Raw genomic sequence first — 72,089 nt, 5'->3', positions numbered from 1 at the left:
CTTGTTAGCCCAGGAATCTGAGGAGGGTTCGAGAGGGGGATCAAGATTGTCCTCTACCCTAGGGTCAGTGTCATAGTCCGCCAAATTAATGGGCGGACCTTCAAAAAATCCGGAAGAGGGAGGTGTTAGTGTCAGTCTTTCCAGCCTTCCTCTAGTGATCAAATATGCTCTTACAAAGTGTTCTCAGAGTGTCAAGGTCAAATTTTGTCATTTCAAAGAGTCTTCAAGCAAAATTTGGTCACTAGGCATTAGGTCTAGGGTTTGCTTTCACTCCTAAAGTTGTCCAAATGTCGGTCCATGTCATCATTCAACTGAGTCTATCATCATTCATAGGGTTGTCCTCATCATGTCAGGTTCCATTGGGTCATTTTACACCTTGTTCATGCTTCAGTTGCGCCTAGGCAAGGTTCATTTCCCTCTCCTAGGGTTTTGGAGGTAAATTCTCTTGGAGGGTCAAATCATCGGAAAAATTTGTATCCTGATGTTCATACACCTTCCCCTATCATTAATGTACCTTATTAAACACTTCCCATCACTGAGATTCCCCAAATTCCTCATTTTTCCACAAACCCTAGTTTCTTGCCACAACTTGGCAATTTTCTAGGCTAGGCCTGTGTTTTGCCCTTTTGGACCCCTTCCCCTCATTCCATCTCTAAGATTCCACTTTCCCCTGCTTCCTAACATCCCTCCCTGCTTCCCAAAATTTCCCCAAGAATTTACAAGCCCCTCATCCCCTTCATTTCGCTTCATTTCCACAAAATTCCTTGTTTCACACATCGGGATAAGTTTCATTCAAAAGATGTTTCAGAGCAATCAAAGATGAATTTTGGAAAACTGAGAGAGGTTTTTGTCCACAACATACCAAATAAGAAAAAACTCCCTCACGTTTTACACAGGTGTCATGGTTTTAGAGAAATGTCAAAAATACAATCGCCTCGGGAGAATTGATGCACCTCTGAAGTGACCTTGGGAAAATCAGGTTTGCTCCTAGCTTGGTTGTCCAAATAACTTTCTTGATGAGTCAAAGGATAACTAGACAAAAATATATTTCCAATGAGCTATCATGAGCTCAATTTGGAGTTGAGGAAGGCATTCAAAAGTTGACTGCAACAGAACTTTGCCTTGAGGCAGCCTCATTTGGCACATTTTGACCAGTCTTGGGATATTTGATTTTGGACAAGTCAAATTAACTCCAATTTGAAACATTCTGGTTGGGTTGGAAAATAGACTCAAATACCTTTCCAACGAGCTATCCTATGCCCGATTTCGACACCGGGAAGGCCTCCGAAAGCCTCCTGCAAAATGCACTATGTGGCGCGCGGCGCGTTGGGCAGGCGCGCGACGCATCAGCGGCGCGCGACGCATTGAGCAAGTTTTCACAGTGTAAAAATACACTGGCGCGGCGCATCAGAGGCGCGCGGCGCGTTGGGCAGGCGCATGGCAGATACAGCCAACAAGCCCAAAAACTTCAAAATTTTGCTCCAAAATTGCCCAATATGCTTGGATCATCATTTGTACAAGTAGGTAGGGCCTTCATCTCTGTTTTTTTATCCAAGTTTGGTGCTTACTTCATGGTGTTTGATGAATGGTGATTGTTTAAGAAATCAAACCCTACTTCTTCATAATTTCCAAAGCAATAGTGCTAGGGTGTTATAGACATTTTTGTGCCTTACAGCATGAAGCATGAAATGTCGATAATCTGAGGGATCCAAAGTCCCTAAACATGTTGTTCCTACCCCTAGAGGAACAAGGTCAGCAAACCACAGCACTGAAAATCAGTTCTCCACCTGAAAACACTCAAAAACAAGCTATTTCTGGATCATGTCAGCTGCTCCACTGAGCATCTGCGCTGAATGTCAACTGCTCCACTCTGTACCTGCGCTGAATGTCAAAAGCAATGAAGGCTACCTGCGCTGGGCGAGATTGGCCAAGTGGCACAGTCATTCTGCAAGGTGTCAAATGCCCAGGAAGTTTCCAAAATGACACTTGGATCAGGGAATTTGCCTTGTGATGAGTAAGAGGATCTAGATCTCCAAGTGGAAGCAAGAAACTCCAAGTGGACTCAAGAACTGAAGTATAACTGAAGTGGGAGAGGACACTAGTCAGCTTCATGCCAGCCTCAAGCTGACTCATCCTTTCTCCAAAACTCCTATATATAGAGCTCTCTCATGAGGTCTAGGGAGGCTGGAATCTTGTGAATGTAAGGAAGTGCTGTTGGTTTGTGCATAGAACTATTGGGTGATTGCTTTGAAGGAGGTGAAGAGGAGATTCTGCTGGGAGGTGTTGTTGGATTGGGCCTATTATGGTTGTAACACTCTCAGAACTTTACTTCTTCTATTAATAAAGTGTTTGAGGTTCTTCTATATGCATGTGTCTCTATGGTGAATTGATGCTTGTATATTTGATTTATTCTAATCCTTGAATCAGTTATGGATGTATGCTTCTTGTAGTTTCCTTTCTTTGTGCTTTTACAGGATCTTTGTGTAGCTGGGCCGGTGAAAGAGCAAGGAGCTAGGAGCAAGCAGCAAGAGGGAAGATTGGATCAACCATTAGCGGAAGATAACGGTTAGTGGATCCCTTTCCTCTTCTCTCTCTCATCTCATAAAGAAGTAATCTTGAATAGCTTTGCATTCAGTTGTTGCTGAGGTACTATCACCCTTAGAGTGGGATAGGGTCATTCCGTATTGGATACTTTTCCCAACAACATAGGGTAATGATTGACAGTTTTGCTACCAAGTATATCATTCCTCCATCACTCCCTTATTCCATTTGTCCATTCATTTCCTTATTCCCTAAGTTCTCCCACCCCCTAAATTCACATGCCCTAATCCTATACCCACTGTCCCTATGTACCATAGCCCCTTCCTACTTGGCATATTTTGATAATTGAAACAAAAGGCACCAAATTCTCATTTCATACACTTGGAAATTGGAGATAAAGGTACCAATTTCTCATTTTCAATGAGCTGAACATATCATTGGCATAGACTGGTAACACCATGGAGACGGACACCGACACATCATACAACCGAGACAGTGATTCTACCACAGAACTGCATGTACCAGAAGGGCACTAAAATGTCGAAAAAGGGAGGATAGACTTCGAATCTTGGCCGAAGCTTCTTTGGCTGAACATGGCACTTGATGAGGCGCCTTCAGCCCAAATTTCAAGGAATTTGGAGAAAATTTTGTCAATTTTAAATTTTTGGCTTGCAAAACAGGTTTTTCAGCTCAACGCGTAGCGCGCCGCGCGCGACCCATAAGATTGGGAGGTCCAAATCACAAATGGCTTGTAGTTTTGGATTTGTCATGATGAATTATACATGCTCAGCTATTGCCAAAGCATTTCATTAAGTTCTGGGTGACCAAAAGGCTCAAAAACACCATGAAAATCACCTTTCTGCCACCTTTTGCACCAGCAGGAAGTACTTCTGGGAGAATGCACTTTTGGAGGGGCAAATGGACACCAAATTGAAAATTTCCATTTGGGTTGGAAATTATACATCCAGGGCTTTCCAACAAGCCAACCTGAGCTCAATTTGGATGCCGGGAAGTGCCCCAAAAACAGGTGGAAAGGCGCGCAGCGCATAGGGCTCAGGCGCGCGGCGCACAGGGTTTTTTGGCAAAATTTTCATCTTCAGCTCAGGAAATGCAACCAGTTTGACCAGTTTTGACTTGTGATGTAATTATTGATTTCTCTTGATGTAATTGATTGAACATGATGTAATTTTAGCACATTTTTACTTGTTCTAGAGGATTCATTCACTAAAAGGTGAAAATTAAATGAATGAATCAGTTTCCTAGCATATAGGGGTAAGTTGTTTGACTACCTAGATTTCAGTTCCTTGTTTAGAATTAGTTCAAACAGCTCCTAGAATGATGAGCTCGACCCCTAGAGGCAAGGAAAGGGGGTTAGGATGGTCTATATGATGTAATTTCTCAATCATTTTCAGAGGTTGGAGAGGTTGGACTCTTGGGGAAAAGGTTTTGAGACTCTATTGTACATTTTACTTCAGCATTTTGGCAAAGGAAAGACCAGGGTTTTGCAGCACTGTTTGGAATTCATGTGGCTTTATGTCTTGATGGTGTGCTTCTTTCAGTACTTGTAAGTTGTTATGTGTATCATTTTCCTTCTCTCATCTTCTGCAATTGAACAAATGAAGTGTTAAGGTAGAATTCATAATCTATAATGCTCTGCCTTTAAGTTTGTTTGATCTCCTATGTTTTCATCTGTTTAAGGAGAATTCTTGAGGTTTCCTTGCTCTCCTTAGCTCCTCACCTGTCTACTCACCTCATTAGCTTTTAAGGCATCAAACAATTGCCTACCTTGCTCCAATCAGATCTCTGCAGAAACTGTGTCTCATCCCCGCACCCAAAATTGCCTTTCCCTTTGATTCAACAAAAACTCCAAAAAATCACCTTTAAACCTTTGCACTTAATACCTAGCCTAAGATTAGTTACAATTTCAGTCATCTCGAGCCTCATTGATTATATTTTTCCGAGATTGACCCGGAGAGAGCCCTCTCCTGTCCTCGTAGGGCTAGCTACGAGGCTGAGCGTGGTTTGATGTTGCCTTGAGTTTTGCCTTCCTCAGCCTGGGGCAAATTTGAGCGTTAACAGGAGGGACAGGTACGAAATGTTGGGAATTTGACTGAAGAGGGGGAGACCTAGTGAGATGATCCAGGGGAAGAGAAACCGGTGTGGAGGACAAATAGTGAGGGGGTGCAGCTGTAGAGGGGGTAGAGGAAAAACCCGACAGATAATAGAGGGAGGTAGTATCAAGGCAGATAGCCAGGAATTGTAGGGATGCTAGAGAAAGGGGGAGATAATCTGAATCTGGCGAGGGAAGTGGGGCATTAGGCGGGGAAACATACATAAATGAGGAGCTAGGGTCAGTTGGAATCGTAACTGCCCTAGGGTAACTGACAAGGGAGGCTAGGGATGTAGACAATGATACATCTGACAATGGAGGGGGCGATGTGGTCCAGATGGACATGGATGCATACGGGTCATACGTATAGTCAACCAGGTCTACCTCCATTTTTGTTGTCTTGCCGAAAACCCATGATGCTAGTGTAGGATCCCTCGCCCGATGCCAGGTAGGGTGATGACATAGAGGAGTGCGAAGAATCCTAGGTTAGCTGCGAAAAAGGAGCAGAAAGGCGATATTCACAATCTGAAGCAGCAGTCCTACAAACCCTAGTCGAAATCAGAGCCACAACAAATAAGGTGTAGTTGCGCCATCATCTCAGTGTCTTCTCATACTATACCACTTTTCAGCTCGCTAATCATGTTTCAAATAATATATATATATATATATATATATAGATAGATAAATGAAAATAATATATATTATAGTTTGTATATACATATTATTTTTCATATATATATATATATGTTATTATTCATCGAATTATTTAGAGAGAGAAAGGCCATTAATTGTCATATCATTTGGAAGAGAGAAAGGCAAGCCATGTTTGGCCCGACATTGTTGGCTTAGTGGTCCTGACCCAGGTTCAGAGTTAGTTGCACCAAACAAATCCCTACATTACTGGCCCTTTCGGCATCAATCCGCAGAGCGCCGACTGAAGTCTCACCCGAAGCAGTATGGGGGGAGGCTAGAACCAAGTTTCCACACCTAGAGATGATTGTGATGTCGTTTTATGCCCTAAAGTTGTCTTTTCACAGATCGATAAGCCTTTATGGCTTATCGATATAACTCCCTTTAATCAGCATCTAAATCTCTGCGAAGGTTTACAACGGTCTTTCGCGGACCTTGAACAAACTAATCAGCTACTTGCTCACATCAAAGATTACTTATAACCCAATGATTACTCAGATTAGCTTAGTGTTCGATAACTTCAACATACAACAAGATAATCTTCGCGTAAACATTTAACAGTAATTGTGTTCATATAACAATATAAGTCGTGTAAAGTCGCGCATCAATACATCATTATTTCATAAACCCATTATAACATAAGGCACATTCATATAAACATAAGTAAAGAGATAAACACAAGTATTTCTGCAACAATCTTCTTTATTAATACTCAGTTCTGCTTATAGACTCAAGACTTCCTTGCGTACTTAGCTGCAGACTCTACTCTAGGCCTCTGCGCACAAAGTTGCAAAGCCTTTCTTCCTACTCTTGTCTGCTAACTCTTTAGACTTCTCTCATAGACCAAACTTCATTACTTTTAAAAAGAACTCACCTACATAAAAGAGGGGTAAAAACCTTTATGACTCTTTAAATATCTACGCGCTCCGCGACCACAATTGCAGAGACTTTACATATTTATACAACAAAACTTGGGCTTTTGCCCCAAAATTGACCTTAGGGGACCCCATCCCAACAGGCCCCCAACACAAAGATCCTGACTCGCCCTCGAGTCACTCTGCTGGCGCGGAGATCTTACTGCAAAGATCCCCCAGCTCTACTTGCACCACTGCTACCTTAGCCGCGCACTGCGTGGCTGCTTATTTGATCTGTTCCACCAGCTACTCTGTGGCTGGTCCTACACTGTCCTGCTAGATTTTCTACTATGTACTCTGCAAGTTTGTCAATTTCTCCTGAATGTTGGCATAGATGATGTAGGCCTAATCCAACCAAGGCCCCAATATGGCCTTGAGGACTGCCTCTTTCTTTTGCACTGCTGCCACCTGTGTAAGCAACTTCTTCGCCTCCTACAACTTAGCAAGGCATTGTGCGGTAGCAACGGTGCATGTCATTGCCCTTACTTCATCATACTATGTCTGGAGCTCACACACTTCTGTATTCAAGAGCTGCAGGGTGGGATCTTCCTGCAGAGCCGTGACTACCTCCATTGCCTACTCAAAAAGCGTGGTGTAGTCTACCACTGCAGCATCTACTGTCGCAACTCCATCCTTCACAGCGGCTTCACATTGTTCCCTTACCTCTGGCAGAGTTGAAGGCTGTGACTTCAACTCCAACTATGTTATCTTTAGGTTCAACTCGAACTGAACTCTATCCACTTTTGTCTTGGCGTTGTGCATACCTGCAACCAGCTTTCTGATCTTTGCCTCTGATGATGCTTCCTCCGGTATATGTAGTTCAGGGACCGTTCGACAGGCTTTCGCCACCACGACTGTAAGCTGGGTGTTCTACACTTGAATTTTCTTCTGTGCCTCTAGCGCCTCTGACTTCTCAGCAAACATCTGTTCGTTTTTCACTCTATAATCACTGATGAGGCTGAGCGCGTGCTACTCCCGAGCTCGTAACTCTGCTATCACCCCTGCCTGTAGCATGTGCAGGTACTCATTGGGGAGCACGACCAAGTTGAGGTCGATGTTGTTAAAAGAACTCACTATGGATTTGTCAGCAGCCACCTCTATGCTCAAAGAGCCTTCTGGCAGTGCGACTGCTCGAAGATCCAGTGGTTGAACCAATTCTGCCACTTGAGTGGTCCCCGACGCCAAACTTGTTGATGCAGCGCTGATCTGCCCTGCGCCTGCCTGGATCCTAGTTATTTGAATCTGCACCTCGCGCAAATCCTTGTGAATGGTGCTCAGTGCCTACTGTTGTTGTTGCTCAAACTGCTGTAGCAGTTCTGCCGTGGTATCCCACACCTTGTCACCTATCTCGTCTAGGTCCTTGTCTATCAAAGTAATAGGATCCAGTGATGGCTTGGTCGCTTTCAATTTCTTCTGTGGCCCTTCCTTTCCTTGTTCCCTGTACCGTTTGAACTGGAAGGGAGTGTTCTCCTGCTCCTCTTGAACACTGCCACCCTATTCTGACTTCTCCTCCTCCTCTGTTTGGGGTGAAGGAGACTTACCACTGCACTCAGAGTTGCACTCCTCCTGTTCGGCCCACTGCTTCGTGGCATGCTCCGCTTCCACACACACCTTCTCCTTGACCTCTTTTTTCCGCTTCTCAGCCAACTACTGAACCTTCTTCTTAGCCGCTTCCTTCTTTTTCTTCTTTGCAGACTTGCTAGTGCCTATAGCCAGATCAGATGGAGAGTGACATTCTGTCTACCAGCACTTGACGACTTCCTCAATAGCGTCATCTATAGTGAGGTAAGGCAGGTCAAACCATTTTTGCTGTGGATCCTTCCGCACCTAGATGTTTTTGTGTTGGAAGTCGACTTTAAACTCCGTGTATCTTGACAACTTCTCAGACACGGTTGGAGACAACTGTGGCTTCTGGTTGATGGCCATGCAAATGCTCGCCTCCATCAGTGCCCATAAGACTTTGGTCTCTATGACGCGTGCGACTTCCTTTGTTGCCCACAAGGAGGGAAACTGTGCAACCTCTGGCAAATCCTTATCCACGGGAGGAAACTGACTGTCCTTCGACAGATCCCAACCGATGAGCACAATGGAGAGCAACAACCATAAATAGTGGAATGTTTTTCTCTCGTCCTGTGCCTCTTGAGAGTTCATGAGGAACTCGCTACAAAGGTAGTGTGCCTAGTTGAATTGTATACCCTCCATGCATTTGGCAACTAAAGAAGCCACTGGCACTGGATCCTCGTCCGCACAACATTTTTTCATAACTTTGCCTGCGAGGATCTGAGTGGAAATCTTCACTGCGGGGTCGATGATTGAGGTTATACCGTACTTGTGCATCTTCTTTTCGAGCTTGAATTTATCCTTCATTTTTGCTGCGAGGTTGTGCTCACTCGTCTTTCCGCCAAACTCCTTGGCCGGATTCAACCCTGAGTGCAGCAACAACGTGATCTGATGGATCAACATATCAATGATGGGGATTGGTGCGCTCAACCACAAACAACCGTCATGCACCAAGGTTAGCAACTGCTTGATCACAATTAGATTGATGTTGGAGCGGTGGTAGTGGGGCACCCATAATAGGTTCAACAACCCTGACTAATTCACTCTGCGAATCCACTCCACCGGCTCCAGCGCGGTGACACCTGATTCTTTGTAGAACACCCTCTTCATGTAATTTTCTGTTGCCAAGTGGGGGAACCTCTCGTGGTCTGCCAGATCCCAGTCTTCCAGCTTGAGATGGTGAATCCGTGCCAAGCGCGAAGCTTCAAAAGTGATGTTCTCCTATACCAGGGGTGTATTAAGGATGAATTTTCTTGCATCTGGGTCCTTAGGGACCTTCACTTTCCCCTTGCACAGAGGGATGTAATCCGGCAACTTGGATATTGGATCCACCCCCTCGGTGTCTATGTCCTCTGCGCCTTCTTCAGCCTCCAAGTCCAACACTTTACCCTTCTCTTTCGCGCTCGGTTTGTCTTTCTTCCGAGCCTGGGTGGCTGCATGGTTCCTCGATGACTCGCGCACTGGCATGGGCTTATTCTGCTTATCCTTATTAGGTTTGGCGACTTACCTCATCGACACCAGCTTTGGCCTAGGTGACCTCGGCGTCGTAGGCACTGCATCTGCAGTCTCCATGCTCATCACCTCTGGAGCAGCTCCTTTAGAGGCGACAACCCCTCCAGTACTAGTAGTCTCTCCTAGTCCAGACATCGTGCTGAGAATAAACCATTGGGTTTCTTTGGGTAACTTTTCAAATATAGAACTATAGACTAGATCAACGTAAACCTAAGGATTCATAAACAATCAATAGTTGAACACTGAAATTATAAGAATGCAAAGTGTTTTTTGCTGGGCGACCATGCATAATTTATAGGTGAATTCGAATTCGAATTTGACCGTTCCCCACAAAATCCGTTCATAAATGCTGAATTGGTGGTAGATTTCCAAATATTCTAGTCTTAAATTCAGCCTTAATTTCCTTAAATGGCGCCCCCCTGCTCCTCTTAATTGTCTTCTGGCAGTCAAATCATGAACAGTGACTGTAACGGTTACTTTATGGCTGCATTGCGCAGTCTCTCCCTCTATAGTGCATCTCCCTTCACGCTTCTTCTAGTACTGTCAAATCATTCGTTTTCACGCAGACTCCCTGTCGTGTAGCTCTACCAATCGGGAAGTGTAGTTTAGAGTCCCATGTCTCCTTGCAGCTGCCTGGAGTGCTAAGACTGTGCTACTATCACGTAGTCATTGGGCCGGATCCCCGATGTATGGCTTCAATCGACTTCCATTTACCCTTCCCGGAAATGGATCTCCATTCAACTTCGCGAGCTGTACTAATCCACCATCTGTAATCTCTTTGATAACTTATGACCCCAGCCAGTGCATCTGAAATTTTCTTGGAAACTTATCAAACTTACTGTTATATAATAAAACAAAATCATTTACCTTGAAGGTGTGCAGTTTGATGTGCCGATCATGCCAAGTTTTTTCACGTCCATTCTGAACTTGTTGATGAATCCAGCCAAAAACCTATCTTCCTTGAGCTCTGGTAGCTGCGCGAGCCTTTCTTCTAAGGCTCCGCAGTCTGCCATTCTTGTGAAAGCCGCTATGAATAAACTAGGCACAGTGTATTCCATAGGCATTACAGCTTCTACACCATAGATCAACCGAAAAGGTGTCTGACTAGTAAGCTTTTTACAAGTAGTTCTGTAGGCCCATAACACTGCTGGTACGCACATGTCCCAATCATTTCGCTGCATGTTGCAAACCTTCATCATCACATTCTCCAATATCTTATTAAAAGCCTCAATCATTCCATTGGCCTGAGGATGGTATGGCGTACTCTTCTGATGGTAAGCTTGGAACTCTTCTTTCAGCGCGTTAAACATTTCATTGAGAAAATGTGTACGACGGTCACTCATCAAAACCTTTGGGAAACTAAACGTGGTCAACACATATTCGAATAGAAATTTTGCTGTTGTTGCCCCTATACAATCTTTCACAGGTTGTGCCTCTGCCCATCTGGTCAAATATTCGGTCGCGGTGATGATATATCGCGTGCCCGTCTTCTTGCCTGGAGGTTGAATCAGTCCTACAAAATCAATTGCCCATTTCTCAAATGGCTGTAATGACACCTGCGGATTCAAAGGCATCTCATCCCTCCGCAATGGCCTGCCCGTCCTCTGACATGCATCACATGCCCTGTAATATGATTTAGAATCCTTATGTAGCATCGGCCACCACAACCTGGCACGCAAAATCTTCTATGTTGTTGCTTTGCTGCATAATGTCCTCCTGCAGCTCCTCCATGAGCTTTAGCGAGGATACTGTTTCTTTCAAAGTTAGGCACATAGCGTCGAATTATTTCATCTGATCCCATCTTATACAAATGGCCTGCAATAATTGAAAAGTCTGTTGCGCGCACCACCAATTCTTTCTTCTGTTGACTGGTGTATCCCTTTGGAGCCGTCCCTGTGGTCAGAAAGTGGATAATGTCTGCAAAGTGATTATCAGATACACACACCGTGAAGAGTTGTACGTTAGACAACCCTTCCTCCAAATTGGTAGGCTCCTACCATGTTTCAACGCACGACAGATGGTTTGGCCCTGCATTCAACCTTCCTGGCTTCACAATCACCTTGAAATCACACTCCTAAAACAACAACAACCATCTGCATATTCCCCCCCCCCCCAAACATAGGTTTATTGACTAGGTATTTCAATGCATAATGGTCTGTGTACATCTTGAAATGTCCGCCTAGTAGATAATGTCTAAACTTCTGGAGTGCATACACCATTGCCAAGCCTTTGTGCTCTGTCGTCAAATAATTATTTTCAACCTTAGACAGCTTCCTGCTCACAAACACTATAGGGTGATCCATCTCTCCTTCGTCGGCATGTGTCAGCACTCCTCCTAGCCCAATACATGAGGCATCTACATGGACATGAAACTCCTTCTTCAAATTTGGGAAACCTAGGATCGACGCGGTGACCATTTTCTCCTTCAGTACATCCAGGTTGCGTTGACATTCTTCATCCCAACAGAATGTAGTGTCCTTCTTTAGTAGCTTTTCCATAAGTGAGGTAATCTAAGCATAACCTTTGATGCACTTCCAATAATATCCAGTATGGCCCAGCGTAGCACGCAACTGTTTAACACTCCTTGGGGCTTCCAAATTGATTATTACCGAGATCTTAGCAGGGTCCATCATAAGTCCTTGTGTTTGGTCAATTTAGTGTGTCCTAAATTGCTAATTAAAATGTCAATCCGGAATTCGTAAACTGATGAAGTGAGGTGTACTATATGTACAAGATAACCATTTTCTTAGTCTTTTGTCGTTTTTGAGTTTTTTTTTAGTTTGTTTTTGGGTTTATCTTCTATGGATTCCCTAGTGTGTGATGGCGAAATTGAAAGTTGAGTATGGATGGTAATGGTGATTTCTACAGTGATTTTCCAAACTTAAAAGTTTTCAAAAAGAAAGTTCCAAACTGACTTTAATGAAATCAATTCTCAAAAGGAAGTAAATGTACCAAAACAGTGAACTAGTGACAATGGCCCAGTATCCTTACTGCTGTATGAAAAAGAAAGTAAAAACTGAACTTAAAGCAACTCAAAGACTGAAAGCAAAGCAAACTAAATCACACTATTTCAACCCCTCGTTCTGACCCTTCACCTTTCGACTCACTCCGTCTATAGGAAGTAATCATAAACAAGCTGAGTAATATGATATCTAAATTGCAGGAAATTAAATTGCATAAAAGGAAACTAAGATTTAACTACTCATTCATATTTCAACTCTTGAAAATGACATAAGTAATCCAATCTATAACTTGCAGGAAAGCAGACTAAATCATACTACAATAAGTAATATTCTGATTCCTTACTAATAGAGTCACTTGACTATAGAAAGGAAATCATAAACAGATGAGTAATATGATGTCTAAGTGGTAGAAAAGTAAATAAGCAAAATGCAATTTGAAAAATGACAGTGCTGGAATTAAACTCAGGAAATGAAAATCAGCAGAAAGGACAAGATGATCTCATGTCAGTAGTTATAAAAAATATGTAAATCTGCCCGGGCTACCTACAAAAACCTGTAAAAGAAGCACTGATCAGCTAACAGTTATAAAAGAAAACATAAAGGAAATATGGACAGCAATGAACATCAGAACAACGCAATATATATATATCTATATATATATATATATATATATATATATATATATATATATATATACAAGCAATGATTTAAAAACAGTAAATGAAAGCAAGTAAGAAACTATACAAAGCTTTGGTGTATAGGGGCCCTCTGCAACCTCGGCCAGTCGATCACTTAGTCACAAATCAAATTCAGGAATGTTGTCTTCTCATGTATTTAAAGTGCAGTAATAAAACAAAGTGAAACACAGTACAGTGGGCTGATGACAACAGTCAAAATTACATTTCAAAACTAACTATCCAGCGTATATCAACGCGTTATTTATAAGTAAAGGTGCTGCAACTAATTCCTAGATTTTATGCTGCTAAGAGACACGTAAATCTCCTTGACCCGAGATCTAGCGTGATGGTCATCATGACAATTGAATCCATGGAGTGGTGGCTGCTAGATTCAGTTCACGGGCTGCTCTACAGGTGTGCCAGTACCTCCGGAAACTAAGGATCGTGCCACGCAAACCTTCACGTGGGCAAAACAGAGCCGTTCCACTGCAAAACTCCTCATTTGGCCCTTCCTTTGACCGTCGTTGACCACGACCGTTTATGAGTGATTTGGCTGAACTGAGGGGACACACTCCATGTACACGTCACTTGCAGCTTACCCATGTGGCCGGTTTCTCCATTGGACACCTGTAGCATAGCTTTTAACAAAATGGCTGCGGAAACTTGGGCTGGCTGCGAAAAGTGACAAGTTTCCGCAGCTGCTTGAACAAAAATCTAAATCAAACAACAGTCATAAACATAGTTAGGAAACCATTTCATAAGATCTTTTTTAGACTAATATGCAACGATTTGACAGCTTGGTGGATGAAGTAAATGGAAAAAGAAGGATGAAAGGGTATATAGGGAAGTGCAGGTTTGGGACTCAACATACCCCCACTGTGAAGGTGTTGCATGTCCTCATGCAACCAAAATTTAGTCACTCCTCTCTAATCCATATGTTCTGATGCTTCTGCTAGGACATCTAGCCCTCTTTTCTTCTTCTTTGGTGCTACCACCATTCTTGGTTTCCTTATTAGACATCTGAACTTGAGATTGATCAATGCTCTACTCAACTTTTTGCACTTTTTCTTCAGTTTGTTGTTTTTCTTTTGCCATAGTCCTAAATGGAGCATAGTGTTATCATGAATAATTTTATCTACTTTGCTCTGCTCTTTGAGTGCTTCATTTTCCTGCTTGATATGCTTGTTTAGGACCTCTAATTCAAATACCTCCTATTTTAAGGACTGAACTTGTGCATCTAGTGGCAGAGTAGTACTTGGACATGCAGTTGATTTTTCTAATGATTCCAAGTAGTCATATACTTCCTGTTGATTGGGATCTACTTCAGGTGTCTTTCTTGGACTGAGTTCAAAATCTGGTGGAGGAGGAGGACTGCTCTCTAGCTCTAGCCGAGAAGGGCTTTCATCATGTGGAGAACTGGTTTCAATGCTTGGCTAAGGACGAGGTGGACTACGACCAGCTGGAGTTTTCTTAGGTGTCTCTCCACCCAAGTCAATGAAGTGGGGCCATTTTATTTGTGTTTTACTCCCTTTTCCTCTTAACCTTGTGCTTCTCCTTAAGTATGGTGACTAGTACTCTTTTCTTGTATACTCTGTTTTCCTTTTTCCTTTTTCTTTTCTATAGCAGCAACCTGAAGATGTACTTCTGACAGTGGTTGATAATCTTCCTCTATGGATGGCTCGGGTGATTGGTAGACTTCTTGGATGGTCCTTTTGCCTTTTTCTTTCTTCTGTTTCTTGTCTTTAGTTCTGTCTTCTTCTTCTTCTTTTTGACCAATTTCTTGAGTTTCTATAGTAGGGGAATCTTGGACTATGGTGCTCTTTTCTCTTCTCCTACTTTTTCTTAGTGTCTTTGGTGTACTACTTTCAGAGGCCTCAGATGGCTCTTGGAAGTAGTTTCTTATCAAAAATTGTTCCTATGTATCTTTGTTTTTCTTTAGTTGGTCTTCAATAAGAATTTTTATAAGTCCATGATGGTATAGATGAGGGTCTATATTGCCTATGTGTTTTTGGACTGTAATTCTCATCTTATTCAAACTCAAGAGTAAGAAATAAGGCAAATTAAGAGTCTGATTCTCTAAGAAATTCATCAACAGTCTAACATGGTACATGTACATCGAACCAAAGCGTCCTTCACAAGTGACAAATTTTTGGATAACTAACAGTAGACTAGCCCATTCTTCCTTCAATGCATGAACAGGAATTCCTTTAGTAAACACAGTGGTGTCCATACCTGGGTTTCTTAGCATAATTCGCCATGCCTGTTCATCCACGCTTTTATTTTTGAACCATCTCTCACCTTCCTGAGGTAAGCCTGTGGTAGCTGCTACTGTTGTTTCGGTCACCGTGAGCTTCAAATTTCCAATCTCCATCTTTTGACTATCGAAAGACCGTGCAAAAGCCTTGGTTACTTCTTTGTTATAGCCTTTAAACTTTTGAATGAAGCATAACCATTTGGCTTTCTTCAGTAAATCCTTGGCTTGAGGGTAACCTTCTAGATATTTTGGTCTTTCTGGCTCTGCCCTTAGTAGTTTTCCCATTCCTTTCTCTGTTTTAAATTTCAACTGAGGATGCAATTGCGTATGAGGATTTTAGCAGAGGGAAGTAGCTCGGTTGCAGGGTTTATGGTAAAATGCAATGGCTGCAATCGATAGCAGGTAACGAGAATGCTTCAGATTATAAGCGGAACAGAGGATAAGCAGTAGTGAATGAGTTCACAAATTGAAATGCGTGTGTATGAAAAGGAAGGTCTTAAATGAAATGGTAAGTGAACGGTAGTGGAGGCGAGATCTTTTTTTTTTGAATTAATGGCTGCATACGAGAGATCACACATTTTGATAGATGGCTGCGGGAAATAGGGTGGAGAAGAGCCGTAAAGGGATTGGTCACATCTTATGAGCACAAGTGGCAAATGAAAGTGCAGTCAACTTGAGTTTAAACCCGAAAACCCATCATGAGACTGTTAAGAAATGAATGCATGTTGTATGGAGTAATATCGTGGGATAGGTGTGGGTAATGGAGCTATCATATCGAATCATTGCACATAGTAGAACTTTTTTATGGTTTGATAACTATGCATAATCATGACTTTAATTTCTATTTGATAAAAAAATTTGCTCATACCTTTGGAAACTTTGTCATTTCTTGCTCATAGCTTTTAACCAACTGTTCTTTCTTGATGTCTTGGAGATGCTCCATGTCTTCATGGAATTTGCTCACTTACACCTGCATTTTCATGATTTTTGTACTAACATTTTGACTGTGAATTTGAAAAACAGAGTGGTGGTAGCTACGGAAATCGTTTCTGGCTGTGAAAACTGTTTCTGGCTACGGAAACTGCTTCCAGCTGCGGAAACTGGGACAACACCCACTTAGCTGAACAAATATGGTTAGAAAAGAACTAACTGAGTGAAAATAGTCCTGAAAGGAACTTTTATTGATGAAATGAAAATGAAATGAGTGGAATGGAATGAAAATGAAGCGGAGTGAAGTGAAGAGAAAATGTGAATGAGATGGAGATGGAGTGGAATGGAAAATGAGGTGGAGTGAAGATGGAAAGAGAAGGAGAGGAGATTTTTTTGTTTTTTTGGAAAATATAGAGTGTCAAGTGTCCCTGATTTTCACTGCATATTTTCTGTATAAGACTGCCAATCTATGATTGGTTTTCAGGCTTATACATTTTTTTTTTTTTTTAATTGAAAGAAACAAAGGCTAGGTTGGTGGGGAAGAAGGATTCTTCTCCACCAGCCTTATTGCAGAATTCTCCTGGAACATCTTGACAAATTCTTCTTTTGAGAGTGGCTTATGATAAATTTTCAATCGGTGGCCATTCACAATAAGAGAAATCTTGAATTCATCAATGGTCTTGATTCTTACCGCTCCATTGTTAAAGACTTTGTCAATTTCATATGGCTCAAGCCAATGGGTCTGAAATTTACCTTTAAAGTCTTTGAACTTAGAATCAAACAGTAATGCCCAATCCCCCTCTTGAAACTTTCTCTCTTTGATGTATCTGTCATGCCACTTAGCTCTTTGATGTTGAACTAGATCAATCCTTAAAATTGCTTCTGGTCTGATCTCATCTAGCTCATTCAGCTACTCCATTCTGTGCTTTTGGGCTTATGATAGATTCGTCCCCAACTGGACTGCCATCTTGAAAGTCTTGACTTGAAACTCAATGGGGAGTAGGACTTCTTTCCCATAAACAAGTTCATAGGGAGAATGTCTTGTTGTATTCCTCCATGTAGTTCTGTAGGCCCATAAGGCTTCAGGAAGCCTTTCTGCCCATTCTTTTCTGTGTAGATGAATAGTTTTGGTGATGATGCTCTCAAGAAATTTGTTTGTAGACTCCACTTGGCCATTTGCTTGTGGATGGTAAGGAGTAGATTTTCTGTACTTGATTTTGTTTTCTTCCATCAGCTTCTCCATCAAGTTAGATGTAAATTGACTTCCCTGATATGTCACAATTTCTCTTGGGACACCAAAACGAGTAAAAATATCCTCAAAAAGAAATTGAACAACTGAATTTTCAGTGGCAGAAGGCAATGTTTTGGCTTCTACCCATTTAGTGACATAATCAGTGCATACCAATATATACTTTTTCTGTTTAGATGGTGGATTAATGGGTCCAATGAAATCTAAAGCCCATTTTTCAAAGGGTTCGATGAGTACCTGTGGTTGTAATGGCATTTCATTTGAAAGAGTCAGTCTCCCAACTCTTTGGTAGCTGTCACACCTTCTGACATATTGTTTTGCATCTTTGAAAAGGGAAGGCCAATAATATCCTAAAGAAAGGATTTTATAGGTCGTCCTTTTTTCAGCAAAATGTCCACCGCATGGTTCATCATGACATGCCTTGAGGATGTCAGGCATTTCATCTTCCCGAACACATCTTCTGATCACACAATCTAGCTCTGTTTTAAACAATTCATTAGAAATCCATGAATAACTTGAACTCTCCTGAATAATTCTTCTTTTTTCACCAGGAAATAAATGTGGAGGTAGCTTTCCTGTAACCAAATAGTTAGCAATATCTGCATACCAAGGAGTCTTAGTAGTTACTGCAAATAAATACTCATCTGGAAACTTATCCTCTATAGGGGAATCTTCATTAGTATTTTGGATTCTAGACAAGAAATCAACTACTGTATTTTGTTTCCCTGGTCTATCCAACACAACAATATTGAATTCTTGTAAAAGTAAGAGCCATCTTGTAACTCTGCCATTAGTAACCAGTTTATTCATGAGATATCTAATTGCAGAATGATCAGTATGGACAAAAGTTTCATAGCCTGTTATATAATGTCTAAACTTATTGATTGCATGAACAACAACTAAAAACTCTTTTTCAGTCACAGTATAGTTTAACTCGGTGGGAGTCAAATTTTTACTGGTGTAGTAAATGGCATAAGGAACTAAATCCTTTTGACCCAACATAGCTCCTAGAGCTGTATCTGAAGCATCTGTGGAAATATGGAAAGGAAGTTTCCAATTTGGCCCTCTCAAAATGGGTGCTTCAGATATTCTTGTTTTCAAAGTTTCAAATGCAGACTGACAATCAGGATCCCATTTGAATTCACAGTCTTTTGTAAGTAATTTGAAGAGTGGAGATGCTATTTTGGTGAAGTTTTCAATAAATCTTCTATAGTATCCAGTAAATCCAAGAAAACTTCTAACATCTTTTTGACAATTTGGAATAGGCAACTTGGAGATGACTTCAACTTTTGATCTATCAACTTTAATCCCATCCCCTGAAATATGATGTCCTAAAACAATCCCTTCAGTAAACATCATAAAGCATTTTTCATGACTCAATGATAGGTTTGTTTCTTTACATCTTATAAGGACTTTTTCCAAATTCTCTAATGCCTCTTCAAATGAATTACCATAAACTGTAAAATCATCCATATAAACCTCTACACAATCATGGATTAGATCAGAAAAGATTCCTAGTACTGCCCTTTGAAATGTTGCAGGTGCATTACATAATCCAAAAGGAAGTACTCGGTAAGTAAAAGTTCCCCATGGACAGGTAAATGTGGTCTTGTCCTGATCTTCAGGTGCTACCTGAATCTGATTATAGCCACTAAAACCATCCAAAAATGAAAAATACTTTTTTCCTGCTAAAGTATCTAATACCTGATCGATAAAGGGTGAAGGAAAGTGATCCTTCAAAGTTGCTTTGTTCAATTACCTGTAATCAATGCATACCCTTCATTTACCATTCTTTTTAGGTACTATAACCAAAGGAGAAACCCATCGGCTATCTGAAATTGGATAAATGAAGTTTACATTGAGTAGTTTTTGGAGCTCTTCTTTCACTATCTCCCTAAGGTTTGGATTCATCCTTCTCTGAGGTTGTCTGATTGGTCTACTGTTTTCCTCAATGTAGATGTGATGAATGCAAGTCTTAGGGTCAATACTTTTCATATCAGTATATTCCCATGCAAATGCAATAGAATGTTTTTGCAAGATTTTGGTTAGTTATTTCTGTTGTGATCTTTCCAAATTTTTGTTGATATTCAATGTTTTACCTGGAAAGATCTCAATGGCAGAACTACCAAACTCTTCCATAGAGAAAAGAGACATTTTTCTAGATGATAGATACTCAATGTCAGAATCTAACTGAAATTGTGTGTGGTCATATTCTGAAGATGTTTCAAAGTTTTCTAGTGTGTTCAGAATTTGACTATCTTCACTGACTTCAGAAATGGTAAAGACAGGTTGTATAGTATCCTCATCATCAACCCACTCATTATCTCCTATTTCTGTAATTGCTTTTGCTGGAGGATACAGATTGAATTTCTTTATCGAATTACCATCAGAAATATACATATCCCTAGACCTACAACTGATGAAAGCATCAGCTGTGGCTAGCCAAGGTCTTCCTAAGATGAGAGGGTGTCCTCCTAAATTACTCTTGGGAGTTAAAATCATGAAATCTACTGGATATTCCCAAGAGTCTAAGGAGACCGAAATGTCTTCTAATACACCATCTGGTTTGATAATTGATCGATCTGCAAGTTGCAGTAAAGTAGGTGTAAAAAGAAGATTAGGAAGTTTCAGCTGTTCCATAGTCTGCCTACTCATAATGTTGATAGCAACCCCTAAATCAATCAAAGTATTTGGAATTTCTACCCCATTGATATGTGTTTTGACAATTGGACTACCAGGATCGACATACTTCTGCATAATAATTTTTCCCATCATGATATCTGCAATTTTTCCTACCAGGTGGATTCTTCTTGTATCTCTAGGTTTCCTTCCTGGTCTTTTAAGACTCAACTCCTTTATTGTTTTTGCTAGAATAGGAATCTCTCTAATGGCTTGTAACAAGGGAATCTTGATACAAACATTCTTCAATTCATCTAGAAAATCATAGTCAGGCAACAAGATTTGTTTTTCCACCCCTTTGTCAATTTGTAATCTTTCAGGAAAAGGAGGTGTGGATGAAGATGCAGGTTGCTCAACTATAGGAGTTGTGGGGGTTAGCTCTTTTTCTTTTTCTTTCTGAGTGCTTGGGTTTTGAAGAGATGCTTCAGAACCTTTATTGGCTTCAAGAGAATCTTCCTCAGAAATGCTTTGCTTTTGGGCATCTATAGAAGGTTTATCTAAAACTCTACCAAATCTGAGTTGTACATCATTGAGAGGAACAATCATATAGGTAGGAAATTGTTGACCTTCTACCATGTAAGCATTTTGAGGGTTTTTATTATTGGGGTTTGGCAATGGCTGGTGTTACACTAAAATTTGTCACCATGACTATTTGTAGTCAGTATGGCTCCATCAATAACCATACTGTCCTCCTTGGCAAGTCTTATACCTCTGCTCTTCATGTCAAACTCCAAAAAAGAGAGAAAGCCTTTAAAAAATCAATATAACTCTGGTTCCGCACTTTCTCTTACTCTTACCTGCGGGCCCGCACCTCAAGTACATAATACCTGCGTACTTGTACGCTCTGTCTATAAAGGGGTGGGTGCGTACCCCTATAAAAGTCAAAAGGCGCAAGTTTTACTTCAAAAAACTTACTTGCGGTCGATTCTAGAGCATTCTAGAAGATGGTTTGACGTGGATTGAGTGCCTCCAGATGGTTCATGCATCCCAATGAAAGAGGAACTTATCCCATGAAGAGGGGAGCTATCCCTTTGAAAGAGGGGCTTATCCCATTGATGGTGGACCTGTTTAACTTCCTCCAAAGCATTATAAATACAGGCATTGGGCCAGAGGTAAGGAAGGTTGAAAGCTGAACATTCCTAAGGGTAGATGCTGCTGAAATTAGGACTCCCTTATAGAGCTTGAGAGGAGAGATCACATTCCTTTCTTAGCTTCATTTGGAAGTGGGTGAGCTGATCAAAGTAGAGGAGAACTCTTGCTGGACCCTGGGAGGGACCTGCACAACACTAAGGCATTGGTTGTAAGGTTTCTTTTGTTTCCAATTAATACAATTAAGTTCATTTTTCTCAACAAGTTGTTATATATAATTTGTTTCATAAACTCCTTGTTCTTTATGATGAATATGTTTTATTATATGAGTTATTCAGGTGCTATGTAATCGTTTTCTTGTTTGTGTACGCAGGCTTCAAGGAGAGGAGCTCATCTGGATCGAAGAGGCTTGGCCGCTACAAACAGCGTTGGACTAAAGGTAAGCCTTAAACACCTAGTTGCTTTTATTTTAAATGCATATTTAGGGAAAGATAGTGCTTGATTGTTTTGTTTGTCACTAGAAATGCCTTAGTTTCTAGGGAGGTCGGTTTTGTCCGCAAAATTGACTCTTTCCGCATGACAAAATGGCGACTCCACTGGGGAATCCATGGATTTGATTGATTTCTCTTTTGATTGATACTTTGACCAGAGAAACTGTATTTTCTGTTTCTGTTTTTGACTTGATGATTGTGGGATTGGGTGAATTTAGTTAATTTTGAGTTAGTTTTTATTTTTCATAGTTTTGGGAGAGGTACGCACCCTCTGAGTTAAGCACAGTGCATACCTGTACGCACTTTTGCTTTGTGCACAGAGCGTGGACGCACCTGTGTAAACAGGTTGCCTGCGTACCCTGTCAAAAATTTGAAAATTTTAAATTTTTCTCTTTTTTATCAGTTTAGAAATTGTTTATAGGTTTTAGCCATTGCCCAGACCTGCTTGTTCCCTGTCAAAAAACTTTCCTTGGTTAATTTCATTGGCATTCCTACTTTAAGCTTTTATCAATTGGGTGTTTTTAGTCTCTTTTTTGAGAAATTCTTAATTTGATTTCCTTTGGTCGTTACTTGGGGGGCTAAATTGTGTATGAGTGCTAATCGCCTTTAAGTGTTTTTATTTTTTGATCTTTGGAACTCTCACCCAATTTTCTTGACTTGCACTTGATTGGTTCTTAGATTACATTAGAATCATCTTGTGCTTGAGAATTCTCTTGCGTAGATCACATTTGCATAATTAGAATTCTCATTTTCGGAATATGAATGAAAAATGTGCATAGATTACATTTGCATACTTTTCAAGTGAATTGTGCATAGATTACAATTGCATAGTTTACATTCTGAAAAATCAATCGTAGATTTAGATCAGTTTTCTTTGATTTGAATTTACATATTTTTATGCTTGTTTTTAACACATAAAAATAAAAATAAAAAAAAGGTTTTGAAATTGATTTGCATTAGTTTTTCTTGATGAAATTAGTGCATTAGAGAATTTGTTATATTTTCTCTTAGTGATCAATTTTTGCATTGTTGGAAGTAAATGGAAACTCTCTCCTTACTTTAGTTAGGATTCATCGAATTGAAAAGATTACATTATCATATTCAATTGCATTCAGTTTTGAGTTGGGTCATAACACCATTGGTTTCGTATCCATTTACCCATTTGAGTAATAACAGCCTTAATAACACAGCGCTTAATTAAAATTTATCTAGTAATTTTTACATTTTTAGAGCTCTTTCCACCAATCTAGCTTAGGCTAGTGTCTTGGAATAAGTTTTAGTTAACTCTCAAAGACAGTAAAACAAACAAGTAGCTATATCTTGTGGTAGGGAAGAAATCCAATTGTTGCATTTATGCTCTGGGAAAGCTCCTCTTAAAGGAGAAGCACGAGATCGTGTCCGAACCAGTGTGGGAATCAATCCTTCCTCATTGGGAACGATGCCAGATATTCACGTATTAAAAATGGTAAACCTCGGATTAGCCATTGTCGAGGAGCCTGGGGTCACTTGTTGGTAAACCTTGGATTATGTCAAGGAGCCTTCAAGGGGATTGAGCTTGCTACTCTGCCCTTGCGTGTGTATCGGATTGTAGACTGTTCCCCCAGGTATATTTGTTTCGATTGGTAACCTTAGTGACCATATTCTTTAGGATTCTTCCTAAGGTGACAGTGGTGGGAAGATCCCACTGTACCTGGAGAAGACGTCGGCTAGACTCACTTGGATTTTCTGGGGGGTTCTCTTCACTCGAGACGGTTTAGTGGAGAAACTTGTGCCAGTCTATTCATTAAGCAAGTTGCCGGGGTAACTGTTCCAACCGCCATTTCTGTATTGAACTCTGCGACGTTGGATTTCATCACCAACTAGTGTTTTCGGTCCGGAAAGTTACTGTTTGTGTGTGGTTTGACTCCTAGATTTGATAGCGTGTGTTAATTTGTTTGTTTTTACTTTTAGAGACCATAGGTGTGAATTGTGAATTTTAATTGTTAGGTGTGAATTGTTAATTTTAGTTTTAAATTCGCTGAAGTTGAATATAATGGCAAGTGTTCCAGAATTTACCGACCAAGGAACCCCTCTTAACGAGAATCCTAGTACTTTTCCTTATATTGGAAATGTTGGTCCTCCTTACATGGCTACTTTGTCATTACCTGGATTTACAATAGGATTACCGATATGGTTATTTTCAACTTCGTTGACCCCAAATACTCCAATTGTTCCACCTCAACCAAATTCTTCACCTCAACAGAGTTCACCATCTCAACATCACCAACCTTCTGTTGACTCTTTACCTTCTTCGCCTAATTTTTCTTCCTCCATTTCTTCCTCTTCGCTTGGTAAAAGCCTCGATGCTAGTAACCAGGTGGCTAAGAAGAAGAAGAAAGGGAAGAAGAAGAATAAGAAGAAGAAGCAAGATAAGAAAGAAGTCAACCAACCAACTATGGTTGTAAGTGTTAGTTGTGTTGAGGAAACCTCCAACATGCATCGTAAACCCAAATACCCTTGCAGGCTTTGTAAGGGTGACCACTTCCTTATCAATTGTCCTGGTATTCCAAAGGTCTTGGAAGTATGGTCAGAAAAATCTCATCAACTTTCCATTGATCCATCAACCAGTGATAGTCAGGTTCCTGGGAAAAAGGGTAAAGTTAGGTTTCCTTGTAAGTTATGCAAAGGGAGTCATCAAACTCACATTTGCCCTCCCATGGATGAAGCCTCAAAATTGTTGGAAAACCTTACTGTTCCACAGCAAGAATTTCCAACTGGTTAGCGTAAACTTTCTCCCAACCTACCGTCAACTGATGGAGTGATTGATCTAGTTTCAAGTACAGTCGATCACACTCTTCCATTGGAGAGTGAAACTCATATCACTCAGGTTGATGATCCATTAGTTGATCAAGTGGTTGATTCAATTTCACATTCGGTCGATCCCACTTTCCCTTTAGAGAGTGAACTTCATACCGCTCAGGTTCTTCTTGTTACATCAGATTCTTCTATGCCAGGGGGCATTTCACCTGTTTCTACAGAACCCCCTCCAAGTACTGAGGTCTTTTCCTTTGATTGGAATAGACTGACAGAACCTCGTCTTCCTTCCTCCATCCCTTTCGAAATCATTGTCAAGGCTGGTGGTAGGGACATGCATCGCACACAGGTAGATGAAGGTGCTTCTGTTAGTATATTATCCTCAACTGCTTGGAAAGCTTTGGGTTCCCCTCAGCTTGCGCCTATTACGCAGAATCTGAAAGCTTTTAACCGAACCATTAGTGAACCTTTAGGGATCCTTCCTAGGTTTTCTATTACCTTGGAAGGTAAAACTGTCTGTATTGATCTTATGGTAGTTCAAGGTCCCTTGGATTTCAATTTACTCCTTGGGCAAGACTATGTTTATGCAATGAAAGTTGTTGTATCTACAGTCTTTCGCGTGATGTCTTTCCCTCACAATGGAAATATTGTGATTGTAGGCCAACTTTCGTTCCCTAGTCTTGTTTCAACTACCAATAATATGACACCCCTAAATGTTCCTGATTCTAAAGTGGTATCTACCCCTCCACGGGTTAATTATGTGGCCATTGGTCCCATGTTTTCAGTTACCGATGTAAGTGAGCCTCTCACTGTTTGCTCATCTTCCTTTGATTTAGATCCGGTAATTGACATGGAAAACTCTATGGGATTATTTGAACACGATGTTCTTATCCCTTTGGAGTCCCTTGACATGTGTTCCTTCCAGAGAACTATTCTTCCTTCTGATGAAGACCTCTTGGAAGCCATGATCAAGGTGTGTCCATTGACATGTCTTTCTTCCAGTCGGAAGCCATGACAGGTGTCCGCGAGGATAGTTTTTTCATGTATCAACCTCGTTAAAAAATGAAACAGGCTGCCATGAGGACAGTTCTTTTCCTGTGTCAACCTCGTTAAAAAATGAATCAGTTGGTCAGAGGATAGTTCTTTTTACTGAGTCAACCTCGTTAAAAAATGAATCAGGGGCGAGGATAGTTTTTTCCTGTATCAACTTCGTTAAAAAATGAAATAGGTTGTCGCGAGGATAGTTCCTTTTCCTGTGTCAACCTCGTTAAAAATGAAACAGGTGTCTGCGAGGATAGTTTTTTCCTGTATCAACCTCGTTAAAAAATGAAACAGGCTAGTATGAGGACAGTTCTTTTCCTGTGTCAACCTCATTAAAAAATGAATCAGTTGGTATGAGCATAGTTCTTTATCTTGTGTCAAGCTCGTTTAAAAAATGAAACAAGGGTTTTGAGGATAGTTCTTTTCCTGTGTCAACCTCACTAAAAAATGAAACAACTCCCACTAGACTTTCCAATATTTCGAAAGTAAACCTTCATTTCATCCACCTGGTTGAATGCAATGAAGCTTGGGGGCATGTACCTTGTTTTGCATCATTATCCTGGGGGCATGCGAACTTCTTGAGCATAGTTCCTTGTCTTGTGTCAAGCTCGTTAAAAAATGAAACAAGGAGTCATGAGCATAGTTCCTTGTCTTGTGTCAAGCTCTTTAAAAAATGAAACAAGGGTAGGTTATATAGGTAGATGGTAGAGAGTAGAAGTGAGGATAGTTTTGTTCTTGTGTCAACCTCGTTAAAAAATGAGATAGGGTGTTAGAGGATAGTTCCTGTTACTGAGTCAACCTCATTAAAAAATGAATCAGGTATATTTTAGGATATATAGGTAGATTGTAGAGAGTAGACATGAGCATAGTTCCTTATCTTGTGTCAAGCTCGTTTAAAAAATGAAACAAGGGTTTTGAGGATAGTTCTTTCACTGTGTCAACCTCACTAAAAAATGAAACAACTCCCACTAGTCTTTCCAATATTTCAAAAGTAAACCTTCATTTCATCCACCTGGTTTTGAATGCAATGAAGCTTGGGGGACATGTACCTTGATTTGCATCATTATGCTGGGGTCATGCGAACTTATAACAAGCATGGTTTTTCGTTTCAAGCTTGCGTAAACATGAAACCGAATACGAGCATAGTTCTTTTCCTGTGTCAAGCTCGTTAAAAAATGAAACAAATCCTCCTCTAATCGAGAGTTTGACTAGTTCTCATAAATGTTAAGTTGTATATTTAGGTTAGTTATTTCAGTTTTTTGCATAATTTTCTTACAGTTTTAGGTCGAATCTTTCATTCTCGTAACTGAACCTTCATTCCATCCAGCTAATAATTACCAGCAGTGTACTTAGTTGAATGAAATGAAGCTGGGGGGGCATGCACTCTAGCAATTATGCTTAGGGGGCATCAAGCACAGTTTTCTCTCTGTTTCAAGCTTGTGTAAAAATGAAACTACTTTGAAGCATAGTTTTTCTCTGTTTCAAGCTTTTGTAAAAATGAAACCTATCTCGAGTCAATTTTGGTTATTTTCAAGACTCGTTAAACTCATGAAAATCCCGAGATTATTTTGCTATTTTTCATTCTCGTAAAACAAATGAAAATGCCGAGTTCTTTCCGTCATTTCCTGCTCGTAAATTAAATTGAAATTCGGCCATATGAGTACATTTTTATCATTTTTTCGAACTCATTAAAACTTACGAAAAAGTGAAGACCATGAGTACATTTTTATCATTTTTTCGAACTCGTGAAAACTTACAAAAAAATGAAACCTTAGAGTCATCTTTAAGCCCTTTTCTGACTCCTAAAACATGAAAAGATTGCTGAGCGTTTCTTTTACACTCGTTAAAACAGAATTAAAAGATGATCCACTTACAGCTCTTTTCCGACCGTAAAAACATGAAAAGATTTCCGGATTTTTTCGTTTCAAATTCGATATTGGTTATAAAACGATGTGTCGTTGATCGCTTTTTACTTTTTCGGATCAGCGACACTAATAACGAAAAGTACTCCTTGGTCGTAAAAGATCAAGCGGTTCTCTCAAGTATTATTTTATACTTTTTCGGGCTTGGGAGACACAAATTTACGAAAAAGGTCAACCCTGGAGTCTTCTTAAGTTTTTCAGACTCTCTAAAATTGAAAAACGCCGAGTTTCTCCTATACTGGACTCGTTAAAATTTCACAGTAAAGGACCTGTTCGATTACAAATAGGAACAGACCACTCCTTCTTAGGGTTCGAATTTAAACTAAGTTGGACTCATCCGAAGGATGAGCTTATAATCAAGCAAATGTTATCCTCCTCAAGCTTGTAAAAAATAAAGAGGTACTTGCCAGAAATGGTGGGGGAAAAGAGAGGAAAATGAGCCTATTTGTTATACTTTGTCTCGGAAAAACCTTATCACCACTCTTGAACACGACACTTTTCATTCACCTGGGTTGGGAAATCCTTTGCCTAACAGTGTATCAAACCACATTGAAAGTCTTCAGCCGGTTTCTAGGTATTAACTTTGGGTCAATTGTCACCAAGCCATCTGTTGTGTCGTTATGTGTTCAAGAGGTCACTGCCAATAAGCCATTCATCTGCAAAAGATCTGTCATCCATCTTGACCATCCTTGAGTCAGTCCTTACAGCTACATTTCTTCAACTTGATCTATGATTTCGTGTTGTGGGCTTGCCTGCAACGGATCGCTTTCTATCGACTTCAGTTCATTATCTAGAAAGATGATCTAGAAATCATCAGTACCTTGGGATCTGCATGCCTCAATGGCAGGTTTCTCGCCTTTGACGACAGGTTACATCAATGACCTTCGATGAAGGGATTCTATGACATGTTCGACATCAACACATTCATTCACATCTCATGGATTGTACTGGGTACTTTGAGAGCCATTGACATCACTGGTGGTCTCTCTCACGCTTGTTAACAATTTACATCATTGACTGGTAATCAAGTGGTTTCTACCATGTTCGACATCAACTCATTTATTCGCATGGATAGAATCGTACTATTTCGGGAAGCAGAAATGAAGACCCTGGATCTAGTTTCTGCCATCCAGGCTGCGAGGAGTTTTGTATTCATTATACAGTAGACTAATTATAAACAGATGGCTGTGTCCATACTGTGTCTACATGTGTCTATGATTATGATGTATTGCGAAATCATTCCTATATCAGAGCAGTAGTTAGTTTGTTAGTTAAGTTTTTGATCTGAGTATGGGAATGCCTACCTCAGCGATGATATGATCTCATATATGTATTTTGTGTTGAATATTTGCAGGTTCCGACTGGGCTCTCCACAAGATAATCCTCGAAACGATAAAGTGCTTCACCCTTCCTAGATGATATAAAACCCTAATCTACTACAGACCTCGCACTTTAGGGGGCAATCTGTTACACTAAAATTTGTCACCATGACTATTTGCAGTCAGTATGGCTCCATCAATAACCATAATGTCCTCCTTGGCAAGTCTTATACCTCTGCTCCTCATGTCAAACTCCAAAAAAGAGAGAAAGCCTTTAAAAATCAATATAACTCTGGTTCCGCACTTTCTCTTACTCTTACCTGCGGGCCCACACCTCAAGTACATAATACCTGCGTACTTGTACGCTCTGTCTATAAAGAGGTGGGTGCGTACCCCTGTAAAAGTCAAAAGGCGCAAGTTTTACTTCAAAAAACTTACTTGCGGTCGATTCTAGAGCATTCTAGAAGATGGTTTGACGTGGATTGAGCGCCTCCAGATGGTTCATGCATCCCAATGAAAGAGGAACTTATCCCATGAAGAGGGGAACTATCCCTTTGAAAGAGGGGCTTATCCCATTGATGGTGGACCTGTTTAACTTCCTCCAAAGCATTATAAATACAGGCATTGGGCCAGAGGCAAGGGAGGTTGAAAGCTGAACATTCCTAAGGGTAGATGCTGCTGAAATTAGGACTCCCTTATAGAGCTTGAGAGGAGAGATCACATTCCTTTCTTAGCTTCATTTGGAAGTGGGTGAGCTGATCAAAGTAGAGGAGAACTCTTGCTGGACCCTGGGAGGGACCTGCACAACACCAAGGCATTGGTTGTAAGGTTTCTTTTTTTTTCCAATTAAGTTCATTTTTCTCAACAAGTTGTTATATATAATTTGTTTCATAAACTCCTTGGTCTTTATGATGAATATGTTTTATTATATGAGTTATTCAGGTGCTATGTAATCGTTTGCTTGTTTGTGTACACAGGCTTCAAGGAGAGGAGCTCATCTGGATCGAAGAGGCTTGGCCGCTACAAACAGCGTTGGACTAAAGGTAAGCCTTAAACACTTGGTTGCTTTTATTTTAAATGCATATTTAGGGAAAGATAGTGCTTGATTGTTTTGTTTGTCACTAGAAACGCCTTAGTTTCTAGGGAGGTCGGTTTTGTCAGCAAAATTGACTCTTTCCGCATGACAGCTGGGAAGGAAGTTGATTTGACTTATGTTGGAATGGAAGAAAGAGTTGAGAATTTGAATTCTGTTGAGAAGGTTGTTGTTGTTGTTGTTGAAATGGCAATGATAGCTGTGGATTTTGATTTGGAAGTTGTGGAGCTTGTTGGTTTTGAAAATATGGAGGATATTGATAAAATTGAGCAAATCTCCCATAAAGATTTTGCATGCCTTGTACCCATGATTGAAAAGGATTTTGAGGTTGGGACCAAGGTTGTTGCCAAGGATTCCAATTTGGTGGGGTTTGAAAGTTCATAGAGTTGTTAAACCCTTGGTTTTGTTGCCCCTGCCAAGGTCTCCTTGCAACAAAACAAAGAGACTCAATTGTATTTGGATCTTCTTGGAAGACAGCTTTGAGCCCAGGAATTGAAGGACAATCCTTGGTCTCATGATTCTCTAAACAAATCACACATGTTTCTACAACTTTTGCATCCAAGGGACATTCCCTTAGAGCATGTTTCTTTCTACATTTTGGGCAAAAGATGGCCAAAGCTTCAGCTTCTTCTTTCTGCTTATTGTGTATCTTAAGAGTGTCTAGTTGCTCACTAAGACTCCCTAAGATGTCAGTTTTGAATTCATCAAGCATATTGCCAATCTCAACCCTACTTACTGATCTAGTTTCAGATTTGTTTGCTCTGATGAGAGAAAGATCTCTAGGCCCTTTTCCAGTTTTAGATTTTCCTCTTGAGAGATGGACACATAGCTCTGCTATATCATGAAGTGGAAGTTGAGATATGTCTCCTTTTCCCATCATGTTCAAAATATCTATCCATTCATCTCTAATGGCTTTTAATAGAAGGGCTTTCAGTGTTTCCTCATCTAAGTTACTCATTTTTGCTCTTTTTAGGTTGTATTGGAATCTTTCAAGTAAATCCTCCAAGTTTTCATCTTCTCTTTGCACCATTTTGAATACTTCATCCTTGTGATTGGTGGGCATACAATAGTCCAGGTATCTATCCAAAAATGTTTGTTTCATATCATTCCAAGTCCTAATGGATTGAGTGAGTAATCCCATGAACCATTTCAAAGCAGCTCCTTTCAATGTTGAAGGAAACAGTTTGAGTTTTTGAGAGTCTTCCAGATAATCATAAGTTCGACACACAACCTCAAACTCAAATAGAAATGTTTCAGGATCCTCATTTCTTAACCCATGAAAGTTTGGGAGGACAGATGGTGAAATATTCCTCATTGTTGCTCGAGAATCCTCATCGACTATAGGAAATCCGAATGAGTTATCTCCATCCCTATTTCCCCCATTGTTACCTCTACCTCCTCCATTGTTTCCTCCTCCCCCTCCTCTACCTCTACCTCTACCAAATCCATTAACTACCTCCTCTGTCATGATAGCTTCCTCAGAGATTTCAGAGTCCTCTGGTTCCTCTACTAATGGCGAACGAGGAGGAATTTCTCCCTCTTCTTCCTCAGGTGATTCTACTTCTTCAATTACAATGTGTCTCCCTGTAGAAGGAAAGAAAGGATCTTTTCCTAATTCAGATTCGATGGAGGGTGTGGAAGAGTCTCCTAATTCAACTACTGCCTCTTGAATTCCAGGAATCCTAGGGCTAGGAGTGTGGGTTGGAGATGATGGCGGTGTCTCTTGTCTATTCCTTGAAGTAGATGGAGTTGTGAAAATCGAACTCTTGGCTCTAGCTAAAAACCTTCCCCTAGAATCTCTTGCTCTATGCATGTCATTTTTATTTTTCTTCAAGTCAGGCTAATAATTCTTTTTCTGATCTTCCAGGTCACTCTAGGTGCAAGAAGAGAGCATACTCAAGAAACTATTAAACCAATAACTTTCTCTTTCCTGATCCTCCAGATCACGCTAAGTGCAAGAGGAGAGCATACTTTGAGAGGTTATCAATTTTCCTTCCTTGAAGAATTTTTATTATTTTTTTTTTTAAGAAATTGGCTACCTAGTTTCACTTCCCCGGCAACGGCGCCAAAATGTTTGGTCAATTTAGTGTGTCCTAAATTGCTAATTAAAATGTCAATTCGGAATTCGTAAACTGATGAAGTGAGGTGTACTATATGTACAAGATAACCATTTTCTTAGTCTTTTGTCGTTTTTGAGTTTTTTTTTAAGTTTGTTTTTGGGTTTATCTTCTATGGATTCCCTAGTGTGTGATGGCGAAATTGAAAGTTAAGTATGGATGGTAATGGTGATTTCTACAGTGATTTTCCAAACTTAAAAGTTTTCAAAAAGAAAGTTCCAAACTGACTATAATGAAATCAATTCTCAAAAGGAAGTAAATGTACCAAAACAGTGAACTAGTGACAATGGCCCAGTATCCTTACCGCTGTATGAAAAAGAAAGTAAAAACTGAACTTAAAGCAACTCAAAGACTGAAAGCAAAGCAAACTAAATCACACTACTTCAACCCCTCATTCTGACCCTTCACCTTTCGAATCACTCCGTCTATAGGAAGTAATCATAAACAAGCTGAGTAATATGATATCTAAATTGCAGGAAATTAAATTGCATAAAAGGAAACTAAGATTTAACTACTCATTCATATTTCAACTCTTGAAAATGACATAAGTAATCCAATCTCTAACTTGCAGGAAAGAAAACTAAATCATACTACAATAAGTAATATTTTGATTCCTTACTAATAGAGTCACTTGACTATAGAAAGGAAATCATAAACAGATGAGTAATATGATGTCTAAGTAGCAGAAAAGTAAGTACGCAAAACGCAATTTGAAAAATGACAGTGCTGGAATTAAACTGAGGAAATGAAAATCAGCAGAAAGTACAAGATGATCTCATGTCAGTAGTTATAAAAAATATGTAAATCTTCCCGGGCTACCTACAAAAACCTGTAAAAGAAGCACTGATCAGCTAACAGTTATAAAAGAAAACATAAAGGAAATATGGACAACAATGAACATCAGAACAACGCATATATATATATATATATATATATATATATATATATATATATATATAAGCAATGATTTAAAAATAGTAAATGAAAGCAAGTAAGAAACTATACAAAGCTTTGGTGTACAGGGGCCCTCTGCAACCTCGGCCAGTCGATCACTTAGTCACAAATCAAATTCAGGAATGCTGTCTTCTCATGTATTTAAAGTGCAGTAATAAAACAAAGTGAAACACAGTACAGTGGGCTGATGACAACAGTCAAAATTACATTTCAAAAACTAACTATCCAGCATATATCAACGCGTTATTTATAAGTAAAGGTGCTGCAACTAATTCCTAGATTTTATGCTGCCAAGAGACACGTAAATCTCCTTGACCCGAGATCTAGTGTGATGGTCATCATGACAGTTGAATCCATGGAGTGGTGGTTGCTCGATTCAATTCACGGGATGCTCTATAGGTGTGCCAGTACCTCCAGAAACTAAGGATCGTGCCACGCAAACCTTCACGTGGGAAAAACAGAGCCATGCCACCGCAAAACTCCTCATTTGGCCCTTCCTTTGACCGTCGTTGACCACGACCGTTTATGAGTGATTTGGCTGAACTGAGGGGACACACTCCATGTACACATCATTGCAGCTTACCCATGTGGCTGGTTTCTCCATTGGACACATGTAGCATAGCTTTTAACAAAATGGCTGCGGAAACATGGGCTGGTTGCGAAAAGTGACAAGTTTCCGCAGCTGCTTGAACAAAAATCTAAATCAAACAACAGTCATAAACATGGTTAGGAAACCATTTCATAAGCTCTTTTTTAGACTAATATGCAACGATTTGACAGCTTGGTGGATGAAGTAAATGGAAAAAGAAGGCTGAAAGGGTATATAGGGAAGTGCAGGTTTGAGACTCAACACCTTGCATGCATACCACATGACCCAGCAAGATCCCAAAATGGATGCAGAACAAGCATTTATTTAGGTTTAGTGCAATCTAATACCTTCGGCATGTATCCAACATTAAGCGCAGAATGTCTACATGGTGCTTAACTAGCTCAAACACTATCCAGTTATTGAAATAGGCTTTCAAGAACTTGTGAATGAACTCTTTGAATGCCGCGATGACCACACACGAGAAGATCGTTAGTGCATTCTTAAGTCCAAAAGGCATCACTGTATACTGGAAACATCCCCACTCTGTCGCGAAGGTGGCCTTAGTCCTGTCTTCTGGTGCGATCTTTATCTAATGGTATCCAGAGAACCCATTAGTGAATGAATAGGCCTTTTTCCTTCCAACATTATCTAGTACTTCATCTGTGAATAGAGTTGGAAAAGGATCATGAACGCAAGCATCGTTAAGCTTCCTGAGATCTACGTAAATCCTTATTTCATCCTTCTGCTTCTTTTCCTGAACTACCATTGGAATCACCCAATCAGATTCCTCCACTGGTTCAATAATACCCGCTGTAAGCATCTTGTCCAACTCCAAGCGGACCTTTTCCTTGTATTTGGGATTAAGGTGATATGGCCTCTGCTTAACAGGCTTCGCGTCTGGTTTCAAAGTTATTTTCATCACTCCCAAATTGCCTATGATGCCTTTCAAGTCCGAAAATTTTGTGGGAAATAAATCCTGATATTCACAGAGCAACTCAGTGACTTTATCCACTGTAGCATCATCCCAGTAATCCCCAATCTTTGCAAACTTTGGTTCCGCTTCTGTACCAATGTTTACCTGCTTAGTTTTCAGTGGCGCGGTGATGTCGGGGTTCTCTATCTGCGGTCCCTCTACTTCGTGGTGGCCTTCTACTTCAAGGATGTTAATATTCCTTGGATCCTCATCCTCTCCTTCAACAGTCATATTATAGCATTCCAGTGCATGGCGCAGCTGGGTGCTCCAATTCGGTTGAATCAATTCCAAGGGATCCTGCAGAATTTTGAAGATTGCTGCCTTAACCTCCTGCAGTGCTTCATCAATACTTTCGAATCCATCTTCAAAGCTGAATTTCCTCACAAACCCTTCTCTTAAAATATCCCATTTCATGGTGTCGTGGTGGAGCTCCATTTCTAAATACCAGTTCATAGGGATTATATCCAAAGTGTGACAGAAAATATGCACCCACTCTAGCTGCGGTTTTGTTCCATAAACCTTAGTCCACTTTTCCAAATGATCGTGCAGATCATTTCTCCTGTCATACTTCTCAGTCATCCGTACCTTGGGGCAACCAAATCACATCCTCATCATCTTCCTATAGTCACGCCATTCGTCAAAACCGTCTTTATGCGTACCCCACCACCATGCAAGCGTAGCGTGCAGCGCCAAATCTAGCGCTTGAAAGCGATGCTTCTTAGGTACTTCCCTTTCAAATGAATCCATAAATTTATCTACATCAATTAGGCCATAATAATAAGGCAAACTTCTTACCTTGGATGATACACAACGCAATGATTTAGTCATCATATTATAGCTAGCGTAGATACTTCGTGCAACTTATTCTGCCAGTGCTCCAATTCTTCGTTCGAATTTGATGTACAAGAGCTTTCATAGTACCATGAAATTCATCCATCGGCTGTCGGATTAACCCAATATTGGTCTTATGCTGTTATCTTATAGATCTGGTCCAAATCATCATCGCTTTCCTCATAGTCGCGAACCAGTTCAGTATAGCACAGTCCTTCTACGGGGTCCAACGGTACTACCATGCAGAGCGTTTTCCTTTCAAACAACATTGTCCACTTCTTCAAATTGATGACCCCGTTCATGTCAATAGCCTAATCAATTCCAAGGAGCGTGGGATATGGATTGTTGTCATCAACAATCTCTATTACTTCAAAGTCAGCCAACGCGCTTGCACCTTCTATATCTACAGTTACCCCATGCAATCTCCCCATAGGGATAATCTTCTATTGATTTGTCATTCTTAATTGAATCGGAGACCACTGCAGTGCAAGCCTCCCCATTTTTTCCCAAGTCTGTTTAGGAAAAAAATTCACATCCAATCTCAAATCCAAAATAACTTGATCCATCTCATATTCTCCTATTTGCGCAGTGAGCCTTGTATCGTGTCTTATTCTCGTCTTATGTCAGCTGATATTTCTGAGTGTGCGGTGCCCATCAGAATCATTATCCCTACTAGCACATTTATTTATCAACTCCTGTAATCCTTTCACAGCCTTGCTATCGCGCAACAGTTTCATGCAAGTCTCCAAGAAAGTAGTAAGCATGGAGGGGTTAGCTTCTTTAGATAGTCGATCCTGACTTCCTGAGGTAGAGGCTTCAGCGAAGCTTTTCTTTGCTTCCATGAACGTTTCCTTTGCGTGCTCCAGATCAAACCCAACTTCTTTTTCTGGAGCCTTGCAGACCCATCCACCTTCTTTAGGTTGTTTTCCCTTATCGTCACTAGTCATCACACCACTTCACGGCACGATATTGACATTGGGATCTTCTTCGCAAGGCTTTGCCCTCATCATTTATAGGTTCTGGGTAGGCTGCTGAGGCTGCACCTTCTTCTCCTGCATTTTAGCTATTAATATAGGGCATTATTCTATCGCATGGTCAAACTGAGTACAATACCGACATGATAGGCATGTCTAGATCGTACACTCTCGTGCGTAGTGTCCTGGCACTCCACAATTATAGCAAATAACTTGCCCTCGACCTCTACCAGGTCCTCCTCCTCCTCAGCCTCGTCTGGATCCGTGATATCCTCCGTGCGCCCCCAGCGCCTTTATCCAGAGGTCGAGTTTTTGTTTGCATTCAATATGCAGATGTTCTTTCCATCACCAATTGATAGCTACGACAATTACGTTCATCGTGGCCCACTAATTTACAGAAATTGCAGAATAGTTGTTGCGGTGTCTGCACAAATTTTTGCAGCGAATGGCAATTGTTTGTTACATGTTTTCCTGCTACCTTACAGATAGCACACCACAACACGGGTCCTGTACTTGGTCTAGCTTTAGTTTCCTGCTTCAGGGGCATTGGCCCTCCTCTTGCCATATAATTTACGAAAATAGGGCAGTGATCCTTATCATGCCCCTTGCTTTTACAGTTGACGCACCAAACTTCTTCACGCACTTCCGACTGAGATGCTTTTTCCTTCTTCAAGCTCTGAAACTCCAAGCAGAGGTTTTGCAACTCCGCATGAATATTTCGAACTCCCAACGTCGTGTCCTGGATAGGTGTCTCATGTAATCTCATTGTGATCTCCAGTGCTTATGCCTGCATTCCTATCTTTTGTTGTGATAGAGCAATCCTTAAGTGAGGCAGGAGCGTGGCTATAAACCAGTCGCGGTGCTGACTATCTGTGAGATTCATACTTTCTTTGCGGATTCCACACTTCAGTCTCTGATTCAGCTCCCAAGTGTTTCACTGATCCTCATTGCGATTTCCTTGAACCCCACTATAGAATGTGTTTTAGACTTAGGCCTTCAAAATTCCTTGTTCAGCGCAGTATGGGTGTCCACTAATGATGCCAACGAATTATCAGTGCAGTAATTAATGTGCCACGTCAACATGCAATCTTGCAGAGTAGTAACCAACTGCGCTTTCTTCATGTGCTTATCTATAATATTCTATGTTGTCCACACAGCTTTCACAATAAACCAAAACTGGTTTAGGTCCTCATTCCCCACACCCTTGAAAACTAGGAACTTAATCATATTCGACATGTTGAACGATGGTGGAGGTGGTGGCGATGTGGGCGAAAGTGTATGCTATGGAGGTGAAGGTGGAGGTGGTGTGGGTGAGTGAGGTATTTGCATAAAACCCTGTCTTATCAACTAAACAATGCTTCGTGGTGAGGCCTATACTGCTCCCTCGCTGTCGCTCGAAGGAGGTTTTATCAATGGGCTGTATTCAAGACCTGCTCTCTCCAGATTTCTAAAGAATCGTCCACTTCGCGTAGATTCAAACATCAAGGCAGTGGCATAACCTGCTTTTCACACAAGAGCATTTTAATCCAAGTATTCAAAGATCTCAAATATGTACATCGTGGTCCCTTGAAAAAGCGTCACTCTGCTTCATTGTAACTGACTGAGGTATCGACCGCGAATTCTATCGCGAATCCTCCTAAGACTTGGTTAAGCCAGTGATCGACAACATGCATGGGCTTATCTTCAGAAGCTTCCAACCTATGCACTAGCTCTGGGGTCAACACTATTGGACTGTCAAGCCTCCACCTTCCTTGGTTGTCTACCAATTTAGAGATCCACTCGTATAGTTCAATAGAGAAGGTACAAAAGAAGATCTTGTGTATTTCTATGTATAAATATCTATCCAACCACTGTTCTTTTGTCAGGTGCAGATTTCTATTTTCTTGGGCCGCGAATTCGTAGATATTTCTATCCAACCACTCAAATTCTTTCTTGGTCAGATACCAGTGATGCGACATCACACATCTCTTTATGTAGATCCCAGTCCCGACAACGAAACCATTTGTTGGATTAGTGGGTCTTGACCTAGGTTCAGAGTTAGTTGTGCCAAACAAATCCCTACACTACTAGCCCTTTCGGCATCAATCTGCGGAGCGCGAACTGAAGTCTCACCCGAAGCAGTATGGGGGGATGTTGGAACCAAGTTTCCGTACCCGGATATGAGCGTGATTTCGTTTTATGCCCTAAATCTGTCTTCACACAAATCGATAAGAAACTCCCTTTAATTAGCCTTTAAACCTTCGTGAAGGTTTACGACAGTCTTTCGCGGACCTTGAACAAACTAATCAGCTAGTTACGTGCATCAAAGATTACTTAATTACTCAGATCAGCTTAGTGTTCGATAACTTCAACATACAACAAGGTAATATTTGCGTAAACAGTTAATAGTAATTGCGTTCATATAATAGTATAAGTCGTGTAAAGTTGCGTATCAATACATCATTATTTCATAAACCCATTATAACATAAGGTGCATTCATATAAACATGAGTAACGAGATAAACACACGTATTTCTACAACAATATTCTTTATTAATACTTAGTTCTGCTTACATACTCATGACTTCCCTGCGCACACTGCTGCAGGGGTTTGCGCACTCAGTTGCAGATTCTACTCTAGGCCTCTGCGCACACAGCTACAAAGCCTTTCTTCCTACTCTTCTCCGCTAACTCTTTAGAATTCTCCCATATACCAAACTTGATTACTTTTCTTCTTCTTAGACATCCTAAGATACACCTATTTATACAATCCCATGGTTCGCGGAGTATGGGTACACCTTCAAAAACCAACTCAACTTACATAAAAGAAAAATAAAACCCTTTATAACTCTTTAATTATCTACGCATTCTGCGACCACAACTTACGAAAGATTTACATCTTTATACAACAAAACTTAAGCTTTTCCCCCAAAATTAACCTTTAAAAACCCCATCCCAACCAACACCCTCCTAACCGTCAAAACTTTTAATCAATTCACTGTGATGTGCATCGGATTAAAACCCATTCAATAATTAACCTTCCCCTAAACCCGATGGCTTGATAACCCTCGCGTCCTATGGATGACACTTCTTAAGGTTTTGAATTATCACCCTTATTCATAGTCTTCGAATAATAGGTTCATACGTTCCTCTTAATGTGAAGCATACGTTGGTTTTACATGAAGCATATATGAAAGTATTAGATTAGCTTATGAGGTATGGTATTATATTAGGTGGGTATATTTTATAATTTTAGTTATTAGATATCATTTTTGGGATTCAACTGCGTTAAGTAAGTCATTCAAAGTATGACCATTTCCATTAGTCGTAAAGTGACTAATTTCTCATGATTTTTGAATAGTTCACTTAGCACTCATTGCATCGGGTGATGCTGTGAAGAAGTATTGAAACTTCTTCATGTGAGCATATGCAATGAGTGCTAAGTGAACTATTCAAAAATCATGAGAAATTAGTCACTTTACGACTACCTCTCATGGAAATGGTCATACTTTGAATGACTTACGTAACGCAGTTGAATCCCAAAAATGATATCTAATTAATGCACTGCGAAAATCCCCCACACTTAAATTTTAGTTATTTCATTTCTTATTTGTTTTATTTAATTTATTTTTTAACTGTTTTAATTATGTATTATTTATTATTTTTTAATTTATATTACTTTAATTTAATTTAATTTTGTTTTATGCTTTAATTTAATTATTATATTTTATTTTTTATAATTAATAAAATTATTTTGTGTTTTGATTATTAAATTTTATTATTTTAATTAAAAAATTATTTTTAAATTACTATAATAATAATTATGGTTTATAATCATAAAGGTTTTTTTAATGCAAATATTAATTTAAGAAATAGATTTCATATTTTTATTTAATGTGATAATTAATTTTATAAACTATAGTAATTAATATGATAATTATCTTAATGCAGGGTAGAATATAAATATATTCTTATGAAGATTTGAGTATACCATAGGAACTCCATAAGAGTTATATGGAGAGGGAGATATCTGCAAAACCCACAAGGATATTCAAGTTCAAATAGAGGGCCAAATCGAGCACTAATATTTGGCTCGAATTGGTGATGATGCCTCCTTGGGAGGCATCAAGAACCGCAGACCAGGTGCCTTCGCATTGGGCACAGATTCGACTCACGAGGAACTCAACAGACAAACATAAAAAAATAGAATGAAAATATTTTCATCTTAAATTTTCAGTTGATCGATAGTAAGAATAAAACAAAGATAAGTCACATGAGGCTCTAGTACATAAAGCCTAATGAGTTCAATAATTCTCCACATACATAAGACTTTTTTTTTTTAATATTTAGCAGTGTATCGGGGTAACTATGATAATGATTATGGCGCATGATCAAAATTTGGTATATGTCTCACTCCCCAAGATCATTTCAACACCATATATAAGTCATACATGCTTACAGTTAGTGATTAAAAAATTGCGTAAATCATAGCACTCATTAATATTCATTAGGATGACTTTCATTTTGGAATAAGGTTTTATTGAAATTATGGAGACTAGTTATCAGGGATTTGTTTCCCTTTTTGTTGCATAACATGAGTTTGCAAAATTGGATGTCGCTCCACTGCCAGTGAGAATCCATCACCTTGACAAAGTCATCTATTATCCTAAGTTAAGGGACTTTATGAATTTTTGTTTACTCTTCGTGTTAGAAGCACTCTTTCAATTTATTTTAGGAAGTATGCACTTTTACAAGATGGGAGGATTACGCATTAGACTTAGTCCCATAGCACTGACCTTGCTCTGCTACCAATGAGCGACTATAGCCCTGAAAGAGATGTCAGCATACCCCATCAGAAGTTACCTCAACAAAAGGAGTTGGAGGATTACGCATTGGACTTAGTCCATACCACTGATCTTTCTCTTTTTCCAGTGAGCGTCTATAACCCCGATGGAGATACCAACATGTCCTACCCAAGAAAGCATAGGTTCTCATCCCTATGATAGTATGGTAATAAGGGAAGGTCTCGTGCATGCTTGTGATTGTGACTAACTAATTCCACCAAAGTTTCAATTAAATTTTATGAAAGCCAAATCTTATGTTAATAGGTCTAGCACTTATGACTTAATGCAATCCCTGATGGTATTCATGTGTAAGCAGTATGAGAAGAAAGATGTCGTGAGATATGTTCGATATGAAGTTGACATTGTTAAAGAAAATTATATTTGGGCCTTTTGAAAAATAGTTACTACTCAACCATGATTTACAAACAAAGTCTTCAAATATGTATTCCAAACTTGTTAATATGATGCATACTAAGGACTCACAAATCCACATTCCATTTTAGTCATGATCATATGAAGATTCTTCAAGATGCAAAAAAATCATCTTTATTCATTCTAAACCTAAGCATAAGTAAGCATAAGTTTATTCTTGTACAATAACTTATATACATATGTGTTTTCAAAAGAAAAATTGTTCAAAGAAATCAAACAACCAGTGTAACCATGATATATTTTATCAGTTTCACAACTCTTATCTTTATGTTTTAAAAATAGAAATATGTTGAGGAGATGTAAGGAAGGGCAAGGTGTTTCACTCATTTCACTTCCTAAAATGGAGTCGATATCTACATAATGATAAGATGATGTTCTCTTAAATACCTTTTCCATCCACGCACCTACAAAATCATAATGCTTTGTATGTTTGTTGAAATGATGAAACACTTCTAACCTTAATGTATTTGCAATATATTCATAATTTACTCTTCTTTCATAACAATATGAAAACATAATAGGACAAACCATGTGGCAACTTAAATGTTGTTAAGATTCATGTTCTTTACAAGAAGAAGAATTATTAAGAATCACATGTAGTGTTGAAAGTTTTAATTAGAGAGTTGATGTATATATTATGAAATAAACATTGAATGTATATTAGTTAAAACAAAGTTTAGGGTTAATTCACTTGTATATCCATTCCCATATACCATCACATTATCATGTGCATAATTGTCATAAACAATTTCCTTGTTAGTTGCATAACCATGTTTATTATGGTTATTAATATGAAAAGTCTTATAGTTGTACGATAGTTACGGATTTAAAGCTACAAGTGAATAATTATCATCATGCTCATCATACATATGAAGTTTTGAGTAATCGACATGAACATAATATGGATTGATATTACAACTTCTGAAAACAATGTCATAACAAGTCAAGTCATAACAATAATCTTGTATAATAAACGAGTAAATATTAAAACCTCAAATTAAAGAGAACTCGTAGAGAGAAAAAGATTGAAATGAATCATGATATTATTAAATAAAAAATCTCAAAGTCAAAATGGGAAGAACCATTGTAGCAAGTACATTATGACAATAAAAAATAATAAGTCTTCAACTCTAGCTTTTCATCCTCCAACTTGCCAAAAAAATCCCGAAAGAAGCCTTTACATTCTCTTTTATATTTTTGGGAATTAGTTTCCCATTTAGTTCTCGTAACTTCCCAAATAAAATTACATTAATAATAGTTATTTGACTAAATATATATTCAATCCTTTTAATTAACTCCCGCTCAAATCTTTGACATTAAAAAGTCATTAAATAATCTTTCCTGCATTAGAAGAAAATACATGAATTAGTTCTCTAATATAAAACATAATGATAAATGAAATTAAAATATAAACTCACCCTTTATAATTTCCTCCTCATAATATTGTGTCACGTACTTTTATTAAATGAAATTTGATTTTGCATTAGGTAAAATCTAGTAAAATTTTTCCAGCTATAAGAAAATATTAGGTTATAGAATCTATTTAATATGTGAATTAATTTTTCAAAATGCTTAATGCAACATTTCCTAGCAGCTGGTGCTTCTTTAATGTCACCAGCACCTACATCAAATGTGATATGTGCTCCTCATAGGTAGCATCATATACTAGTATATCATCAAAATTGACAATAACAAATGAATCTATAAAAGGGAACATTATGTCATTCATTAACCTCATAAACATGGCTGGTGCATTGCATAGGTCAAATGGCATGAATAACCATTCATACACACCTTGTCTAGTTTTGAAGGTTGTTTTCTAGGTATCTTCTTCTCTCACTCAAACCTAGTGATATGAAAGATCTAAATCCAGCTTGCTAGAACTGATCTAGTAGATCATATATTCTAGGCATGGTATACTTATTATTGAGTGTGATTTTGTTGAATTCCTGGTAATCAATACACATCTTCCTGTTGATCTAGATTGTCATTGATGTCAATATGGAAATATTCGAGGATTCTAAATGATGATATGAAGCTAAGGAGAAGAAGATCAGATCCATGAAGAAACAAGAGTAAAGCCATCAAGGAAGCCATTGGAAAGACATTGGAAGCCATCGGAAGTCATAGGAGCTATCAGAGCAGAGAAATATCAGAGGAGTATTGCAGAATATCAGAGCAGAGATTATCAGAAGCCATCATGAAGCCAAAGTGTAAGAGGAAGAGGTCATTGGAAGTCATGATAAGTAAAGAGGAACACATCAGTGGAGGTGCATAAACAGTGTTAACGGAGGAGTTAACAGTAATATCGGAGAAACAATGGAGGACCATAAACAAAGTTATTGGAGGTCACAGGAAGATAAGCCACAAAGAGCACAACTATCAGAAGAGTGGGGGTTAAGCCTGTTGTTAACCTGTGTGCTAGTTGAAGACCCGCAGCCCATAGATTTGATGACCTCGTATATCCAATGGATATCAGGTCACAAAATGATCGGACGTTAATCTCAATAATGAACCCAAAATTTTATAGATTAAGGATTTATAATCCTTATCGGCTCCGTAAAGGCAGTTAAGCATCACGCAAGTTCCCCGGTCGATATCTTTGTGAACCATTGGATCTAGCGCGCCTTGATCAAACGATGGAGGATCGACGATTGGGTTTGTTTATCGGGTGGATCAACAACCGTCAGATTAATGATGAGATCAACAGTGGAGAATTAATCCGATAAGACTTGGGACTAAGTGGACCCGAACAGTTTATGGTAACAACCTTAATGCAATATCACATCTGCCCATTGGAACTTTCATATCACAATTCATAAATGGATGTCACATTAATAACTGCGATTGCAATATTATTGTGGACCTGCTACACCATTATAACATGATTTAATAGTATATCACATCCGCATTGGAAGTTATGTATCACAAAGGAATGCCACTTGAAAACTGCGATTGTGATAGCATTGCAGACCCACTACACCATTATAGCATGGCTTAACTAAATATCGCATCTGTTGAATTGCAAAGTTCAAAAGGGTTGACACCGCTGGACTGCCGATTGCGATAAGTCTTGTGAACCCGACCGCCGATTGCGATATAAGTTGTGGACCCGATTGAGTTATCAAAAGAAGCTTATTGGAATATCGCATCTGTCGGAAATAGGGGCATCGACAATGTTATATCGTGAAGCCAAAGGGTTGCGATTGCAGGAGTTTTCAAAAGTTGCGATTGCGAATTGAGGTAGTGACGTGGCATGTGGGACCTCCCTATGGGTATAGCCTCTCTTATGAAATCCTCCGTAAATAATGAGTCTATTGTATGAATATTAAAAAGGGCCTCTCTGATATAATTTTAATATGCAACACTATTGTAATTCGGCCTCTCTTCCAAATGAACGTGTCTTTTGAGTATTGGTGAACTCGAAGAGACAGAGGAAGCCGAAGATCGGGAAGTCGAAGATCAAGCGAGCAAAGAAGGTCGAGTGAGCGCAGAGGAAGCCGAAGATCAAGCGATCGAAGAAGGAAGCCAAAAGGTCGAGCAAGCGTAGAGGAAGCCAAAGATCAAGCGAGCGAAAAAGGAAGCCAAAGGTCAGGCGTATCAGGCATCTATAACAGAGAACAAGGAAAGTTCAAAACGAGCGAACTGGAAGAAAGAGAGCAAGCGGTAGGTCCAGCAAGACAGGAGGAAGCCAAAGGTCCAGCAGGACAAGAGGAAGTCGAAGGTCTAGCAAGAAAGAAGGAAGCCGAAGGACGAGAAACTCTGTTGATCGGGTTAACCTTTGAAAGGATCAGACCAGTGATGAATTAATCAAGTACATAACGCAACCTGAAGAACAATTCTGTGAAAGGAAATAAAGTTTCATCTGTCATCATTTGAAGGGAGCAGTAGACTGCACCAGCATTGAGGTGTTTTCAAGTTTGTTTCTTGGAAGTAAGATATCGCGACAATAAGAAGCAGTCACTCCCGAAATAGTTACCACAACAATAAAGAATAGAGGTTTGAAAACAAAGAATTTCTTTTGTGCATACATTGAGGCTTAGGGCAGATATCTTGTTGGAAAGCTTCAACAAATCTTGGAAACATTATTGGAGATCATGATGCCTATTTGAAATCATCATGAGGTAAATTTGCAGACTCTGTTAGGGCAATATGAAGAGTTGTGAAGACTCCTTCATATGAAGACAGGTTGTCATTGATGTAGCAGTGAAGGTGTAGATAGACAGAATTCAGTGAAGAAGATGTTGGGAGCAGAGAATTACTACCAAACATATCTAGACAATATATAGCAGAGGGTCAGAGCCCTTGGGGTTGGTGCCTCAGAATTGGAAGGACTGGTGTCCTTGGAGTTTGTGCTCCTAAATCCAAGGTTGGTGCCTTGACAAGATAAGGTCAGAGCCCTTGGGGTTGGTGCCTCAGAATTGGAAGGATTGGTGTCCTTGGAGTTGGTGCTCTTAAATCCAAGGTTGGTGCATTGACAAGACAGGGTTGGTGCCCTGGAGGTTGGAGCCTCACATAAAGTCCAAGTTGGTGCTTGGCAACTGGTTGGAGCCCTATATACATTGTACTTGATTTATTATAAAGATTATGTTAATAAAAGCATTTATTCTTCTTGTTCATTTTGTGTTCTAAATATAAATGATATAACTAGTAAAAATAACAATTGAAAAGGAATACTGATTCACCCCCCCTTCTTAGTATTTCCAACAATTGGTATCAGAGCCAGTACCTTCACTCAAAGCCTAACAACTTGAAGGCTGATCTTTACAACAAAAATGGCGAAGCCAAGGAAGAAAGCCTCCAATCCTCCTAAAGATGTGTCTCCCTCTACCACTGAAATAGAAGACAATCAATTTGAGAAGGCTACATGGTTCAATGGAAACTTTGATATATGGGAAGCAAGAATGAGGAATTTCTAAAAGACTCAAGGCATTGAAATCTGGAAATCAGTGATTGTTGATAGCCTGATGGATGGAGAATCCAAGGAGTACAATGCAAAAGCAATGAAGGCAATCTTGAATGGGCTATCTGATTCTATAAAGAACAACTTAGGAAAATGTCCGTCAGTAAAGGGTATATGGGACAAACTTCATGACCTTCACTCAAAAGGAGCATTGACCATGACCACTAGTCAAGAAGATGATGGAAACCAAGAAGGAAATCTAGAACCCATCATAGAAGCTGAAAATGAGAATGATGACATCAAGGATAAAGAAGACCTAGAAGACGAAGAAAACGAAAAAGATTTTATAGAATATCTCCTCGCTAAACTTATGGCTACCATGGAAGAGATTATCAATTTGGAAAAGGAAAACGAGGAACTTAAGAAGAAAGCACTAGCTGGTGACCAAGACCAAACAAGGAAGAAAGTTGACCTTGTCAAGCTTCAAGTACAAGAAAGGGATGAAGAGCTTGCCAAGCTTAAGAAGGAATTTCATCATAGCAACAGAAAGCATCATGAAGAAGTGATATCCATGACAAATCAATTGGGTAAAGCAAAGAAACGGGAAGATACCTTGTCAAGTCAACTTGAACAAAGGCACAAGAGCTCGAACAAACTTAAAGAAGAGATTGGTCAGTACAAGGTAGAGGTCTCCACTCTCAAATCTCAACTACAAGAATCAAGAAAGTTAGCACAAGGAGCTAAGAAGACAATGGAAGCATTGGCAATCATAGAAGGATAGGTTGATGAAGCAGAAATGGAGAGCAGTCTAGCAAAAGAAAATGAATAAATTTTCAAAATGAAGTCAGATATCATCTCCCTTAAATTAGAAGCAAATGAAGCAATACGTATTAAGGAAGAGATTGAGAAACAACTTGCTAATAAGAATAATGATTGCGAAAGACTGGAAGAATAGATTGTCTCCCTTAGGAAAAAGGTTGAAGGGATGGACAAAACCTTGAAGAGCTCTCAAGCCTTGGATGACATGCTTAGCCATCAAAGATGTCCATTTGATAAATCAGGTCTCAGGTATGCAGGTGAATCCTCAAGCAAGAATGATAGTGCTTCAAAGAAAAAGGATGCGAGGAAGTCAGAAAGAAATGTTGATGCTCCTAGTTCTAGCAAAGGAAAGGAGAAGAGTCAAGGCAACAATGGAAGAAATCCCACTCCAAGAAGAAATGTAGATGTTGTCAAGGATGCGAGAAGCAATAATTATCATCAAAGGATCTCAAGGAAGAAAGGCTTTAGAAGTACATCAAGGAAATCTCCATCTCCCAGGTACCAAAGTTTATTTCTTGGTTATTGTTATTCTTGTACAAACTTTGGACACATGGCAAAATATTGTAGGGCTTATAATGATCCCCATCAATCTCCGAGAAGCAATTTCGCAAGAAGAAGTCATGAATTCTTATTCATGAACAACATAGAATGCTTCAAGTGTCATAACATTGGTCATATGGCACGTAATTGTAACTTGATTTGGGCACCTTCTCAAGCTAGAACCATGCCAGAAAAGAAAGTTACACAAGTATGGAGAAGGAAGCAAATACAATTCAAAAGTCCCTTGAACTCTCCAGCCAACAACACATGTTGTTGACCTGATCTTCGACAATCTAAGCATTTGGTGGGGAGACTCTGCCAAAAGGAAGATCATGCATACAGTTAGGGGGAGCTTATGATGATTAAGCATTCTTGCAGAAGCCATCTATGAATGGGCCTTATGTAATCCTTGATGAGCTATATTAACAATCATTCTTTGATAAAGATCATTTCTCAGGAGCACTACATTGAAGAACATGATCTTGTAACCATTCTTTGGACTGTTGTTGAAGATGTTTTCCACTTGATCACTAAGCAAAAATTGGAGTAGCAGAGAAGGCCATCCAATGCTAGAGAAATAGGGCTAATAGCTATGTTGTTGGTATTACAGAAGTTGAATGTCTCGACTCAAGGATATAATGTGAGAATAGGTAAATCAAGGACAGTAATAGAGGCTTTGTTTGAAGGGAAAATCAGCTTATAATTTTCAATTTTGTAGCAGTAACATGAATCTTGATAACATTCCGAAGTATAGAAAGTGCCAGTTGATAAAAGATGATGTGGAAGGAGATCTTCAGCTTACTCGGAACTCCAAATGAAGAAGTTTGGTCGGGAGTTTCACAACTCAGTTATTGGCATCCTTTTCCTCAATGAGAGGCCTATGATCTCAGAACCAAAGTTTCGGATTTAAATGATGATGCTTTCGATTTGTTATCGAAATCGCTGGTATGTGACCTTTCGAAGAGAATCTCTGCCAAGCGTGCTATATTGCGTCCTTATTTCTCTAAGTTGAGTAAAGCATAGCTACACAGTATTTTGAGAATGTGTCCATTTCCAACAAACAAATACATCTGGGAATGAAGCTTGAAGCAAGAGAAGTTGGCAACATCTAACAAAACTGAAGCATTGCAAAAATATGCCAATCAGTGAAAAGAAATTAAAAGACAGTCACAGATGGGATATCAAAATCTTCTAGTGGAGATAACTTGAAGATACTTTTTACAAGAACACAAGGAAAATATGGCTCATCAAAAGGACTATAGAAAGGAGAATGTTGTGCAATCGAATCTAGCTCAGTAACTTAAGGAGCACATAAATACAAAGGAATCCTGATCTAAAGAAAGACAACAAGAAAGATAATTTCAGTGGCATTTTCTTGTGATTCAGACTATGAAGGCCTCTTAATTCTGACTGTGATGACAACAGAATATGGATTGAAGCATAAACACTTGGACTTGAACATTTGGTGTGTGGCTATTTGCAATCTGTTTGGAAGCATTGAAGTGGAGCATCCTTAAGCATTGTTGAAGCCATGATAAAGTAGTTTTTTTTTTAGACATGAAGAAGGGATAATGTGCTAGTTGATGATAAGGCATCAATCCTTCTATCTTGAGTAAAAAGAAGAGCACTATGATAGGGGGAGTAACATACCCATGAAGATCTACTACTCATAAAGAACAGAAGCAGTTTGATAGGGGGAGCAGTTCGACAGGGGGAGTCCCTGAGCACTCCTTTGCCATTGATGTCAAAGGGGGAGAGAAGAAGAATATTGCCATCAATGACAAAGGGGGAGATTGTTGATCTAGATTGTCATTGATGTCAATATGGAAATATTCTAGGATACTAAATGATGATATGAAGCCAAGGAGAAGCAGAGCAGATCCGTGAAGAAACAGGAGCAAAGCCATCAGGGAAGCCATTAGAAAGACATTGGAAGCCATTGGAAGTCATAGGAGCTATCAGAGCAGAGAAATATCAAAGGAGTTAACATATCAGAGGAGTATTGCAGAATATTAGAGTATAGATTATCGGAAGCCATCATGAAGCCAAAGTGTAAGAGGAAGAGGTCATTGGAAGCCATGAGAAGCAAAGAGGAACACATCGGCAGAGGTGCATAAACAATGTTAATGGAGGAGTTAATAGTAATATCGAAGAAACAACGGAGGATCATAAACAGAGTTATCAGAGGTCACAGGAAGATAAGCCACAAAGAGCACAACTATCGGAAGAGCGGGCGTTAAGCTTGTTCTTAACCCGTGTGCTACTTGAAGACCCGCAACCCATAGATTTGACGACCTCGTATATCCAATGGATATCGGGTCACAAAATGATCAGACGTTAATCTCAAGAACAGACCCAAACTTTTATAGATTAAGGATTTATAATCCTTATCGGCTCCGTAAAGGTGGTTAAGCGTCACACAAGTTCCAGGCTGATATCTTTGTGAACCATTGGATCCAGCGCACCTTGATCAAATGATGGAGGATCGACGATTGGGCTTGTTGATCGGTGGATCAACAAACATCGGATTAATGATGAGATAAACGGTGGAGAATTAATTCGATAAGACTTGGGACTAAGTGGACCCGAACAGTTTATGGTAACAACCCTAATGTAATATCACATTCACCCATTGGAACTTTCATATTGCAATTCATAAATGGATGTCCCATTAATAACTGCGATTGCGATATTATTGTGGACCCGCTACACCATTAGGGCCTCTCTAATATAATTTTAATATGCAACACTACTGTAATTCGACCTCTCTTCCAAATGAACGTGTCTTTTGAGTATTGGTGAACTCGAAGAGATAGAGGAAGCCGAAGATCAGGAAGCTGAAGATCATATTGTACTTGATTTATTGTAAAGATTATATTAATAAAATCATTTATTCTTGTTGTTCATTTTGTTTTCTAAATATAAATGATTTAACGGGTAAAAATAACAATTGAAAAGGAATACTGATTCACCCCCCCTCTCAGTATTTCCAACACTTCCAAGTCCCATCATTCTTTGGCACAATGATGATGGGTGACCCACATGGTGATGTACCCAATTGAAAGACACCCTATTCTAGTAGTTGTTGCAATTGTTTCTTCATCTCACCTACGTCTATAAAAAAATTCCTATACAACCCAATCTTTCGAAATGGGGAATCTGGAAATTGCTAGATCTTGTGCTCCACTTCCCTCTTAGGTAGTAACCCTTTAGACTCCCGAAACATATCTTTGTATTCTTATCACAAATCTTATAGTTGTTTTAAAATGTTTCTTATTACACCCCTCTAAGGATGCCTTTGCTCTTACTGAATTTTCTGTAGACTGTTTCTCTCTTAAAAATTGTAAAACAAACTTCTTGATAGAACTTATGAGTTTCTTGGCTTGGTTGGCACTTACTAATGAAATTTTTGACTTGCGTTTTTTCATTTTGATGGTGAACAATTTTCCATCCTTGACGAGATGGTATTGGTTGGATCTCCGCATGAACATTACATTTCACGTGTACATGTAGGGACTTCTAACCATCACTCCACATAAATCAATGAGAACTACATCTAGTTATACTTCATCAATAAAATCAACAATAATAACAAATCTGATTTTGCGCTAATTTAATACCTTTATTTTTGCATCTGTATTTAACCATCCTAATAGATATGGACTTGGATGATCACAATCCTCCAAACACAATTTGTTGACTAGCTCTGCTCCATTGAGATTTTCCTGTGATCTTAAGTCAAGCATAACATCAATCTTGGTATTTTTAATCTGTAACTTTATACAAAATAGTTTTTTATTTTCATTCTCTTCCTATTGTTGAAGGCTACTCAAATTCACCTCCTTCCGCACTGATGTAAATACAATCTTCTCATCCACATCTGAGTTGCGTTTAACATGGTTACTTGAACCAATGGACACGAGATTCTTCTTCTTTGCATCTTTATCTTTGTTCTTTGGGTTAACCTTTGGATGCGCCTTTTAACACTTCTCCTTTACATGACCTTCAATGTTACAATGGTTGTAGCAGTTCTTGAGATATTTTCATTGGTGTGTTGTGGATACCATCTTTTTATCTTCCCCCCCCTTTCCACTTCTTCTTCCCTTCCTTAAAAGTGTCTTGGTGCTCCTTTTACTTTGATTCACTTGATTTCCTTTTCTTTAGGTCTATGTGCTCTAGGCAATGTGTCTATACACAAGACTTGTCCACTAATATGAGCTTGAACAACATCACTTGATTCTCCAAATGGCTTTGTAGACACTCCAAATACTTGAGGAGTACATTTGGGTTCTTTGGGAAGATACCCCATATTATGGCCATCTTTTTGAACTCCAAGGTGTACTCTTGTATACTATGCCCCTGCTTATGCCTAAAGTAGTGCCACCGGGTCCACTAGTCCTCTTTATACTCAATAGGGTAAAATTTCAAATTAATGAGGGTTTTAAAGTCCTCTCGCTTAGTCACTGGAGGATCTCCCTTCAACCTCAAGGTATAAGTGTGTCTTTCCCACCAAGTCAGGGCATGGCCTTCTAATTTCAGTCACACAAATGAAATATTATGTTCTTCCTCTATATGAATAACATTGAAATAAAATTCTAATTGTTACAACTAATGATTTATCTTTAGAGTGTCGATCTCATCTTGGTATGCCTTGATATATTCCATTTTGAATAAGGACCGTGATGGTTTACGACACTCAAACTAGGTTGATATTTTTGCGTCATTTCTTTGGCTCATTCTCTATTTCTTTCGGATCTCCGGACATCCCCTTTGATCATACTTCTATGTTAGAACCCCCATCTTCTCCAAATGGTCTGAGCTTATTGGTTAGGGGTTCCATGAGGAGATTCACATTACAACTTATATCTACAACTTGTGCTTCCAGCCATGAAAATCTCTCCTCTGCAGGATCACAAAGGTTACTCACAGAAATGTCAGATATGACTAGGGTTTTATGAGTTTTTGACTTTGCTGAACTAGTTTCCCTACAAATATCTAAGATATACCCACAAAAACCTACTTTGATACCAATATGATTTGTAAACTACCATGGATATTCCACTGGACATTTCATCACATGTTTGATAGATTATATTTAAAATCCAAAATCTATGCTATGAGGGCTTATTTCTCTTTAAATTTTTGGATCTATAAATTACTATTTATTTTCTATTCATGCAAATTATAATTATGTATAAATAAGAGAATAATGAAATAAAAACTCACAAACCATGATTGACACAAGATATATCCTGGGAAACCCTTTCGGGAGAAAAACTAGCTAGAAGGTGAGGCCACTCTACTTTCTTTCTCTTACTATAAAACAGATGCAAGTACAAAGAAATATGGCTTGTGGCTCTGTTGATGCCTTGAAAATCGCTGCATCAACATTGGGGAAAACCACTCGGTCCGGACCTTAAAGGCAGCTCCTTTTCTGTTTGGTGTGGTGGCTCCGACTGGATATAATGGGACCAGTTTCCCAATGATTTGTAAATAGGATGGATAAGTGGTTGAATTTCTATTATCTAATGATAATGATGGATGATTTATTCTAAAATGCAAAATTAAAGAACAACTTAATCTATCCCGGGAAATTTCCGCTTTAGTGTAACTTTTGATGATCTTTATTTACAAATAGGCATATAGATGACTCCATTGATAAACAAAGACATTCATTCATATGATAATTACTTTGTTCAAATAGTTGAACAAAGTAATTATTAAAACATTATTACACTATTCTTCATATATCATTGACATAAATATGATTGAAAGAATAACATTCCTTAAACATTCAATAGTGATAAGTATAAGGATTGTTGTTAAAATACATACATATATCCAATGATAGCAAGATTAAATAAATGTCGATTCATATAAAAGAATAGAGCAAAGACATAGATAATAGTACCATATGTAATTTGGATCCCTTCCAATATCAATCGCATTCAGATTCTGTCTTCTAACTCAGAAATACTCTCACAACAAGCAATAGTGCATATCTCATCAAAGTATTCTTCATTAAAATTCAGAATATAGGCCCAGTCTTCATAAAAAATATATATCAGAAGTACAATAATGTGACTTCCGATCCAAGTTTAATACAAAAATTGAGGACCCTTTCTAAAGACATGAAAGGGTCTATAAATACTATCTAAGCTAACTGATTATGAAATAAAAATGCTATTAGGTGGTATAACCAAATCATGAAAATCTCCTTAAAATAGGCCTGCTTGCAGTCAGTAGAATGATTCACTATTTCGGCCGATCATCCTTTGGCTTGAGCTGGCAGATAGCAAGCATTGGTTGCAATTCTAGAGGGTGACTCAAACGTGAATGCAGTTGGGCTGAATACGTAGCATCATGAATTTCGGGAATCATGTAACCGATAGCATCGGTTAAACATTTGAGTGCTGGCAATTTACCTGGAGTGCACTGTGAAATCAAATTGGACAGATAAAGAGTATCATTAATTAACTCAATCAAATTACTGGTTGCTGATCTACATCTTGAAGTTTCCCTTTCTGCTTTCATCAATTGTGATTGCCATTCTAGGAAAAGAATTTCCTTGTGTGATTCTAGAATTTTAGGCAGATTTGCAGCTTGCCCTTCACTGGTTTCTTGCCAGGCAAGAAAGTTTGTTAATGTCTCATCAGCTTGTTCCAAATTCTGTCTTGCGTCAACTGATTTGTCAATCATTGATGAAGCAATCTCACAGAGGGGCTCAGCAAGGGAAATATTATGACATAGTAAATTTAATTGTTTAATCAATGCCTTATTGATCTGGAGAGCTTCGGACCTGAACTCTGCTGGTTGAGGAAAACTTTTGAACCTTTCTATCTGTTGTGATAGTTGAGCGATTTGCTCATCTTTTGTTTTGCTCATTTGTTCATTCATTGTCTTTAGCTTGGTCAATGCTAAAGATAATTCCTTCTGTTTCTGCACTGCACTTTGATCTATTCTCTGCTTTTCCTTGAGCAATTGCTCGTTTAGTTGGTTGTTTACTTGTTGTTGTGCTGCTAACTGCTGTTCTAATTGCTCTATTCTCTGTTGTCTTTCGGATACCTGTGCCTCCAATGAAACAATTGTCTGATCTTTTTCCTTGAGTAAATTGCTCACTTCTGATGCTTTATCCATAGTGGCTGCTGAATATGCCCCGGCATATTGAGAGAGTTTTGTGAGGTCTTCGGAAGGATTGAATTCTTCTTTCCATACCACATTAGCCATCTCTGTTTGTGCAGGTAAAAGGGAAGATTGATCAAGTCTTCTCTTTTTCCTTTGTCTTTTTACTACAGCCCTATGCTTAGGGCTGTAGAAGACATCTAAAGGTGGTATTTCTTCTATATGCAAAACAATTTCATCCGATGGATCCTTAGGAATTATCTCTACATCTTTACTCATAGGTAGGCCGTTGGTTCCTTCAGTTGGAACCGTATTTGTTGCTGTCTTGTGACCAATTGTCACTTCAGGCGTGCTGAAACCCTGTGAACTCTCAGGATTGCTTATAATGGAATCAAACTGTTGCCATTCTTTAAGGAGCTTGGGATCAATCTGAGTATCTATATCCATGTGTTCACTGCCTTTTCCCTGTTCTTTCTCCTGTGCTTTCTCCTGAGCTGGCGCTTTTCCTTTCTCAGGAATTATTTCCACAGCAGGAGATTTGTCAACAGTTTGTTGTTCAGGCTCGCTTGACTGGATTGCCGGGGTGGTGGCTAATAAGTCTAGAGGCAGAGTTTGCAACCTCTGCTCTCTAAGCCTATTAAACACTTCCAGCCCTTCATCTTGATACCTGATCCTGGCCAATGTTTTTACCTGAAATAATGATTCTGCTGAGGAAAATAGGTCATCAAAGTCATCCTTCTCATGATCAAACTTTGCAAGTTTGGCTTGTTCAAGAACATTATAGGCAACTTTTCTTGGATCATATTGTCTGTTGGGAATTGTTGCAAGATTGAGCATTTTTATTTTTTCTGTCTCCTTTTCTGCATGTTTGTAATCATGGAGAGTGTAAACACCGCATCTTAAAGGAAATGTAGGCCATACCTGTTTCTTGGAATTTTTAAGGGTTTTGGATGTTCCTTCCATTGTTATCTGGTAGGCCAATTCCCGAGCTAACAGCTTATCAGGCACATACAGGGGAAGGACATGGGGTTTTGTAAGGCTACCAAAAAGCCTTATATAAGTGAATTTGTCTTCTCCGAACCAATTACCTACTGCAGTCAAGTCGATCCCTGCTTCCTCGGAAATCTTGGGGGCAGGCTTATCAAAAATAGCATAGTAGACAGGCAACATAAAACCATTGCAAATTTTGTACAAATGATCTTTGTAGTGAGCCTTCCATAATATTTGATGATAGATATGGATTGTCTTAGGGTCTTCGAGAGTCCATCTCCATCCGAGTATCGGATATTTGGAATTAAAGCAAAGAGTATCCATAATATAAGCATTGTAATAAAAAGGGGGAATGGTCCTGGTGGTTTTTCGTGAATTTGATCTGAATTCGAGAATTGTTGTGGCTAATTTTTTAGACAAAATGTTTACCCAATCCATCACATAACTGTTGATGGTTGCCTCCATCAGAGGGACCATTTCAATAGTAAACTTGGCAGAGTCATGTATTCCCCACATTCTACACATCATTGCTCCGGCATAATAGTAAGGAGAAGCTAATGAGTCCACAGAGTACTTACCTGATGATTCATGCTTGTGCTTCTCGGGAAAATGTCTCCACTACCTAATCGGGGCCGATTCTGTCTCATTTTCATTTGCAAATTTTTCAAGGAAGGCTTTGTTGTACCGCTTTTTAGGCTCAGGCAAGTGATACATTTTCCTTAGATCATCAGGTTGAAACGAGCCAAATATCCTCCCGTCAATTGTGCAAAATGTTCTGTTCGAGACTGGAATTTCCTCTACCACCCATCTCACTACGTCAGTATATGGGAGGATTTTTTCTCGTGCTGCTATTCTGTGCAAATATGAACAAGCTAAATCTTTGAGGGATGCTTCCGATTTGTTACTCGAGTCAGTTGTGGCTTCTTCTGATATCTCCTTAGGCTCCTCTGCTTCTATTAGATTGTAGATGCTCTCCCAGCTCGTATTTCCAAGACCGAGGCACGTAGTGTCTGAGATTAACCCTTTTTTTCTTGGTCCAGGATCCTTGGCTGGCTGCACTACTGCTGTAGGAGCTGCTGTTGCGGATTTCTTTGATCTCTTTCCCATTTGTTTCAAATTCCTAATTTCAGCGGAATTCTGCACAAGTGATTGGAAAAACAGTGATACAGAGAAATGTTGCTATAGACCAATATGATAATGAAAGAGTTACATTGATCAGTAGGTGATAATGGACTAGAGTAAGATTGCCGCGGATAAAATATAAAGAAAAGATCTACCCTTAACTGCTTCATTGATTAGCTGTTTAACCTGTCAATCATGATAAAAGAAGTTTTAAATGCCCATCATGTCATTTATATGCCAAATGATTCATTCAAACGTGGCTTAGATTTCTTTGATGGATAATCAGTGATAATTCGCAAATCGGCGATCGGTAACGTGAAAGGAAAGGCTTTAATGCTTGTTTTAAACATCTCCGATCACCGAAAGGTGATATAATGCATGCAAACCTTTAAGATATATCCTCGAGATACGCGCCTCATTAATGCATCGCAATCGGGGAATGGATTCGGGCTTTATTGCTGTGTCAATGCGATTTCGCCGATAGCTGATTGCGATATGCTTTATCGCATTGGAGGATTTGAGTCTGCCTTCCATCATGTGTTGACTTGTTATTGCCGATTGCCGATGGTGATACGCTTTATCGCATCAGAGAATTCAAAAGGCTCTATTACATTGGTGCTTTGGCATTTACCTTTTCTGATATCTGATTGCGATATGCTTTTCGGATCGGAGAGAATGGATGTATCTTTGTGCATGCTTCCTTTGTTATTGTGATATGCGATCTTGCGATCGCTTTATCGCAATAACGAAGAGTTGTATAATATAAGGGTTTTTCTTATGATGGGTTAATACCAATTTATTTACACATCTAAGTTTATTTTAAAAGGGACCCATTTCATATTATGATTTTGCATAAAATTTTATGAAATGGGGGGTTGTTGTACAGCACAACAGGCTTGTGGGCTACTATAATGAAAAAATACTTTCTATGTGGTTTCTCCCTTTCCCTCTCAACAACTTTTCTCATCTATGGAACAAGATACAATAGAAAAGGATGGAACCCCTTTTCCTCCTAGTGGATTGATTATAACGCAACCCCATAGCTAACTAGTGGTTAGATTTGACTCCTTCCACTCTTATCTGGAGTTATACTATGGAATCTTCTAGAGTATTATTCATCATTATCATTTGGCTATCTTATTTTCCATGAATAATGGGGGTTGACCTAACATCCTCTCGAATTATGGTGGCCAAAACAAGAAGGTCGACTTCTGAGTGGAATACCTTTCGCATACATACTCCAATCAAGGTGGTTCTTTTGCTGTTGGAAAGGTCTATGTGTGTAGAATAGGAAAAGAAGGTATGGCACTAAAGCAACAAATTTAAACCCCAAAAAATGTCATTTAACGTTGTTGGGTGTAGATCCTGATTATCTTCTTTATTCAGAGGTATCATCGCATTGTACCCTAGTTTGTAATGTGGCAGAGACGTTGCCCGTAATATTTGCGCTGCAAGGGGGGTCTAGGGGGGGCAACTATGATATTTGGGAGCCCCCCCAGCGGGGGATCGGGAGCAACACCCCTGAAGCTAAAAATAGATGTAAAAGTTCCTTGTAAAATGTTGTAATTTCATAGTCAATCTGGGCCCGTTCATTAGGCAGAGATCTGAAGGTAGAAGTTATGTTTAATTTAGAGCTTTTTCCCCTAGAAGGCAACCCCTTGATATATATGAGGGAATTGTATTGCGTCTATGTACATCTGTATTCTGAGTGAGAAAGAAAGAGGAGATTGTGTGAGAGAGAAGAGGGAATTACATTGGATTTGTTGTAGGTTGTATATCTTCATTTTGCTGGATAATATAAAAGGAAGGACTGGTTGTTTCTCCGTGGACGTAGCTCAAACTGGGTGAACCACATATATCTATGTTTCTCTTGTTTTATGTGTTTTATGTGTTTATATTTATGCAATATAATTTATGTGTTCCATTGCTCTGTAATATATAATTTCTAACAAATGCCTTGAAATGTTCCAAAAAGGTTTCAAACTCGAATTTTCCAAACTAGGTCCCATCGGTAAAAATGGTCTTGTGAGTTGAATCCTCCACTTTTTCACTCTAAAAGCATCAAAATGGATGAGAAATGGTATACTTATCCAATCTATATCAACACAGAATAGAGAAGTTGTTTATGGTGGGAGACAAAGTATGGTTACTATTAAACAAGGAGAGGCTACTATTATGTGAAGATTTCCATAGGGATAAGGTTGATAGCCCTAACAGAGTGGAAGAAAAAATTCAATAAAAAAATTCAAACAAACATGAAAATGACTTCCGATGGGGCTTTGGATTGACGGTGAATGAGTGCATTGTTAAGGCACTCCTTGCAATATGTCACCGGTTCAAATCCCCCGTGGGTGCTAACTTACAAAAAAAATCCGTGAAAATCACTTCAAATTCACAAAGTAGGTGACATGCACTCATAGGTGGGTCCTATGTTTGATGTAGATCCCGCATGTTCCAAACCCTAATCTATTGCTCCAAAGTTGAAAAATTGCAACACAATCAAGAAACAAAGAGCATAACAAAGAATTCAAAGTATTCAAACATATATATCATTTTAGTCCATAATTAATTCCATTAAGCATTCATAAACATGAAAGATATACAATAGAAATGGGATGGAATATGAGTTTATTTTTATTGAAAGTAGCAATAGTAAGGTAGTTACAACATCACCTATCCTTGCTATCAACATTGATGGAACCTTCCTCTAGATCATTCATTTCGAGGTCATTAAAGGTGTCTTCTCTAATAGTAGCAATATGGATGTGAGATAGGGATTATTAACACCACAACAAGGAAATTAGGGTTTCCTAGAGATAATGGAGTGTGAAGCATAATAAAAACAAACCTAATATGGGGAAAATTTTGGTAGAGTATGGATGTCAAGTATAATTATGATCATAAGGGAAACCCAAGGTGTGTATTTATATGACCATAGATTGGTTGGGTTGGTTATGCTACATGATCTTGTAGTTAGGCTTTTGGTCTAATCCGTTAACCCCACCCGAAAAATATCTGAGTTATGTATTTTTTCATATTTTAAAAGATCGTGCTTGGGAAGCTTTAGGAAGACCCATGTACATACATGTTTTTAATTTGGGAAAGTCATGTATGGAATTTGAAAAATGCATTTTTAAGATAATGTTATGTCTCTATAGGGAAAGGGATATCTCCTTGACCAATACATGCATCTGATGATAAGTGAGGAAAAAGATGTTATAATAGCTATAATGTCATGGTAAGAAAATCAAGGCTCTATGATATGGTCCCTTTGAGATACTGGAAAAGGTTAGAGAGAATTCCTATAAACTCAGTGTACCCCCATACTTGCAGATTTACTCAATGGTGATTGTGGAGAATCTGAAACTCTATGAGCCCTTCATGCTAGACCATAAAGAGGAATAAGTCTTCCCTTGTATAGAGGGTTTAGCACTAGATGCTCCGACAAATTTGATAGAAGATACAATTTTGTAGAAGAGGTCTAGAACTACAAGATGAGAGAAACATGACGTTTGGAAAACTGGGTTGAAAAGACAGTTTCCAGGGAAGGCTAAATGGTACACCCGAGAGAAGGTGAAGGAAAAATTTCCTCACCTCATTTAGTTGAAGATTTTGGGGATTAAAGGCCTATCAAAATGGGGAGGTATGATTTGGATTGTATCAGTATCTTATTTTTCATCCATCTTGATACTTTCAGAGTGGATAAAAATGGAGGAATTAGCAAGCAAGACTATTTTTCCGGTGGTTTAGAAAATTTTAGGTAAAAAACTTGAGGAGCCATATTGAGGCCACAAATGAACACATTTTTTGTTCCAAACCTTAATATGGACCTAGGTTCCATAATATACATATTGATATCTTCTAATAATGGAATTGGAATCACCTCAATTAGAGCTTGGATGAGAAGGTTATGCCTCACAAAAGTTGACCTATCGAAATTAAGCACCATGATTTGAGAGGATGCCACATTATAACCCATTATTCATGGGAAATGGGCTAGCCACATGATCATGATGAAGAAAACTCTAGAAGAGTTGATATTATGGCTCTAGTTATGATTTGAAGGAGTCAAAGTTAACCATTAGTAGGCTATCGAGCTATGTTATAACCGAGTCACTAGGAGGAAAAGTGGTTCTATTCTATTCAAGTGCATTTTGTTCCATTTATGAGTAGACTAATGATAGAGGATAGGAAGAGAAAAAGCATAGAGAGTTTGTGCACTATATTAGCCCACAAGCCACATGCTTCACTTCTTTGTACTTGCATCCATTTCCATTCAAAGAAAGAGAGTGGAGTGGCCTTACCTTGTAGCTAGGTTTTTTCTTGAAATGGTTTCCTAGATTATATCTTGTGTTTATTTGTGGATTATGAGTGTTATTTCACCGTTCTTTATTTTTTCATATTTTATCTATTGCATGCATAAGCATAACTTAGTAATTAACAAATCCAGAAAACTAAGGAAAAATTAATGTTCATAGTGTAGATTTCATCTTTAGCCACAATTTTATTAGATTTGTTGTGATGAAATATACAATGTAGAATATCCATGGAATTTTACAGATCAATGAACAACTTATGATGTATACACATAATATTGAGAAGCAACAATCACAACTATTAAAAGGGTAAAAAAATAGGAGTTTCTTTAAATGTAATTCAATGGAATCATGTACACTTGATGACATCTAAAACCTCTTATTTCTTCATTCTAAATATTTAAATCTAACTCATCAGGTAAAAATGTTCACTCCCCTTCAAAAGCCGAATTTTCCATTCAAAAGCAAGGCATAAGTAGAACTAATTTATCCTAAAAAATGCACGAGTCTGATACAATAAAAATGAAGCATGTTTCTTAGAGTATTATTGGTGTTTGATAAGCTAACAAAGACAAAAGCATTGAAACATCCTTCCCATCAATGTTATGAATACACCAACTTGGTTTCGACCATGACTTTACGAAAATTGACTACTTCCTCTAAAATACAAACCTGCTTTTTATTACAAGACCAAATTGAATGGTTCAACTTGGATATCATGTATTTAATCATTACAAAATTCCTAGAATTATATATTTTTAATTTGAGACATTAAACTTTATATCATGCAAAATTTCTTCAAATCTATCTCTTCCACAAAAAGTTAAAATTAGGGTTAAATGCCTCTAAAAAAATTACCAACTAATCCATGAGACACAGTAGATGTGCCTAGGTGTTAGGACAAATCAAGTAGACCTAATTTTTTTAATAAAGATATTCATATTTACTGCTTGCAAGATAATATATTTTATAAAAACAATATATGAAGTAAGCTCTATTCTTTTAACATAATCGTTTTTATTTATAAAAATATATTAAAAAACTAAATACTACTTTCAAAAAATTTCTATTAAAGATTATGAATTAATGTGAGAAAAACAATACTTCCAAAGGAAACTATAATAACTATTGAAAATGAAAATAATCACATTGTAATAAGTTAATATATATTATTATGATTTAAGGAGATGTTTAATTAATATATATAAATTTTAACATTTAAATCATAAAATATAATGAAATCTTATTTCATTATATTATGATGGAATTTAATAAAGTACTTAGTTAAACGCATTACTTATAATTGGCAATTACATACAATAGTGATGGTATGAGTATTAGTATAGATAATTCATGTGAAATGTGTTTGTTTGTGCAACTATCATACATTGAGGGCGTTATTATGTGATGAATGAACTCAACATCAATGTATTGATCTTGTTTGGATGATTTTTAAATTGTTGTGGATATTTCATTGGATAGTTCATCACAAGAGATATGAGAAAAATAAATTGAAATATATACTATGAAGATAGATTTCATTAGATTCCAGATTTGTTAATTATTGATTTATTGTTTATGCATGAATTAGATAACATGCGAAAAGTAGAGAACAACAAAATATAATCACACATCAACCACAAAGAGATATGAGAAAAATAGATTGAAATATGTACTCTGAAGATTGATTCCATTAGATTCCAGATTTGTTAATTATTGGTTTATTGTTTATGCATGAATTAGATAACATGCGAAAAATAGAGAACAACAAAATATAATCACACATCAACCATAATGAACACAAATATGTGCTCTGGGAAACCCTTATAGGAGAAAACCAAGCTAGAAGGTGAAGTTGTTTTACTCTCTTTTGTTTGGAATGGAAATAATGCAAGTATAAAGGAGAATAAACTCCCTATGGAGTCACTTGTGGGTTGTGGCCTAATAGGTTAGTACAAAAAACTAAACCCATATATTATGCTCTCTCATTCCCACTTCTCGTTTTTTTTTCTCTGCTATGGACTAAGATACAATTGAATATAATGGAACCCCTTCTCCTCCTAGTTGCCTAGTTTTAACATAGTTTGATAACCAACTAGGGGTCAAGTTTGATTCCTTCAACTCACAACTAGATTTACAACTTTGACCCTTCTAAATTTTTATTCATAGTCCTAGCATGACTAACCCCTTTTCCATGAGTAACAGGAGTTGACATGGCTTCCTCTCGTGCCATGGTAGTTAAACACAATAGGTCAACTTTTGGGAGGCATAACTTTTGTTGACAAACTTCGATTGATATTCATAGTCCTAACATGGCTAACCCCTTTTCCATGAGTAACAGGAGTTGACATGGCTTCCTCTCGTGCCATGGTGGTTAAATACAATAGGTCAACTTTTGGGAGGCATAACTTTTGTTGACAAACTTCGATTGATAAGATTTATGCATTGTTAGAAACGTCTTTGATGTTAGGATATTCCGACACATAGGAAATAGTTAAGTTCAACTTGGTCTAGTATAGAGTTAGGTAAAGTGTGTTTCTTTACCGTTGTACATTTTGTAACTTACAATCCGACGGTCACGATATGTAGTGATCCGACGGTTCATTCTCTCCTCGGTATTACCGACACTTGATCCGTGGCTTGACACCCGATTGGTCCATGAGTTCTATTTAAAGCGCATGGAGGGTCATTGTTCGGGTAATCCGTGCATGAGAGAAGCTTATGTAAATTTTCATTCTTTGATTAATAAATTGCCTGTAGTACCCACGTTGGGACAGGCCGTGGACTGTTTCCCTCTTTGAGGGTTTTAACCACGTCAAAAATACTGGTGTATTGATCTGTGATCTGGTTGTGAGCGGTGTCCTTTTGGTATTCTTTCTGAGGAACTTACCCTGTAAATTCCTACATGGTATCAGAGCTATTTGAGGGCCGTGTCCGTTGGTGATCCAAATCTGAAGCCGGTAGAACTGCATGCGGCTGTCGTTTCCTAGATCTGTTGTTTCTGACTGCTTTCGGGCCGAGAGGACTGCTCTGTTGCGTTCGGAGCATCTGTTCCAATGAGGAACCCCTTTCGTTTCACGCGAAAAGGTTTCCGGTAGCCCTAGCTGCGTCATTTTTCAGATCGGGAGGTATACAGTGTTTTTTGCAGTTTACTGTTATTTTCTCTCTGCTTATTTCGGTTTCGGTTTATTTAGCCCTTTCTTTTTAACCGGATCTATACCTTTCATTTCTGCGTATGCTCTTTGCCCTGCGACTCTGTGCGATCTGGGCAAATCAGAAACAGAAAGGAAGGATTTTTCTCATGCGTATGCTCTTTTCCCTGCACCTTAGTGTGATCTCGGAAAATCAGAAACATTGAGAAAAATATTTAGTTTTTCGGCTAAAGCTAACTTTGAGATTTTTTTTTAAAATTTCTAGTTTTTTGGCTAAAGCTAACTTCGAGCCGCAAGGTTCGTTTTTCTTTGCATATTCGTGTTGGGTTTTGTGTTTTGTGTTTTGTAGGGAAAAAGAGCTTTCTCAAGGCAAGCACGCAAACCAAGGCCCCCCCCCCTCTCTCTCTCTCTCTCTCTCTCTCTCTCTCAAATTTTTTGTATAGATCAATTGGTTCAAAGCTATTTTAAGAGAGTAGAGGTCTTGGGTTCAAGTCTCCATTTTGTGGGGGCGGATTTTTTCATTCCCGCACATTCGCGCACTTTGCCGGCAACGTCAACAATTTTTTTTCAAAAAGCCATAACTTCTTCATCCGGAAGCCTTTTTCAGAGCCGTTTTTTTTAAAACCGCCTATTTTTTCGAGATCTATCCATTGGAACACTTACTTTCAGCATCTTCAGCTTCAGTTTTAAAAAAAATGGAAAGTCCATGCCAAGTCATTCTTGACAGCACTAACTACTTCCAATGGGTAGCCTACATGGAAGATTTACTTAGAAGTAAAGGTCTCTTCAGAATAGCCACAGACCAAGAGAAGAAACCAAAAGATGAAGACAAGGCTGCAAAATGGGAAAATAGACAAGATCAAGCACGTGGTTTGATAGGGATGTCTATTTCTCCTGATCTTAGATTCCACATTGCAGAACTTGAGACTCCTCATGAAGCATTAGAAAAACTCGCTAAAGTTTTTGGGATTAAAAATGAAATTAGAGCCCATCAACTTGAAAATGAGTTGCTTACTTTGGATCCTAATAATTTTTCTTGCATTGAAGATTTCTTGTCCAAATTCAAGACCCTTAGATATCTCTTGGAAGGTGTTAAAGTTAAGAAAGAAGATGGTAACCTTATTTATTCCATCCTTACTAAGTTGGGACCAGCCTACTCTGTATTTGTTTCCACTTTCCATTCTACAAGGGAAGCTTTCATTTGTCAAGGAAAAGACTACAAGGCCCCTTCCTTTGACTCCTTTTGTGATTCCTTAATAAGAGAACAAGAAAAACTCTTACACCTTGGTCTTCTTAATCTTGGAAACTCTTCCACGAAAGCGTTAGCCGCCCAGCAACAACCAAATTCAAAGAATCCTAAGAAGTCATATCCTCAAAAGAATGGTCCTAAACCAACTCAGCCTCAAAATGAAAGATCATTTCAGCAAAATGATAAGACCAATAAAAACAAATGGAAGAAGACTGATAGACATTGTAACTTTTGTAATCGAGATGGCCACTTAGAATCTAAATGCTTTAAGAAGATGGAAGCCTTGGAAGCCGCAATGAAGAAACATAACATCCATGTGGAGCCTACTTCAACTTCAACTTCCGGAATGGCACTTTCTGCATGTCGTTGTCAATCATCTCAGTCTGGTTATGCATTAAATGTATCTTCTTCTTCTTCTCATTCTCATGAGTGGCTCATTGATTCTGGAGCCTCTTATCACATGGCCAAAAACCAAGCCATGTTTTCTTCTTTAAATGATTGTAACACCAAAAATATATATGTTGGTGATGATAGATCTCTTAATGTTGTAGGGACTGGAACTGTTCATCTAGACAATGGTCAGTTTAATGATGTATTATGTGTTCCAACCTTATCCTGCAACCTTCTATCTGTCTATCAGATAACTCATTCAGGTGAAGGTAAAATTGTTGAATTTTCACCTCATGATGTTGTAATCAAGGATCTAAAAGATCCTAAACAGATTCTAGCTACTGGTCTTGCTGATGATTCCACAAGGTTGTATAAGTTTCACAACTTTGGGTCATCAAATCTTCCCTCAGTATTTGTTGCTCATAATGATGAAGTGAGCAAACTTTGGCATGAGCGATTTGGTCACTTAAACTATCGCTCCCTTCAGCATCTATGTAAAGAAAATATGGTGACAGGTCTTCCTATGGTATCTTGCAGAGATGGTGTTTGTTCCGGATGTGTACTCGGAAAACATCATCGGGACAGTTTTGACAAACGTGCCTCTTGGCACGCCTCAGCCCCTTTACAGCTTGTGCACAGTGATTTATGTGGTCCTCTTCCTGTTGCTTCATTCTCTGGCTGCAAGTACTTCTTAACTTTCATTGATGATTTCTCCAGACGCACTTGGGTATACTTCTTAAAACTCAAGAGCGAAGTATTTAACACATTTTTGGCCTTCAAAGCCTTTGTTGAAAAACAATCTGGACATCAAATTCTTAAGCTAAGAACTGATAATGGTGGAGAATATGTTAAAAACACATTCATCAACTTTTGCACCGAAAATGGAATTCAAATGCAACATACTGTTCCATACACTCCACAACAAAATGGTGTAGCTGAAAGGAAAAATCGCACCTTAAAGGAAATGGCTAATTGTATGCTGCAATCTAAAGGACTCAGTCTTAGTTTTTGGGCCGAAGCAATTAATTGTGCAAATTATATAATCAATCGCACTCCTACTAAGGTTCTAGAGAATATCACTCCAGAAGAAGCTTGGAGTTCCATTAAACCAGATGTAAGTCACTTTCGTGTGTTTGGAAGTGAAGCATGGGCCCATATTCCAGATGAAAAGCATAAAGCTTTAGAACCTAAGAGTGAGAAATGTACTTTTGTTGGATATTCTGAAGATGTAAAAGGTTATAGACTTATTCCATTTAAGTCCAAAAATGTTATCATTAGAAGAGATGTAAAATTTGATGAAAATAAATCGGCCTGCGAGCCTAGTCCGGCGGATGTGCCACCTCTTCCTATCTCTTCTACTTTTGAAAACATTTCTTCTTCAGATGATGAAAGCGAGGATGATAATCCTCCCCCACCTTCTCAGGATCCTCAACTTCCAAGATGGGTCCGTGCTACTCGGGATGCAGCAGGTGATCTTGCCGGTGATCCTACAGATCAGCGACGTACACGTTCTCAGTTTGAAAGAGCCTCTTCTTTACTGGCTCAAGCTCCAGTAAATCATGATCCTGACACTTTTGCAGAAGCTTCAGGCCATCCACATTGGGAAGCAGCTATGAATGAAGAATATCATTCATTGATGACAAATGATACATGGGATCTTGTTCCTCTACCAAAGGGACGCAAACTTGTTAGATGTAAATGGGTTTACAGAACCAAGTATGGACCAGATGGGAAAGTTGATAAACATAAAGCTCGTCTCGTTGCTAAGGGCTTTTCACAGGTTGAAGGCATTGACTACACTGAAACCTTCTCCCCTGTTGCCAAAATGAACTCTATCCGCCTTGTTCTTTCCCTTGCTGCCTCTTTAAAATGGGAAGTCCATCAGATGGATGTTAAATCTGCCTTCTTGCATGGGGACTTGCAGGAAGAAATCTATATGGAACAACCCATTGGCTTCATACAAACAGACTCCAGCCTTGTTTGTCGACTTAAGAAATCCCTTTATGGCCTCAAGCAAGCTCCTCGGGCTTGGTATGCCAAAATGGATAGCTTTCTTTTAGAATCTGGCTTTTCTAGGTGTCATTCTGACAATACTGTCTACACCAAGAAAGTGGGCAACTCTCTTATCATCCTTGTTCTTTATGTTGATGATCTTATTCTTACTGGTAGTGATCCCAACCTTATAAACCATGTGAAGTCCAGCCTTAAAAAGAAATTTGAAATGACAGACTTAGGACACTTACACTATTTTCTCGGTCTTCAAGTCTTGCAATCCAAGGAGGGTATTTTCCTTTCCCAGTCCAAGTATGCTTGTGATATTCTTCGTCATTTTCACATGGAAGACTGTAAGCCAGCCCCTTCTCCCTTTCAGTCTGGAGTCAAACTTTCAGTCTCTTGTACTTCTCCTGAAGTTGATGCTACCTTATACCGTCAACTTGTAGGAAAACTCTTGTATTTAACCCATACTCGTCCTGATCTTTCCTTTGCTGTTGGCCTTGTTGCTCGTTTTATGCAAAACCCCCGTGAAAGTCATTGGAAAGCAGCTAAAAGAATACTTCGTTATGTTCGAGGTACAGTACAGTTTGGGATTCATTACAGTGCCAAAGCAGCTCCTCTGTTAGTTGGTTTCACTGATTCTGATTGGGCTGGTGACCCTGATGATCGGAAGTCTACTGCCGGTTATGTCTTCACTCTTGGTTCAGGACCTATTACATGGGCTTGTAAGAAACAGGCTGCCATTTCTCTTTCGTCAGCAGAAGCAGAGTATCGTGGTGCCGTGGAAGCTAGTAAGGAAGCCTTGTGGCTTCGTCAGATCCTATCAGAGTTTGGCTTTGAGCAGCAGCATCCAACCACACTTTGGTGTGATAATCAAAGTGCCATTCAGCTATGCAAAGATCCAGTCCAGCATCAGCGCAGCAAACACATTGAACTACACATGCACTTCATCAGAAAGCTCATTCATGACCATGTTCTTGAAGTGCAATATTGTTCAACAGATGATCAGGTTGCAGACATCTTCACAAAGGCTCTCACAGAGGCGAAGTTCACTAAACTTCGATATATGCTTGGAGTTCAGGAAGTTGTCACTAAGGGGGGATAGGCTCTAGTGCCTCCTTCCTTCTCCTATTGTGTCATATTTGTAAATCCTTCAATCCTATCCCAAGTTGTTCTTAAGGGGGGATGTTAGGATATTCCGACACATAGGAAATAGTTAAGTTCAACTTGGTCTAGTATAGAGTTAGGTAAAGTGTGTTTCTTTACCGTTGTACATTTTGTAACTTACAATCCGACGGTCACGATATGTAGTGATCCGACGGTTCATTCTTCCTCGGTATTACCGACACTTGATCCGTGGCTTGACACCCGATTGGTCCATGAGTTCTATTTAAAGCGCATGGAGGGTCATTGTTCGGGTAATCCGTGCATGAGAGAAGCTTATGTAAATTTTCATTCTTTGATTAATAAATTGCCTGTAGTACCCACGTTGGGACAGGCCGTGGACTGTTTCCCTCTTTGAGGGTTTTAACCACGTCAAAAATACTGGTGTATTGATCTGTGATCTGGTTGTGAGCGGTGTCCTTTTGGTATTCTTTCTGAGGAACTTACCCTGTAAATTCCTACATTTGAGTGTAGAGCAATGCCACAAACCTCTAACACTTAAACATAAGAGTTTTACTCCCAAAAAAATGTGATTTAAGGCCATAAAATGACTTAGAAAGTTTCAAACATTCTCCAGATTGAGTCAAGCTAATAAAACTACTTTCACAAGATAATTTCCCCTATTTTTTCACTCACAAAACATCAAAATAAATGACAAACAATATAATAATTTAATTTGAGACATAAATAAACTTACATTAGATTAAATTGTTAGATTTTTTTTTAACAAAAAATACTAATAAAACACGATATTATGAAATATCATAAAAATGCCCAAATTTATTATTGGCACAGAAAAACATAATTTCTCCTTTAAATACTCTCCCATCCATTCACATTAAATACTCTTCCATCCATTCACATAAATTTCTCAAAGAAAAATGAAATTTTTATATTTACTAAATCTACATAAATTCTCTTAAATAGGACGATTTATTCCTCTATGTATGATATCATTATAATTATGTAAACATGATATTAAATTTCATTCCAAACTTAAATTTTCAAAGAATGTATTAGTATGACTTTCAACATGCCTATTAAATGTTAGATGAAGATATTTGAATCTAGAGTTAAGTTTCTATGTGTTATAAATTTTTTGGTTGGTTAACTCAAATTTTAAGCTAGTTAACGCATTTAACTTGGTTAGGTTAAATATTTTGACTCGTTAACCTTTAAAGATAATTGACTCTGAAAACCCATTTAATGTGTTATAGTGTTCAAAGTTGCTCCATTGGGATGTCTGTTGAACCCTGCATGAAATGGAGTTGTCTATAATGATTCCGGTGACTGAATTCAGCGGAAGAAATTGAGGTTAAATCTTGATTTTTTGCAGTTAAAATGGTTTTTTAACTGTATATTTGGATTCAGCACCCTCGAAAACCTCTGCGACGCTTTCATTGTGCAGAAAATAGCTATCAAACTTACGATTCCAATAAATTCCTGCCGGATTTCGACCGGAAAAACCCACCGAAAAAGCTTTCAAAAAGTCGCGTTATAGACAACTGCCCATGAAATAACCACTGTCAATCAACGCAGAGACTTGCAGAGATAAATAGTACTTGGAATTGGAGAAATACCGTTTCATATAGCCAGTCATTCCAATACAATGATTAAGAAAAACTAGGGCATGAACAGTACAATTAAATTTGGGAAGATATTTGTGAATTCTTACTCAGGATAAAAAACGGACACGCATTCTGGCAATTGCAGGCGAAGTCGTAAGCATAGAAATCTGAATTTTGAGAACTCAAAGGAACTTTGAGATTCTCTTGTAAATGGATGTGGAAAATTGTGGGAAAAAAAAATGGAGATCTTTTAGGCAACACTCTTTAATGGAAATCTTTTCAATAAAAATTTTAAAAGTTTAAATTAATTTCTCATCTTCTTGAAGTTCAGTACACCATATGAAACCTCCACTGAATTACTCTCTCTGTAGCGTCAGGCCAGTGGAGCAAAGCTTTGAGTCAATGGGTTTCAGAAGAGGATCGACTGTTAACAGAGATATTCCAGAAACACAAGACATATGAAGAATTTTAGTGAACAAACTCGTGGTTTTATACATTTTCATCCTAGTATGAAAAATGACTGAATTAAACGGATATGAAGAAGTGCACCAGAGTTTTGAAAACATCATTCACAGGCCAAGTACACCATGCAAAAACACGTGTTTTGGCAGTTTCAGACCTTCAACTATGGAATGGGATTCAGTTTTCTGTTGGGTACCAGTTAAATATTCGGGGTGTTAACACCTCCACCATTAAAAATGAGTTTCACGAGCCGAATCCTGACTATGAGAATCTAGTAGCATTGTGTACGAAGGGAAATGTAAAGGAAGCCGTTGATATTTTGCATGGAACCTACACAAGGGTGAGCTTCAATAGCTATGCTCTTCTTGTTAGAGAATGCGCCCACAGCAAATCTATTGAACAGGCCAGGAGAGTGCATGAGCACATGAATATAAATGGATTCCAATGCCATGTTTTCCTAGGGAACAATATGATTGATATGTATATTAAATGTGGGAGTCTGCAAGATGCATGCCAAATGTTTGACAAAATGCCTCACAAAAGCACTGTGGCATGGAATGCAATGATCTCAGGATATACCCAGCATAACCATAATAAAGAAGCGTTAAAGTTGTTTTCACAAATGCTTTCAGAAGGGATGAATCTTCCTGACCTGTTTAGCTTTGCGAGCGTTCTCCGGGCATGTGCCGGGATCAAGGCAATAGAACAGGGGAAGCAAGTCCATGGATGTTTCATAAAAACAGGATTTGAGATGAATGTGTTTGTGGGCAGTGCTCT

The 72,089-nt window shown here is 38.8% G+C and overlaps 1 pseudogene; it reads left to right on the top strand.

Annotated features, from left to right (window-relative positions):
- Positions 1-71,385: 71,385 nt before the first annotated feature.
- The window catches only part of LOC149163800 (pentatricopeptide repeat-containing protein At2g13600 pseudogene), a 2,067-nt pseudogene continuing 1,363 nt past the window's right edge, over positions 71,386-72,089 (top strand).

This window comes from Pinus tabuliformis, chromosome 5_1, assembly GCF_031772625.1.
Source record: "Pinus tabuliformis cultivar Carrire ecotype Pingquan chromosome 5_1, CPIR1, whole genome shotgun sequence".
Taxonomy (NCBI): Eukaryota; Viridiplantae; Streptophyta; class Pinopsida; order Pinales; family Pinaceae; genus Pinus; species Pinus tabuliformis.
This window is presented reverse-complemented; position numbering and strand designations above follow the sequence as displayed.